The sequence below is a fragment of the Sus scrofa genome, chromosome 1 (genome assembly GCF_054392235.1).
Source record: "Sus scrofa isolate SSC_HxYL_T2T_F1_AM1 chromosome 1, Sscrofa_HxYL_maternal_Yorkshire_Landrace_v2.0, whole genome shotgun sequence".
Classification (NCBI taxonomy): domain Eukaryota; kingdom Metazoa; phylum Chordata; class Mammalia; order Artiodactyla; family Suidae; genus Sus; species Sus scrofa.
The window spans coordinates 48511708-48583796 of NC_139383.1; the positions used below are offsets into that span (position 1 = coordinate 48511708).

Sequence of the window (72089 nt, forward strand, 5' to 3'; positions counted from 1 at the left end):
AAGTTGTCTTTTTGTTTTCTTTTGGGTTTCCTTTGCTGTGCAAAAGCTTTTCAGTTTGATGAGGTCCCATGGGTTTATTTTTGCTCTAGTTTCTATTGCTTTGGGAGACTGACCTGAGAAAATATTCATGATGTTGATGTCAGAGAGTGTTTTGCCTATGTTTTCTTCTAGGAGTTTGATGGTGTCCTGTCGTATATTTAAGTCTTTCAGCCATTTGGAGTTTATTTTTGTGCATGGTGTGAGGGTGTGTTCTAGTTTCATTGCTTTGCATGCAGCTGTCCAGGTTTCCCAGCAATGCTTGCTGAATAGACTTTCCTTTTCCCATTTTATGTTCTTGCCTCCCTTGTCAAAGATTAATTGACCACAGGTGTCAGGGTTTATTTCCGGATTCTCTATTTTGTTCCATTGGTCTGTCTGTTAGCCAACCGAATCCAACAACATACCAAAAAAATTATACACCATGACCAGGTTGGGTTCATCCCAGGTTCACAAGGATGGTTCAACATATGCAAATCAATCATCTCATACACCACATTAACAAAAAAAAAGTAAAAAATCATATGATCATCTCAATAGATGCAGAAAAAGCATTTGACAAAGTCCAACATCCATTCATGATCAAGACCTTCGCCAAAGTGGGTATAGAGGGAACATTCCTGAATATAATCAAAGCCATTTATGATAAACCCACAGCAAATATAATCCTCAATGGGGAAAAACTGAAAGCCTTCTCACTCAAATCTGGAACAAGACAGGGATGCCCACTCTCACCACTGCTCTTCAACATAGTTTTGGAAGTCCTGGCCACAGCAATTAGACAAACAAAAGAAATAAAAGGCATCCATATAGGAAGAGAAGAGATCAAACTGTCACTGTATGCAGATGACATGATACTATACATAGAAAACCCTAAGGACTCAACCCAAAAACTACTTGAACTGATTAATAAATTCAGCAAAGTAGCAGGATATAAGGTTAACATTAAGAAGTCAGTCGCATTTCTGTATACCAGCAATGAAACATTAGAAAAGGAATACAAAAATACGATACCTTTTAAAATTGTACCTCACAAAATCAAATACCTTGGAATATACCTGACCAAGGAGGTAAAGGACCTATATGCCGAGAACTATAAAACTTTAATCAAAGAAATCAAAGAAGATGTAAAGAAATGGAAAGATACTCCATGTTCCTGGATTGGGAAAATCAATATTGTAAAAATGGCCATACTACCCAAAGCAATCTACAGATTCAATGCAATCCCTATCAAATGACCCATGACATTTTTCACAGAACTAGAACAAACAATCCAAACATTTATATGGAACCACAAAAGACCCAGAATCGCCAAAGCAATCCTGAGAAACAAAAACCAAGCAGGAGGCATAACTCTCCCAGACTTCAAGAAATACTACAAAGCCACAGTCATCAAAACAGTGTGGTACTGGTACCAAAACAGACAGACAGACCAATAAAACTGGATTTTAAGTTCCCATAGAAATGGATATTTTGGAGTTCCCGTCATGGCGCAGTGGTTAACGAATCCAACTAGGAACCATGAGGTTGCGGGTTCGGTCCCTGCCCTTGCTCAGTGGGTTAATGATCCGGCGTTGCCGTGACCTGTGGTGTAGGTTGCAGACGGATCCCGCGTTGCTGTGGCTCTGGCCTGGGCCAGTGGCTACAGCTCTGATTGGACCCCTAGCCTGGGCTGCGGCCCAAGAAATAGCAAAAAAAAAAAAAAAAAAAAAAAAGAAATGGATATTTTTATAAATGTTTATTATTTGGTCTTATAACAGAAAGGCAAAAAGATCACAGCCTCATAGAATTGCTATTATCATGAACATAAAACAGGGAAATTAGAAAGAAAATATCATTTTCAGAACTATGTAAGTAGAAATGTTATCTTCTTACATTTGGAAAATGATTGCAAAAAACTAACCAAGGAGGGCCAAATTAATACTCATAATTATTGACATATAAATCATTTGAACTTTGGAAGGATAATTACACAGAAACTCAATGAATTTATCTTGTCTTTAGCATAATGAGATGAAACCCACTATATGGAAAACTACATAGGAAACAAACAATTCATTTTGCCTAAAGCACTATATGAGTTTACAGGAACAGCTATTAACAGAATAGGCCTGGGAAAATAATTGTCAAAGCAATAAAGAAGAAAATCATCTCTCTATATAAATGATGTGTCTAAAGATCAGCTGTCAGTACTTGGAGCAACACTTTTAAAATCTAGTTAAGTACAGAAGAGGCAGAAATGAATCAAAAACATTTAAGGAAAAGTAAAATCAAAGCTAAAGCATTGAAATATACAGATTATCAGATTTCTAAAATATATTTGGCATTGGACCGCTCACAACTGAGTCCGACTGTGGGAAAAGTTTCTTGTCTATGCCACATCCATTCTTTTCTTCCTTAATAACAAAACATTGATTCTGTTAGGATGGAACAGTGCCCAGTTACAAAATCCTACATTTCTACCTTACTTAGCATGAGCCAGTTGTGGCCAATGAGATGTGAGGGGAAGTTTTATGTAAGGCTTCTGGGAGGTAGAATTCAGCTGGCACACATCTTTCTATCTTTCATGGAGACATGATGGCTGGAGCTGCAGTGACTACCAATGACAATGAGGTGGCCTTGAGGATGGACAGCCCCTGCAGAGAAGGAATGATAGAGGAGATCGTTGGATAGCTTGTGATTTTACTGCATCACGGAGCCTATTACGGTGTTTAAGCTACCATATCTAACCTAGACTATGCACTTTGGAACTCTTAAAATATATTTCTCTAAGTTTATTTTTCTCAACCCTAGCTGATAATCAAATACATCTATTTTAATAGAGAATGCTACTTCTTCAAGGACTGTCATCTGACAGGTGCCATTTAGTACTTCTTCTCCAGAAGCACGGGCCTAAATATGTGCTGTCAACATATGAAAGGGGAAACTAGCAATATGGAAATTATTGGCCTCTGGCTTTTCTGAATCTCTATCTGGCCCCTGGATGATGAACATTCAAACTGACCATACTTTTAAAGAAGAATCTAACCACTCCCCATGAGCAGCAGAGGAAGTACTCACAAAGTTCCTACAGTACTGTACTAAAAGTTACCCCGTGACAAATTAATTAGGGAGTTTCAAAATGCAGAATAAGTCTAATCATCACATTTGTCCAAATTGCTTTATTTGAGACACTCTATGCACCTGCAGTCTGATCAAAGTGACCCGAGAACACTCCCAGGGAGGCATGACTGGGTTTGACTGTAACTAAGGAAACACACATTAAAATAATTATGTTTGAGTGTTCAGAGGGCTTGAAGAATATATGAGGAAAAGGGAGATAGACTTAAAAAAAGGAAGACTAAAAGACAAAATGTGTTTATTTCTCTGGGATTAGTCAGAAGAGAATGTGCCTCATTTAAATAAATAAATTTGTATTGTCATTCAGCTTCTCTGGTATGAATCCAGTTCTGACAGTTAGGCTTTAATGAATTCACCAAAATAGTGCCACCCTGTAGGGATGTGTTGGACTGTCCAGCTGGTGTTCCTCAAGAAATTTTTCTAGGAGTCACTAGCATGCAGTTTCCTCAAACATGCTTCCCAGCCACAGGAGTGTGACTTTATCCAGTATCCTCCACTATGCAGGTATATTCAGACTATAACCTAGTGACCATATAAGGAATTAACATATAAAAAGGAGAGGAGAGTTTGGGCATTCTCATTCTTTACTCATAAAATCTCTGCTCCTTTTTCATCTAGCTGTATTTTCTCATGTGTAGATATATATAGATATAAATATGAGAAATATAAATATATATTTATAAATATATAAATTTATATAAATATATAAAAATAACATAAATAATCTACATATATGCCCCTAAGAGAGTTACTGTCCTTGTTTTCTTCTATTCTTCTCACCTTCTCTGCTTCATCTACTCCAATCGAATCTGCACCCATCTCTTCACAAAACTAGGAAAATGTCACCAATGACCTTCATGTTGCTGAATCTAAAGGTCAGTGATCTGTCTTCATTCTACTTGATCTATCAGTGGAATTCCACTCAGTTGATCACTCTCTCCTCATCAGCTCTCATTAGTCTCTCGTTTTGCGGAACTTCATACAGTTTGGAGGTCATTTGTAATTCACTGATTGTTCTTTCTTAGGTTCTTCTGCTGAGTCTTCTCTCTTCAACCCCTCACATTTGTGTATGGGGCTGAGTCTTGACCGTCCCTGTTTTTTACCAGCGCACATTCCCTGCACATCTCATGGCTTCACAGACTATCTACATGGCCAATAAACTTCCAAATTTTGTATCTCTAACTTTGTTCTCTCTCTGGCACATCTCACCTGCCTACTTGACATCTCCACTTGGAAGTCTACTATCCATCACAAAATCATCTACAAAAACTGAACTAATCTTCCTTTCCCCAAAGCATGTGCCACAAGAAATTTCTTTCTCTAAGTTGATGACAAATACATTGTCCACTTGCTCAAGCCAAAAAAAAAAAAAAAAAGGATCATTGATTCCATCTTTTCTCTCAAGTCTTGGTGTAAACATGTCAGGAAATCTTTCTGTCACTAATGTCAAATTATATTAAGAAGTTGACCACCTCTGCCTCCATTTCCTGTTCCTACCCTAGAAGTCAGTGTGATCTCTCACTGACATTGTTGGTATAGCCTCCTGAGAGCAGTCTCAGATTCCACCCTACCTTGCCACAGTCTTATCAATGCACAAATCAGAATGACCTTTCAAAAATATAAACTGACTCATCTCCAAAACTCCCCATGGCTTCCCCTTTTCTCTTATAAAAAAAAAGGCCAACAGTGCTTTGTCTGATTTGGCCCTTGTTACCTCCCGGATCTTATCTCCAACTCTCCTCATCCCCCTATTCCAACCACCTTGGGTTTCTGGCTGTACCCTGACAATACCACACTGAACTCTGGTCATAGGGAGAGTCACACTTAGTCGCCCCTCTTTTACTCCAAATAGCTCCATCTCTGTCAAAGTTTTTGTTCAAATGTCAGCTTTTCAAGCAAATCTATTCTTTTTTTTTAAATTTTTCTTTCCATTATAGCTGGTTTACAGTGTTCTGTCAATTTTCTACTGTACAGTATGGTGACCCAGTTACACAAATATGTATACATTCTTTTTTCTCACATTATTATGCTCCATCATAAGTGACCAGACATAGTTCCCAGTGTTACACAGCAGGATCTCATTGCTAATCCATTCCAAAGGCAATAGTCTGTGTCTATTAAACCCAAGCACCCCATCCATCCCACTCCCTCCCCCTCCCCCTTGCTAACCACAAGTCTATTCTCCAAGTCCATGATTTTCTTTTCTATGGAAAGGTTCATTTGTGCTATATATTAGATTCCAGATATAAGTGATATCATATGGTGTTTTGAGCAAATCTATTCTATGTAAATGTCAACTATCAACTCCTTCTCAAGTCCTACCAAGTCCCAGTGCCCCCTTTTTCTTTATAGCATAACACCTCACTTTCTAACATAATATGGATTTACCCATTTCTTACCTCTTTTGTCACTCTTTTATTGTTGTTCTTTGAATGTCTTCTCCCACTGGCATTTAAGCTCCCTCAATAGAAAGGATCTTTGTGGTTTTGTTCACCACGAAGCCTCGTGCCCAGAATGATCTATAATGTAGAGAAGCTGCTTAGTAAATATTTGCTGAATAAATGGTATTGCCAGTGCTTCTGTTTTAGTTATCATTTCTGCGATTATGACTTCTAAATATTTTCTGTTGTGTCTTTTGCATAATTCTAGTTTACCTAAGTGAATCATAATCTCTTAACAAGTAGTGTCCACTGCTCATAATTATTGCTGCAAGTACACAGTGCTGGACAAAGAAGGTATTTAGTATTTTTTCTTCCTACACATACTTTACATTCTCTGAAAAAATTTCTCATTTTAGTCAAGGCACAAGTATATTCCAGAAACCTAGATTAAGAGTAAAAACATTTCTCAAAAAAAAAATGCAAGCAGAGGTGATCTGTGATAAGAAATGGCTGGTACAAATTTAAGGGTGAGAGATATGTTCAGTGACTAACAGTATAGACACCTAAGCTGGAATTCCTAGAATATCATCTCATTTCTGCTGCTCAATATCTGTGAAAATATGCGTAAGTTAAATAACTTCTCTTTACATCACTTCCTTATGTAAAATAGAAATAGTGGTAATCATCACATAAAATGGCTACAAAAAATATGTTTATTTTTTAAACTACATGTTAACTTAATGTTAAGTACATTAAATTTAGCTTGGCACTCAGTAGGTACTCTACATGTATTACATGTTAGCCCTTCAGGTATTGCCTAAAGTTTTTACATCCATTTATCTAATATTTTTGTTCTTAATTCTTCTATGAACAATCTCCATGATCTTCAGTGTCTCCGTTAAATGCTCTGGCCTTTGTTTATTTACCAATAAGAGAAAGATTTTGCTCTTGATGACTGCCCAGATCCCTCAGCGCACTAAAGATACATGCTTTTCTGAATGTTCAGGAGTAAGGCAAACATTTTCACAACAAAATCAGTCCTTGGCCATTGAACATACCAGCTCTTGAATGATCTATCTTTTCATATCAATGTTCACGGCTATATCAGGGAAAAGGTGAGATTTGTAGCGCTCTATTGATTAGGAGATGGAAACATGGCTGATGTTCATCCTCAACCACTGGATGGTCCACCTTTCTGGATAGTGAGAATTCTTGAAAGTGAGTCAGGGGACAACCAGTGAATAAGATGAGGACAATGGTAGAGTATGAGTGGGAATGATAATCAATGTAATTAACTGCAGGAGTGGCCTAAGCACTGACAGTGAGGCTGGCGGGTATCTGCTGAATGCCAGCCTTGAGTGTAGGAAATTTTTGGAGGATCAAGAAAGGTCAAGAGGTACTGCTGGTGGGAAAGTAGGCTGGTGCAATCACTGTGGAGAACAGCATGGATGGTCCTTTAAAAAATAAATATAGAGCCACCTTATGATCAGCAATCCCACTCCTGGGCATATGTCCAGAGAAAATCATAATTCAAAAAGATAAATGCACCTCGGTGTTCATCGCAACACTCTTTAGAACAGCCAAGACATGGAAGCAACCTGAATGTCAATCAACAGAGGAATGGATAAAGAAGAGGTGGTACATATGGAATGGAATATTACTCTACCATAGAAGAATGAAATAATGCCATTTGCAGCAACATGGAAGGACCTAGAAATTACCATATTAAGTGAAGTAAAAGTCAGACAAAGATAAATATACTAGGAAATCACTAATATGTGGAATCTAATAAACTAATTTAAAACAACTTACAGAACAAAAAGACTCAAAGATGTTGAAACCAAATTTATGGTTACCAGAGGGAAAACATGGAGAGAGGGATAAATTAGGGAACTGGGGTTGACATATACACACTACTATATACAAAATAGATAGGTAACAAGAACCTACTTTATAGTATAGGCTAATCTACTCAATATTGTTTAATAACCTATATGGGAAAGGAATCTGAACAGGAATGTGTGTGTGTGTGTGTGTGTTAGTGTGTGTGTATAACTACACTCCAATAAAATGTATAAACAAATAAAAAAATAAAATGCAAGGGGAAATTGGTGAAGGAAGAAATAAGGAGAAATAAATTCAGATCATTCCAGGAATAATCAGAAGTTTAAAACTAAACAAGCTTTAGAAAGTAGAAATACAAAATTCTCTGGCTTAGTATTCCTGAAAAATATTCCAGTTCACAAAGCAGCCCATCTTATTCTGTTCAGGCCACTGTAACAAAATACTACAGACTGAGTATAAACAAAAGAATTGTATTTCTCTCAGTTCTGGAGGCCAAAAATCCAAGATCAAAATGCCAACATGGTTGGGTGAGGGGCCTCTTTCCTCGACTAGAATTTTTGATGTGTCCTCACATTTTGATAGACAAGGGCTATCTCTGGAGCCTTTTTCATTGTATTAGGCACTAGTCTCATTCATGACATACCACCCCCAGGACTCAAGCACCTTTCAGAGTCCCACCTCCAAACGTCATTACATCTTCCTGGAGCCCTACCAACTAGGGCATCAGCATTAGAATTTCAACATATGAATTTTGGGAAGACACAAACATTCAAAGCATAAGACAGCCCATAATATATTCTGCTGCTCCAAGCTACCAAGATGGAGACCTAACTTCTTTAAAGATGACTGTGACATGAGAGTATCCTCTGACAGGAAACAGTGGAGAGACTTCGATGGAAGGGTTTGTTTCCATCTTTCAGTATTAGAAGAGTTATTTTGGTCTCAGCAGAAATGAATTTGTTGATTCATAATAAATAAATATTCAAAGGAGAAAAAAAAAGAAATGAATTTACTCTGGCAACTTTATAACATTCTGCACATTTGTGCTTACGGTAACATAACTCTAGAGAGGCCTCTTAGACCTGCCCCCTGTCACTCATTTCTACTGTTTTGCACTGTAAAATAGCAGCAGCTCGGGTACTTGAGAGCCCCCTCAATAGCTGATGCTCCTGGACTGTCTGCCTCTTGGCTCCTGGGAGCTCACACTGGCAAGCATGGCTCCCAGGGTTTCAAAGCTCAGAGGAGCGAATGCACTCAGCACAGCAGTGAAGACACAAGTTCTTTCCTTGACTGCTGGGCTTTAAAGAATTACTCTGAATCTTACTAAGTGTATGATGAGGCAAGACATCTCCATGCCTCAGTTTCTTTATGTGTCAAAACAGGATAATAATAGTACATAACTCATAGGATTGAGGATGAAGGGAGTTAACATTTATAAGGAATCAAGATCAATCCATGGAACTTAGCAGGCTCTCAGCAGGTATACAATGATTTATTATTAAGCTTCAGTTAACTTATTAATGCTAAAATATTTCATAGAAACCCGAATTTGCTTTTGAAATTTTCTATTTTCTTTTAGAAACAATTACCTTTTTAAAAAATTACCAATAGTCTCTGAAAAAAGATGAGACCAGCAGTCCAAAAAATATATATTTTTTCTTATTATTCAATGTACCTCTCTTTTAACTAGCAGCTGTCCATATTTTCAATGCTTCTTATGATTTTGCCTTATTTTGGTTGCAAACACACACATGCAATTGGAACTTCACCTCCAATGTATTACTTTTAAATTGTAAAACTGCTCAGAATATAATGATACTGTATTATTCTATATACATTTTAAAAATAAACATGTGTTCAATGATTGGCATTGATAATATTTTAGTGCAAATGTTGTGCTAATGCTTAAGAAATACTTTAAAAAATTGGGTTTGGGGCTTTAAGCATGTATTGATCACCACGGAAGTATACCCAGGTGGCCCAACTGATTTTTGATAACTCAAAGGAAATTTCTGACCACTGGGCCTGTGATGGAATGAAAAGGAAAGCCAACTAAGTCTGACACTGTCTGGAACATTCATCACCATTGCATCAAGGCAGGAAGGACAAGGTTGTCACCCCAGAAAATCATTTTCTTCTTCTAATCACAATGCCTATACTTCCAGTGGCTGCCAATCCAGAGTTAGTTTTACCAGCTTAAGCATATGGAAAATATTCCTTAAAGTCCTTTGTTTTACATGCAATCTTAGGCAGTAGAATAAGAAAGTAAAGCAGTGGGATGTTTGCATGGAAGGGGAGGCTGAGCAGCCATCACCAAGAAGGAATCCGCAGCCCAGAGCCACTTGTGTGACACCCAGTTCAATTCAAGTCATTCAAGACCTCCAATGCAGCCAGCCCAGCTTGCTCTGAAACCCACAAAACGGTGGCTGCAAAAGCAAACCAACCTGTCTCTTAGCGAATAGAGGGCATATTGTGTGGTGAATAGCTAGTGCCTGCCTCCCTGCAAACTAGCTGAATGATTTTACACAAGTCATCCTACCACTCTTACAAAAAGTAGAATACTGGTATCATTTTTTTCCTTGAAAGCTGATTAATATCAGACTGTGAATATGTTGAGCCCAAAAAGTATTATGAATCCAAGCTCTTTTCATACTGGGCAGCAAAACCAAGAAGCCAGAGAAATGTTTTAATCAAATATATTAGGTACAGTTCTCTAAGTTAAAGTAGATAAAGTAGTGAATCAATATTATTTAACCCTGACCCATCATGCACACATTTCTTTGGCAGAGACTTCTGAGAAAAGAGACCAATGAAGTGGAAGGTCTGCTTTGATACTACTGCCTTCAGGGAAAAGAAATGGTGGAAGTTGCTTTTATTCTGATTGGTAGGGGCTTGGGGTCTCTTTTAAAATAGCTGAGCCCTGGTCACAACAAGGACTACTGGACTAAGACCATCCCTGAAATAGGCTGAATTAAGACCTTAAGCCTCCAGCTCTCCCTGGCTATAGAGAGTGACTTGCATAGATCACTTAGGAGAAGCCATTAGCACCTCTTCCACCAGAGGGCACAGACACAGGAAGGCAGAAATGCTAAATGCCCACCCTTCTAGAACTAGTGACGCATGAGTGCAGGGGAGAGCTGTCCAATTCACGTCAGAAAAATTCTTTCCTTTTCATTCATGAGCCCAATTAATGGCTTCTACCTTTTAAATGTATGTCGTTAAAATGTGCTTAATTAAATTGAACAGAAGCAGGTCAGGAAGATTTGAGATACTGTTATAAACTGAGAGAGTCCAAAAGTCATTCTATAAAAGAATAACCTGGTCTCAGTACACAGACCTTTTCTAGGTAGGGATAAGTGATATCATTTAAATATAAAACAAGAAATATGTATCTAATGCTTTTTTCCTGCAAATTATTTATGCTTATTAAAATAACTTAGGATTTCCACCACCAGTGTCTTAGTAAATGTCTCTTTCCTTCTCACCAGATTATTTCAACACTATTGCACTTGGCTTGTTTTCTTTTCTGCATCCGAGTGACTTCCATGGTAGTTTTCATGTGTTTTCTCCAGCATCTGAGACAGTGTCTGGGACAGAAGAGATGCTCAGAAAACAGGTACTGAAGTAAAGAGTGAGACCCACACTAGAGTCTGAAAATGCCAATTTCCTACTCAAAAATTTTAGTGGAACATTATGACCTACAACACAGAGTTTATATTTCTACATGTAATATTCATATCCTCTACAACCGAGTCCCCAATTTTTATTCCAAAACAGTCTAATGCAACACCTGAAAAAGTGTGCATTCTGGTCAGACTAGACTCTCAATCCAGTTAAATCAGGTCATCCTCACAGCATATTTTTCTCTTGAGCATTTTTGCACAACACTGCTACCTCAGCCTAAAATTCCTTCCCCTCCTCTACCCTTACAAATCATATTCACACTTCAAATACCAGTTCAAGTTCCACCTAAACCATGAGTGATTCTCCAGGTGGAAGAAATATCTCTGAGTTTACAAACTCTTTGGTTTTAAGTATTGCATTAGGTATTTATTATTTGAATCATCAAATGGTTACTGTAAACTTGTATGTGTGCAGCACTGAGCTAGATGCTGACGATCTAACAGTCAGAGAAACATGGTACCTGTCCATGAAATGTATAGGCTGGCAGGAAACCCAGACAGGCAAGCAGATCTCTGCAATACACATGCTTTCTTTAGGAGTTATGCATACAGTGTTCTAGGCAGCCTGTAAAGGAAGCATTCCACACAGGCTCTTGGAGTGTCAGCAAGGACAGTCTAGAAGACCTATGTCCATTGTGTCTAGGACTCTAGTCAATCACTGTTTGAAATGACAACGAGACCTAAATTGCAAGTCTGATTATGCCAATTCTCTCCTCCAAAACTTGTAAAGTCTCCTTATTGGTTTCAAATAGGGCTCGTGCTGATAGGTACTTACAGCTGCGTAGGAGTTAGTCAAGTGAGTGGAGGCCCAAGAGAGGGGATGAGGAGTGTGTACAGCACATAAAGGGCCAGCGGGAGAGAGCCCCGCTGCCTGAGGATCCATGTAGTCCAGGACGCCGATCAACTAATTATGTTCAGTGCAATTAAATGTCATAGAAATATCCAAAGGAGGAAGGACCAGTATGAAGGAAAAAAGGCATTTTCTCTGTATATACTGCCAGCTGCTATTAATTATTGACTGATGTTGAACTTAGCTTCTGTCTTTTCCAGAAGTTGTTTCAACTTACTCTCCATGCTGATGCCACTGGTTTATTCACAGCCAACCACAGTCACATTTTCTTCTGCCATCCACTTAAGACATCAGAAGCTGATGTAAAGTTTTGTGCCTTAGGCATCAGAATTCTTTCACCTATCTTGACTGTACTAAACTAGAACTTTATCTCTTCTTTTTCCGTTTTGTTTATCTTTCTAGACATCTTTCACAGAACAAGAAAGCGATTCCATCTATATTCACTTTTCTTTCTTTTTTATTTTTTTATTTATTTTTAAATTTATTTATTTATTTTGCTTTATTTAGGGCCACACCTGCAGCATATAGAGGTTCCCAGGCTAGGGGTCTAATCAGAGCTACAGCTGGACCAGTTGACAGTAAAGGGATTAATGTCTTGTCACTTCCAAATGCCTTGGTGTACAATCCTGAAAACAAGGACATTCTCTAAATAACTACAATATGACCATCAAAACCAGGAAATTAATACTGATTTCTTAATACCATCTGTTACGGGATAAATTGTGTTCCCCCGAAATTCATATGTTGAAGTCCTTAACCCCAGTAACTCCAGAAAATGATTGTATTTGTAAATAGAGTATTTAGAGAGGTGATTAACTTGAAATAGGGCCAAGAGGGTGGGTCCCAACCCAAGGCCACTGGTGTCTTCAAGAAGAGGCAATTTGGATATGCAGAGGCACCAGGGGGAAGTGTATACCATGGGACAATACTGCAAAAGGCAGCAAGAAAGCAACAATCTCCAAGCTAGGGAGTGAGGCCGTAGAAGAGATCAGACTGCCTACACCTTGAGCTTAGATTTCTGGCTTCCAGAACTGTGGGAAAATAAACCTCATGTATTTAAGCCACCCAGTCTGTTATTTTGTTACAGTAGCCCTAGCAAACTAACACACTATTTAATCCAAACCCCACTTGTTTCCCTGTTGTCTAATAATATGTATAGTCAAATATCCAAACAAAGATTGCCAGTCTCATTTAGTTGTCCTGTCTTTGGATTCTCTTGCAAACTGGAATTGTTCTTTCCTTTCCCTTCAATCTGAGCTTGTTTAACCTTCATGCCCAAACATACACTTCTGTATTTTTATTTTATTTTATTTTATAAAATGACATGGGCTTTTTTAATAGAAAAACATTCAATTTGTCCTATATTTTCCCATGATTAGAATTAGACAATCCCTGCTGTTCTTTACTTCAACTCTCTTTTGGACTTTGTCCCAATGCTGGTGATGTTAATTTGACCACTTGATTAGGGTCATGTCTGCTATCATTTTCCACTTAAAAGGTCGTCTTTTAAGTGGAACTTTTTGTTTGTTGCTTTTTCAACTGATTGTTTGCTTTTTGTTGTTGTTGTTGTTCATAGGGAGATGGTGAGATTATCTAAATACACTGGTTCTCATCAAATTTTCACCTAGGATTTTTAGAATCCACAGATGATACTTGCCTGTATCAATTTCTTTTATATTACCAAATGGTAAGTTTCTAATTCCTTCTACATATGTCACATGGATTTCCACTGAGGAAAGCTTTGTTTTCTCTCCATTTATGGATTCATTTATTTAAACATTTATTTATTTTGATGCTTAAATCATCCCTAATTTCAACAGTGGGAGCCTTCAAACTCACTTCTATACTGTTAACATACCCCCAATATTCTTTAAAGACTTTCTTCACAAGATGTTCCAGGCTCAACTTATACATGTACTGCTGCATTCCTAGGATTAGCCAATTTTTAAAAAAGTGGTTCCTTTTTGTGACAGTGGTATTTAGAAGCCAAAATCTAGATACTAAATAAGCTCATTGCTATTGGAATATCCTAACCTCTTTCAGTGGACAGAGTGGACACACACAAATGTGAGTTAACACTGACAATCCAACATCTTCACAGGATTTATTAGTTTTCTAAGTTTATGTCTCAAACCCCAACTGAAATTTATACCTCCATCCCCAGCTGAAATCTCCAGGAAGGAAAGAAAAAAGGAAGGAAATACATTTTTTTAAGTTAAACATTTTTTCTTACTAAAGAATTAAATCCCACGTCTCAGTCCTCACCATTGTGAGTAAAAATGACTCTCACATCACAGTACCTCTTCTGTAGGTGTTCAATTAGAAAATCTTATTTATTTTAGGATCTGCCAGTGAGATTACAAATAGGTGTGCTGTTGGGTAAGTAATTTGGTGTTTTCCTTCAGTTTTCCAAGTATTGAAAGCAGTTGTGTTCATTAATCAAACAAAGAATCACCTGGGGGCATTTAAAAACCACTAATGCACTAACCATACGCCAAAACAATTAAATCATAAACTCAGGTGTAAGACCCAGCCATGAGCATATTCTAAGGCTCTCCATGTTTTCTGCCTTTTGTTATCCACTGATTTAAACTGCTTTTTCTCCTCATTACAGATGTACTTGTCACTAAAATAACATGTGGCCTAAACCTACCTGAAAGGCAAATGCTAAGAAGAAATCTTCGCCGTCTACCCCTTGACATCCCAGCCCAAATACTCTCCTAATGTGGGTGGGACGAGCTTCTAGCCGAGAGAATAGAAAAGAGGTGAAAGTGATTTTGCAGATGTAACACAGGTTCCAAATCAGTTGATTTGAACCAATCAAAAAGAACGCCATCTTGGGAGGGCGTGACTTAATTAGTTGCAAATATTTAAAAGAACTAGGCCCTCTCTGATGAGACGGAACTTCTTTCCTCCTCTGGCTGTGAAGGCGTGTTGCCGTCACATTGTGAGAAGGCAGCAGAGAGGGCCATGTAGTAAGGAACTGAGGAGCTCCAAAGAAGGAAAGCCGCAGCCAAGAAAAAACTGTGACCTCAGCCTCACCACCACAGGGAGATGAGGTTTTTCCAAGAACTGCAGAGATCTTGGAAGATAATGTTTACACTGCTGATCTTCTAGGTGAAGACGCCATCTGACCAACACCTGGGGTTGCAACCTCCTGAGATCCTGGGCAGAGAACCCAGAGAGACATGTCCAGATTCCTGATCCAAGAAATGTGAGATGGTAAGTATGTGTATGTTGCCTTAAACTGCAATTTGTGTGATAATTCGTTATACGGTAATACAAATCTAACCATTACCAACCTCTTTTTGGCTGCCAGGCAACGCTTCCATCCATTGCAAGTTATTGACAATGGAAATACAGCACTGGACCCAAGCAGAATTGGTGAGTAGTAAAAATTTTTGCTGTAATATCTGCCCCCCAAAATGGGTGGTATAATGAGAATGTCTTCTGTAATTCAGCCTACCAAGAAATATTTACACTTTCAAGGAGCACCTTTGGTGGGCATTGCCCTCTTCCTCTGTGCTGGAAGTAAAGTCAGCCTTTTGGCATCCTTTACCTAAATGGTCATACTCCCAAACATTGAGAGTTGGTGGATAAATGCTATTAAAAATTAAGTCAGCAGGGGTAGAATATAACACTGAGATTTTTTTTTGAAATTTATTGTAATTACTCTTTTTTTATTTTGTATAATTTTTTTTTCCATTGTAGTTGGTTTACAGTGTTCTGTCAATTTTCTACTGTACAGCAAGGTGACTCATTTACACATACATGTATACATTGATTGTAATTATCTTTAATGAAAATAACATGGATTAAATTGAGCCTGATTCCACCCCACCTGTTGATACTTACTCAAACCTTGAACACGTACATACTCTTCAATAAGAAAATGCATGAAAGCTTGCTCTTTTCTTCTAACTTGATTTTCTTTCAAAACCTATTAAAACTGCTTTACAAACAGGTTCCTAGAATAAAAGCAAGTTTTCCCTGTTGAGGAAAACTACCTTGGTGGGGGGGAGGCAGTGAGGGGCATGAGGGTTAGTAAGCCAGAGCTGGAAATTAGGACAACTTTTGAAGAACTTTTAAGCTTCCTGAAAACACTTGTGCAGCCTTTGGTAAGTATCAACCATGACCATGTGTAGGAGGCTGACTTGGTGTGTGATTTTTTTTTTTTTTTTTTTTTTTGTCACTCCCTCTATCCTGTGTAGCCCCCTACTTCAGCCAAACTCTTTTCCTTGTGTCTTATGTTCTTGAGCCCGGCTTTCTAATTCAAAAGGGCCTATGTGTTTCTGCGATTCTTTTAAAGAAATAAATTTCTTCTCCATGAAGAAGACTAGTACTCCCTTGAACTTTAATAGATAGCACAGCGAAGTGTCTTTCTTGGTAAAAAGAAAGGAAAAGAATGAGCAATGCAGTTCCGCAAAATGACATGCTAGGTGGCTTTCAGTAAAATCCTAAGGGGAATTTAACTGTATAATTATGAAATTATGAAATATTTTAAGGGGAAGATATTAATTACCCATGGGAGAACCCATGGGAGATTAAGAGGATATTTGGATCAAACTATGTGGAGAAATGCTGAGTTAGAGAAATTTAAAACGTTTTAAACTTTAGGGCATATTAGCATCTTAGTTGTAAATCTCCAAGAAATAGAATCAAATTTCTTGAATCCGGAGGGATCTTATAACATTTTCAATCATTGAACAATTTTTAACTTAGGAAGACAACTGGGTAAACTTAACTCAAGATTGGATAAACTTTCATTCAGTACCAGTGGTTCTTAAAGTATGTCTTCTAGACCAGAAGCTTCCTTGTCAACATCTCCTGGATACTTTTTAGAGATGCAAATTCTATACTCAATCCTAGACCTCCTGAATCAAACTTCTGTGTGGGGCTTAGGAGTCTTGTGTTTTCACCTATCCACATGAATGCTGATTCTGATTGACACCCAAGTTTGAGATTTGTTACTTTACTCCACATGTGGCTTCGGTAATCCCAATCCACCCCTCTTTTCAGGACAGATATTTACTGTAAGGGGTATTTAAATAAAAGGATTAGCATTGGGAACTGTGTAACCACTGAGAATGAGAAGGAATTTCTCCCTGTAGAGTTTTAAATGCTTAGAGCAGTTGAAGAGATATGAATGATGTTTAACAACTCTAAAAGACTTCAGAAAAGACATTGACTCTAAGATCAAAGGTGTTTAATTGATAGAAATAAGAGATTTTTTTCCCCTCTCTCCAGCCTGTCAATCTGGAAACTTACAGCCTGAGAGATTTTTTTCCAAGTGAATATCCAAGAAGCAAATGTGTTAAATATTAACATCTGTTATGAACTAATTCATCAGCATTACCATACACAGATGAGGTGAAAACTTAAGATGCCCATTTAAGCTACCTTAAGGCTGCATGTGTTAGCAATGGCATTTAACTTCCAAAATCCCAGTGAATATAATGGTATATTAATGTTTTATAATTATTAATAAAATAGGTATATAATACCACAAGTCAATAAAACTTGAGGGGATTAGTTTCTATCTGTACTACATGGGAACAAACAACATCGAAGTCTGGGTTGGCTGACAATGTATATTATTTAGATGGCCTAAATATCAGACCGGCTACTTGCTGTTTAAATTTTTAGGTGCAGAATAAAGCTCATGGGATGTTGCTTAAGATGTTACATTTTTTAATTGAATTTAGTTGATTTACAGTATTATGTTGGTTTCAGTTATATAGTAAAATGATTCAGTTATCTGCATATATACATATATGCATTATCTATTTTTTAAAATTCTATTATAGTTAAAGATATTGAATACAATCCTGTGCTATGCAGTAAATCCTTGTTCATCTATTTTAAATACAGTAGTATGCATCTGTCAACCTCATACCCCTCTCCCCTTTGGTTGTTTTCAACATCCTTCAGTCGGTTTCTATTGTAAAATTCATTTGTACTATTTTTTTACATTCTGCTGCATATGAGTAATACCATGTTTCTCTTGTACTTCACTTAGTATGCTCTCTTGGTCCATCATGTTGCAAATGGCAGTGTTTCATAATTTTTTAATGGCTGTGTACTATTCCATTATATATGTATACACATATACCCCACACATTTATCCATTCATCTGTTGGACACTTAGGTTGCTTCCATATTGGATATTGTAAACAGTGCTGCTATGAATACTGGATGTATGTATCTTTTCAAGTGGGGTGGTCAGATCATATGGTAAAAATTTTTAGTTTTTAAGGACCCACCATACTGTTATCGAAAGTAGCTGCAAAATGCTACATTTCTGAAACTTCCTTTATGTAAACATTTGTCTTTTCCTCACTTTTTGAAAGCATTTTTTCCTTTTTTTTTTTTTTTTGTCTCACAGAATTTATCTTGGTTCTCATTTCAGGGCTTTTTGCCTGGGAAATTGAGAGGCATAAAGAGTGGTTGATAAGGATTTAAGCTTTTAAAAAAAAAAAAAAAAAAAACTGAGTTGCATACATCTAGAATTCATCTTCATTAAGACTTTTGAGAAAAGAGAGCTTGAGTGGAGAGAAGCAGAAATGGACAACCCTAGGAAGGGTGAGTTTCCTGGGGTAGTGGTTTCAGGGTTGTTCTCTGTCCATGATGGAAACAAAGCCCATATGAGTAAGTGTAGAGTGTGCACGCTTGTTGTGGGAGATCAGTGGAAGCAATACAGTGTCTTCAAAATTGAAAAGATTTAAAAGTCACTGAGGGCAAGTTTGTAGGTCCCTGGCATCTGTCAGATAGTAGTGCTATTTGCCAAATATACCTTGTTCTCTTCCTAGGTACACGTTCCTGCCCTAATCAGATTTGTGGTGTTTATTAGTTTGTTGTTTTTGGTCTTATGGCCACACCCTTGGCATATGGAAGTTCCCAGGCTAAGGGTCAAATAAGAGCTACAGTTGCTGGCCTACACCATACCCACAACAATGCCAGATCCTTAACACACTGAGTGAGACCAGGGTTCAAACCCTAATCCTCAGGGATACCAGTCAGATTCATTACCAATGAGCCACAACAGGAACACCTATTTTCCTTCCCCTTCAGATTTAGGTGTGCCCTTATGACTTACTTTGACCAATGTTAAATATGAAAGATTTTGACCAATGTTAAGTATGAAAGGAAGTAACATGATTCTTTCTAGTAGAAGCTTTAAGAATCAATTATGAATTCATGTTTTTTCTTGTGCCCAGAAACAATCTATGATTGTCCTGGGTCCCAAGAATGTCCGCGTTGCAGAGCAAAGCCCCTCCAGCTGCCTGAAATCAACATGTAGCACAACAAGAAAAATGAGTTCTGGAGTTCATTGCTTCCACAACAAATAGCCTTGAGTCCATTGAACAGTATCCTAAACAGCAGACAAGAGTCTGAGTACACTCTCTTATCATAGTACTAGCTAGCAGAAGAATTCAAGGAAATCATGGTATCACTTTGAATTAAGAGCCTGGCTCTTCGCTTATATTCTTGGCAACCTGTGGGGGAAAGGAAGGCCTACTGGTACCTGAAGCTGAAACTTTTGCATCAGAAGAGGACTTGATACAATTTTAATATGAAATATCTTAGGTGTGCACTAAGATGGCCATCTGCTACATATGCTTTGTGTCTACAGATTTCTGCAGTCCAGTGGACTAAGCCCGCTCCATCAGCTGCAATAATTAGTCCTGACTTCTAAGACCAATATGAGCTAATGCCCATGTCCTGTTCCCCTGCTCCCCAAGAGGGTGATTAGCATTGATTTTTGCAAATAAAACATTCAGTAATAACTTCACTGATTCATCGATGTGCTAGGCAATCTGTTAAGCAGCTTACATAGATAATCACATTTATTCCTTTCAACATAGTATGAAAGCATTGTTAATCTTTATTTATCCACCTTAGGAACTTGGAAGTTAGGTTAAAAACCATCCCCAAGTCGTACAGCTGGTAGGTGGCAGAGCCAGAAGGACAGTGTAGGTCTGCTTGAAGTCAATGCCATTGCTTTATAGAGCCCTCATTAATCACCTCTCACCTGGATTGTTGGAACAATTGTCTGTCTCTGCCTCTTGTCTGGTTCCCTTCTTTTCACCCTGTTGTTCCCTTCTTTAACCCTCTCGCATTCTAGGTAGAGTCATGAATAAGTAATGCAAGTCTGATCTTGGAAATTCTTTTAAAACTCTACTGATTCCCAGTGCTTATGTAAAATTTAAACTCCTCGTTGTGGCATATAAAGACTTCAAGAACAAGGTCCCAGACTACTTTTTTGCATAATCTACGACCACATCTCTATTTTTCTACTCTTTGCTCTTCTAATACTAAACTACTTTTGCTCTACTGATGCTACTGATAGTTACCTTGCTATGTGCAGACTCTTCTATACACAGTACCCTCCAGGGAAGACTGATGCACATTTTCATCTAAATTATCACTTGGTAAGACAATGTAGGTACAACCTGCTCCATGGGGACTTTTACAATATTTCAGTCTAGATTAGACATTCCTATTCTCTCATAGTGTGTTATGTAGCCCATTATTGTATGGAAACATGGTACTTTAAGTACACGAGCCCTGGAGTAAGAAAGTCGGGTATTTGAATATCAACTCCACAACTCTCTAAATATGCTTAGACAAATTATTTAACCCTTCAAAATGTCAGTCTCAGAGTTGGTAAAAATAATATAAACATATAACTTTCTTGGACAGATTTTTCTTTATCATGGTTTGTTTTAAAATTAGTATAGTTAGAGTTCAGTATTTATGTTCTTTTTTTCACTCAGTACATTATAGAATTACATAATTTCTGACTCCTTAACATCTAGACTCCCAATTATTTTGGGAGTGCCTTATAGGGTAGGCTCTAAGTAAATATCTTCTAATTGAATGAATAGATGATAAAGAATTGAAGATACCATTTAAAATGCTGAAACTCAGAGGGATTAGCATGCATTCAGGAGTCCTCAGGATACCAAAAAAAAAAAAAAAGGCATCAAATATGCAGTTCTGTATTTTGGATAATTTTACCCCATTCTACTATGGAAACTGTATGAAAGAACGAAAAAAATTTAGGAAGGCTGAGATAAAAAAGGACTCCTCCTTAATTGTACCAAAATGCTCAGTGAAGTAAGAGATCTGTTCTCACTGATATTGAGGAGGAAAAATTGGAAGCGTATGGATTGAAGAGATTTGGAACTTTTCTGAGAGAAATAAGCCAAGAAGTCAATGAGGGAGAAATATCGGGCATGCTGGGATGTGGTCAGCGCCAGGATGCAGCTGGTTGGTATAAACATTGAGAAGGCCAGAACTGCCTGACTATCATTCTTTTCTCCAGTATGAATGCAAGCATATATAGAAGGTGGCCCTTATGGTGGAGCCCATGGAGAAGGTCAAGGGCAACGCAAAGATTAAATAGGCAGAGTATAGAATTTCACTATAACTTTGTGCAGTGGATCAATTAGGTCCAAAAAGTTAGCATATTTTTTCATAAATATTTGCTGAAAAACCTTTAACTATATGAGTTACCAGATGTTATTTCTGGGTCATCTATTTCATGGATAAAGCCTAAAAGAAGTAATAGTATTTTCAAAGTATAGTACTCCTTCAGGGGAGAAAGTATTTTGTATTTGCTACCAAACACCTAGATTTCACATACTAAAGTATGCTCATAACAACATTAATAGAAATGAGTAAATGTCTCTCAAATAATGTGAAACAGCTTTCCCTTGTTTGTTTAGAGGAATAAATTTAACAGTAGAGAAGAGTTCATGAATAAATGAATCATGGCTTGAAGTTCAGAATAACAACAACCACAATAGAATAAATTCAAGTCAATGTGTAATGTTAACCTATATAGGTATAATCTACTTTGATATGATTAACACTGACAAACTCTACAATAAATTAATGTAGACATAATTTTTTCCTGTCTTCACTTTTACTTGAACACACTTTTTTTTTTTTTTTTTGTCCTTTTCCCATTTCTTGGGCCGCTCCCATGGCATATGGAGGTTCCCAGGCTAGGGGGTGAATTGGAGCTGTAGCTGCCAGCCTACTCCAGAGCCACAGCAACGTTGGGATCCGAGCCGCGTCTGTAACCTACACCACAGCTCACGGAAACGCCGGATCGTTAACCCACTGAGCAAGGGCAGGGATCAAACCCGCAACCTCATGGTTCCTAGTCGGATTTGTTAACCACTGCACCACGACAGGAACTCCTGAACACACCTTTTTTATTAAAGTATAGTTGATTTACAATGTTGTGCCAATTTCTACTGTATAGAAAAGTGACACAGTCATACGTATATGTAGACATTCACTTTCTTATGTTATCATCCATCATGGTCCACCTCAGGCTACTGAATATAGTTCCCTTTGCTATACAGTAGGACCTCATTGCTTATCCATTCTAAATATAATAGTTTGTATCTACTAACCCCAAATTTGAATTCCATCCCCTCACCTCCCTACCCACTTAACAACCACAAGCCTGTTCTCTATGTCTGAGTCTGTTTTGTAGATAGGATCATATATGCCATATTTTAGATTCCACATATGTGGTAGCTCATGGTATTTGCCTTTCTCTTTCTGACCTCACTTAGTATGACCATCTCTAGATCCATCCATCTTGCTGCAAATGGCATTATTTCATTCTGTTTTAATGACTGGGGAATATTTACATATACACACGTATATATCACATCATCTTTATCCATTCATCTGACAATTGACATTTATGTTTCCATGTCTTGGCCGCTTGTGAACAGTGCTGCTATGAAGATATAGGTGCACATATCTTCCTAAATTATAGTTTTGTCTGGATATGCCCAGGATTGGAACTGCTGGATCATATGGTAGATGAATCACATGCTAGATCTATACTTAGTTTTTGGAGGAACCTCCATGCTGTTTTCCATAGTGGTTATACCAATTTACATTCCCACCAACAGAAGGAGGGTTCCCTGTTCTCTGCACCCTCTCCAGCATTTGTTATTTGTTGACTTGTTAATGATGGCCATTCTGACCACTGGGAGGTCATATCTCAGAGTTTTGATTTGCGTTTCTCTAATAACTAATGATGTTGAGTACCTTTTCATGTGTCTACTGACCATCCATATGTCTTCTTTGGAGAAATGTCTATTTAGGTCTTGAGCCCATTTTTCAATTGTTTTTTTTTTTTTTGAGTATAAGTTGTTCATGTATTTTGGCAATTAAGCCCTTGTCAGTTGCATCATTTGCACCTATTTTCTCCCATTCTGTAAGTTGTCTTTACATTTTTTATGGTTTCCTTTGCTGTACAAAAGTGTGTAAGTTTGATTAGGTCCCATTAGTTTATTTTTGGTTTATTTCTATTGCCTTGGGAGACTGCCTAAGAAAACATTTGCCTGGTTTATATCAGAGAATGTTTTGCCTATGTTCTCTTTTAGTTTTATGGTATTATGTTTTATAGTCTTTAAGCCCATTTCAGTTGATTTTTGTGTATGGTATGAGGGTGTGTTCTAGTTTCACTGGTTTACATGCAGCTGTCCAGTTTTCCGAGCACCACTTGCTGAAGAGACCTTTCCCAATTTTATATTCTTGCTTCCTTTGATGACGATTAATTGACCATAGGTGTCTGGGTTTAATTTTGTTTCTGTATTCCATTGATCCATATATGTATTTTTGTACCAATATCACAGTGTCTTATTTACTGTAGGTTTGTAACATTGTCTGAATTCTAAGAGAGTTATGCTTCCTGCTTGGTTTTTGTTCCTCAGGATTGCTTTGGTGATTCTGCATCCTTTATGGTTCCATGTAAATTTTGGATTACTTGTTCTAGTTCTGTGGAAAATGTCATGGGTGATTTGATAGAGATTTCATTAAATCTGTAGATTGCTTTGAGTAGTATGGCCATTTTAACATTATTTTTCCAATCTAGGAGCATGGGGTATCTTTCCATTTCATTTAATCTGATTTAATTTCCTAGACTAATGTTTGATAGTTCCTTGACTAATGTTTTATATGCTGAGAAACATAAGTTTCTGAGAAACTTACATGCTGAGATTTCATATAATTCTTTCATCTCCTTGGTAAGGTTTATTCCTAGGTATCTATTTGTTTGGTGTGATTTTAAAAGATATTTTATATATTCCTTTTCTAATATTTCATTTTTAGTATACAGAAGTGCAACTGACTTCTGAATGTTATTCCTGTATCCTGATATTTTGCTGAATTTATCAGTTTTTGTGTGGAGTCTTTAGGGTTTTATATATGTGTAGTGTCATATTATCTGTCTATAATGACAATTTTTACCTCTTCTCTTCCAACTTGGATACTTTTTATTGATTTTTTTTTTTGAAAGCTCTGGTTAGAACTTCCCTTAGTATGTTGAATAAAAGTGATGAAAGTGGGTATGTTTGGTTCCAGATTTAGTGCAAAGGCTTTCAGCTTTTCTCTGAGAATCATATTGGTTTTGGGTTGTCATAAATGATTTTTATTTTGTTGAGATATGTTCCTTCTCTAACAACTTTGGTAAGAGTTTTTATCAAAAATGGATGTTGAGTTTTTTGTCAAATATTTGTTCATCTATTGAGATAATCATGGATTTTTGACTTTTGTTAATGTGGTATATTACATTGATTTGTGTTTGTTGAACCGTCCTTGTGAACTTGGGATGAATACCACTTGGTTGTGGTGTGTAATCTTTTTTATACGTTGTTGGATTCAGTTGGCTAAAATATTGTTGAGAATTTTTGCTTCTATAGTTAAAGATATTGGCTTATAATTTCCTTTTTTGATTTTGCTGTTAGTGTGATATCTTCATAGAATGTCTTTGGGAGTGTTCCTTCTTCCATCTTTTGGAAAATTTTAAGAAGGAAGGGTATTAGTTCTTCTTTGCATGTTTGGTAGAATTCACCTGTGAAGCTATCTGGTCCTGGACTTTTGTTTGTAGCAAGTATTTTTATCACATTCTATTTCATTTCTAGTGGTCAATCAAATGATTTATTTTTTTCTTGATTCAGTTTTGGAAGACTATGTTTCTATAAAGCTGTCCTTCTAGGTTATCAAATTTGTAGGCATATAATTGTTCATAGTATTCTCTTAAGATTTTCCGTTATTTCTGTAGTATCTGTTGAGATTTATACTTTTTCATTTCTTATTTTGTTTATTTGGATTCTCTCTCTTCTTGATGAGTCTGGCCAGAGGTTCGTCAATTTTGTGTACCCTTTCAGAAAACCAGCTTTTGATTTTATTGACTTTTTTCTATTCTAATCTCTATTTGATTGATTTCCTCTCTGCTCTTTATGATTTCTGTCTACTGACTTTAGGATTTGATTGTTCTTTTTCTAATCCTTTTAGATTGTAGGTTAAATTGTTGATTTGAATTTTTCTTTTTTAAGGAAGGCCTGTATCACTATGAACTCTCCTGTAAGAACTGTTTTGTGGCATTCCATATATTTTGTATGGTTATATTTTCATTGTCATTTTTCTCAAGGTATTTTTTAATTTCCTTTTTTGATTTCCTTATTGAACCATTGCATTTTTAGAAGCATGTTGTTTAGTCTCCATGTAGTCAGGTATTTTTTGTTTTTTTTCATTTTTTTTCTCCCTGTAGTTGACTTCTAGTTTCATGCCATTGTGGTCAGAGAATATATTTGAAATAATTTCTAGGCTCTGAAATTTGTTGAGGTTAGTTTTGTGCTCCAGTATGTGGTCAATCCTGGAGAATGTTCTGTGTGCATGTGGAAAAAAATGTTATATTCTGGATTTTTGGGGGGAGGATGTAATATCCTGAAAATAGCAGTTAAATTTAACTGTTCTATTATCATTTAGGACCTATTGCCTTATTGATCTTCTGTCTAGAAGATATGTCCTTTGATGAGTGGGGTGTTAAAGTCTTCTACTATTGTATTCCTATCAATTTCTCCTTTTAAGTCTTTTAATATTTGTATTTTGTTGTTCCTATATTAGGGGCATATATATTGATAAATGTAATATCTCTTCTTGAATTGATCCTTTTATCATTTAAAGACAATTTTGTCTGTTATGAGTATTGCAACTCCCAATTTCCTGCCATTTCCATTCACATGAAATATCTTTCCAACCCCTTTCAATTTACATGTGTCCTTTGCCCGCAGATTTTTTTTTTTTTTAATGGCTGCACCTGTGGCATATGGCAGTTCCCTGGCCAGGTGTTTCGATTGGAGCTGTAGCTGCCAGCCTAAGCCACAGCCACAGCAATGCCAGATTCAAGCTGCATCTGTGACCTATGGCACAAGGTTTCAGCAATGCCAGAACCACTGACCAAGACCAGGGATCAAACCCTCATCCTCACAGACGCTATGTTAGGTTCTTAATCCTCTAAGCCACAACAGAACTTCAGGTGGGTTTTTGTAGGCAGCCTGATGTAGGCTCTTGTTTTTTATCCAGTCTGCCACTCTGTGTCACTTAATTGGCACATTTAGTCCATTGATATTTAAGGTAATTATTGATAAATATGTATTTATTGCCATTTTAAACCTTGTCTTCCAGTTGATTCTATGTTTCTTCTTTGTTCCTTTTATTTTCTTTTCCCTTTAGTTGGATGATTTTAATTTATGCTTGTGTCCTCTTTTTGGTTTTTGTGAATCTATCATTTTTTGATTTGTGGTTGCCCTGTTTTTCAGTTATGTTCCTATATCTGCTTGTTTAAACCGATAGTCATATAAGCTCAAACACATTCTAAAAAAAAGTCTAGATTTTCTTCTTTCCCACATTGTATGATTTTGATGTCCCTTTTTACATATTCACATTTACCCTTTTGCTTTTCTTTGTTTTTATGATTGCTTTCACAAATAGGTTTTGTTTGTTTGTTTTTGTTTTTTGGTGTTTTTTTGATCTGTATACTGGCTTATTTAAGTGATTACTTTCCAAATGTGATTTCTTCCATCCTATATCTTCTTATTTCTTTCCTATTTAGGGGATACTTTCCAATATTTCTTTCGGTATGGGTTTTGTATTGCTACATTTTAGGTTTTGTTTGTCCAAGAAATTCTTTTCTCTTACTTTTGTCTTTTTAGGCTGCACCCACAGCACATGGTTCCCAGACAAGGGGTCAAATCGGAGTTGCAGCTGCAGGTCTATGCCACACCCACAGCAACGCAGGATTCAAGCTGCATCTGTGACCTACACCACAGCTCACAGCAATGCTGGATCCTTAACCCACTGAGCAAGGCCAGAGATCAAACCTGTGTCCTTATGGATGCTAGTCAGATTTGTTTCTGTGAGCCATGACAGGAACTCCATTTTCTCCTATTATAAATGATAATCTTGCTGGTTAGAGTATTCTAGTTTGCAAATTTTTCCTGTATAGAATTTTAAATATATCTGGCTACTGTTCTTCTGGCCTGTAGCATTCCTGTAGAGAAATGAGCTTGATAGCCTTATTGGGGATTCCCTTTTAAGTAATTCTTTGTTTTTTCCCTTGCTGCTCTTAAAATCTATTCCTAATCTCTAACTTTTGCCATTTTTATTGTCTTGATGTAGGTCTGTCTGGGTTCAACTTGTTTGGGGCCCTCCATGCTTCTTATATCTGGATATCTGTTTCCTTCTTTGGATTTGGAAAGTTTTCAGCCATAATTTCTTCAAATACATTTTCAATACCCTTTTTCTTCTTCTGGAATTCCTATTACATGTCAATTGACAGACTTTATATTATCCCATAGATCTCTTATGTTGCTTTCTTCTTCATTTGGTTTTCTGTCTGTTGTCCTGATGCAGTGATTTCCATTATTCAGTCTTCCAAGTCAGTTATTTGTTCTTCATTATTCATTCTGCCATTCAATGCCTTTAATTCAGCTTTTACCTCTGCAAATTTTATAGTTTTTTCTTGGCTTATTGTTGTTTCTAGTTCCTTTTTAAAGTATTCTGTTACCATTGATATCCATTCTTAATTCCTTCAGTATTTCCATTACCTCCTTTTTGAGTTTGGTGTCTGCTACACTGCAGAGGTCTGTTTTATTGTTTCCTTCATCAGGGGAATTCTCCTGTTCTTTTAAGTGGAAATGGTTCCTGTTCCTTCATTTGCTTTTATTTTTCTTAATCTCCATAGTTGAAGTCTCAGTGCCCAGCCCCTGCCTGAGTGCCTCAGGCTGGGGTGCACCAGATGGTATACCAATTGTCTCTGGTTTGCCCTCCTCAGACCAGCTGTTGTGCTTTTCTCAAAGGCTTTGAGCTCCCCACTCCTTTCCAGCTGATCTCTCCATCAGTTTGTTGGCCTCCCAGGATGTGAATTCCTTTCCTCCTTCACAGCTCCCTCCAAGGAGGTATGGTCCCATCCTGATTCCTTTTTTTCTCTTTTGTTCTACCCAGGTATGTGGAAGGTTTCTTGTCATTTTTGGAGGTCAGAGGTCTTCTGCAAGCATTCAGTAGATGTTCTATTTGAATATTTCTATACGTAAATTTTTTTAATGTGTTTGTGGGAGAAGGTGAACTCCACATCCTACTCCTCTGCCATCTTAATCCTACCTCAGCAGTGGTTGCATTTTGAAGGTAAACCAAAGAGAAATTGTGGAGAAATTACTTAATGGCAGGTGAAGAACAAAGAGAATAAAGATTGACTCTTAGGTAATAAATTACCATAGACATGATGGCTGAAAACAAAACACACCCATCCTCTCAAAGTTCCTGTGGATTAGGAGTCAATGCATGGCTTAACTGGGGCTTCTGCTTGGAATCCTCTGAGGCTATGACCAAGGTGTCAAACTGTATCCTCATCTGGAGTCTTTGCTGGGGAAGATTATGCTACCAGCCTCATTCACATTGTATACTGCATTCATGTCCTTGTTGTTGTTGGACTGAAGTCACCAGTTTCTTCCTGCCTGTTGACTAAAGCTGCCCCTCATATCCGAGAGGCCACCTTTAGTGTCTTACTATGGGGGTGTTCACAACACAGCTCCTTACTTCTCCAAAGCTAGGAAGGAGAGTTTCTAAAGTAAGTCCACTAGCAAGATTACATACCATAATCAAAGGACCAACATCTTGTTATCTTTGCCATATTCTATTGGTTGGAGCAAACCTCATGTCCCACCTATATACCAGGGAAAGAGATTATATAGAGGCATGAACACTAGAACTCAGAGTTAATGAGGTCTCAGGCAGGAATGTGTTCAACACAGGTAGAAAATGGATGGACCTCTAATGACAATATTATGTAGCTGTACTAACCATAGATCACCTACATTAGAGCACTCAAGACGATAAAAGTCATTATTTAAGTCACTTTTAGAAAAAGTTGTGCTGCTTCCAGCAAAAATAACCAGCCCAATGCAGGAATGAGAAATACTAAGAACTTCTCACATTAAGTACTCTGTTTTCTCCTTGAAGTAGAGGGGGATGATATGTTTGGACACTACCATTAATGAAGGTTGAACATGGCACCTGTAATGAGTAGGAAAGGGTTGATTGGGATCACATACAGGAATGTCAGGCAGTTTTTAGGGCCCAGATGTAATTAGAAAGCCTGAGTTTTTAATCACAAAAGTCTGCAAACTGATTTTTTTTCCTTACTCTGCCCAACAGCCAAGATATGAGTGGCAAACAAAGATAGGTTACTGGCCAAATGACAGCTGTTGAAGAAAGTAGACTTGGGAGATGAGATAGTTGGCAAGAAAATGGATAAGCTGATAAGAAATAGGTTCTATCTATATGGAAAGAAAGCAGAGAGACTCTTCCTGGTAAGATGGAAAAAAATAAGGTTATCAAATAGAGGCTTTCTAACTATAATCAGAAAACAGATATTAAAGAAGTAAGAAACTTGGAGAAATGGAGAGTAGTGTACCAGACTCTAAAAGTGAAAATACTGTCAGAAAAACTCACTCTAGACTGTGAAAGCTGTGAAATAATTGGTGTGGAAAAGGAAAAAAGTCTTAGAAATGGAAGGTAAAGAAATTAGAAGTCACTATGTTGTGAGATTGCCCATGTGAAGGTCAGAATAACTGCAAGGCTTAAGGCACAGTCAAAACTGTTAATCAGGGTCAGAGACTTGGAGGAAGGTGGTTCTGGGAGTAGGGTGTTGATAAGTGGTGTGTAGATGACAGAGAAAAGAGGGGAATCCATGTGATGAAGTATAACACAAGTGTCAAAGCAGAGTATGCCTATTTATATGAGCTTCTAGTTGTAATGGTTTAGAAACAGCAGGAATGAAGCAAGAGACTTTCAAAGTAGTCTCCACATCCTGCATTTCATAAACTCTGGCAAACTAAGATAGTCCCCTAAGAAACTGAAGGTGCCACTACCTTCTTAGGGAAGATCCAGGTGCTAGTGAAAGCCAACAAAGAGAGTGTTCTATAGCCTGGTAGAGGGTTTGTCTACACAAGATTGGAGTTCCTGGGTGGAGATGCAAAGGTCTGATTGGGGTTGGAAGATGGGTCTGTGTGGGAGAATTCTGAGACATATGGGGATGACATTGTTGGAGAGAACTTATCTGACACTAAATTTCATAGGAGCTTTGTTGCTTTTAGCAAAGCAAGACTTCCAGCAGATGTCAAAACATTTGAAGTCCTACATTACTGCTATATCTTGCTTTCATGACAGTTTCACAATCTGTATTATGCAGGACTCAGAGAGCTTCCATGTTCTTCCACGATGACATCAGCTGTGGTTTTATTTCCTTTTATCCTTACCCAAGTGTTCTGTCCTGCAATCCACCCTCAGATCCATGGATTCTCATCCAGCTGCATACCTCCTTGTCATGCAGGGAATACTCCATCATGTGTGTACTGTCTCTTTTTATTAAGAAAACAATTTTAAAATCCAGTTCTAGGCACCTTCCTTAAAAATTTTACGTGAAACATAAAGTGATATTATGTTACTTACACTAAAGTGTTTATTTCATATTATTATATAATATCTGTTCTCAGAATTTTATATATACATATAAGGCCTTTAACATGTTTGTTGAGTAGATTTTCAGTTACTTTATACGGCATATTGGAATTTAGCTTACAATTGTTTCTTTACTTCTTGCCTTTTTAAATTGAAATATAGTTGCCATATCTATGTCTTGCTTTTTACTTGCTATAATATTCCTCTTTTCAAGTCCTTTTTAAAAAGTAGTAACAATTCAAAAAAATTAAGTGACTTTTTGTACAGATTTATTTAACTTCTGACAAATTTATTTTTCCTTGTCCTTTGGATATGTCCTCTTTTATGCTTCCAACAGCTGTCACTATTATTAAAGGTGTTTTACTCAAATTCTCTTTATAGAATATACCAGAAAAGAGTTTATATATGAGACAAAAATATCTTTGATCATGAGAAATGCAGAAGTCACCAAGTGTGGTGAGTCCTGGGCACTTGGTATATCTTCCTGCTCTGGATACAGCCCCCAAAACACCCGAGCCTACCCTCTGCACTTGACTGAGTCAAACCATCATGGAATAGATGCAAGGAAGGCCAGTCAAATTTACTCCTGGTCCAGGAATTCTAATCATAAGCAGAGAGATAACAGACTGGAATCTCAGAGATGAGGCAACTTGATGGCAATGCCTTGGTTATAACCCCAGATATTCCTTGTCCCTAGAGCTGTTCTGATACCTGCCTTTGCAGAGTCTTTACTTCTTTGTTTTTTCATTGCCTTTTGAGTACCATACAAACTCATCATAAAATCTCCCTTATACTTAAGTAGGCCAAGTTCTATTGCTTTCTTTTGCATGTACCTAAAATAACCTCAACAGATACAATAAACTTGTTAGTGCTACACTTAGAACTCTTCTATGTCCAAATACAGTACATGTAAATTTAACCAGATTTTTTAAATAATTTAACCATTTTTTTAAATGTGTGCCATGGAGAAAAGTTGAATTTGGAGCAAAAAGAAAAAAGTGAATTGGTGAAATTCCTGCATCTCTTCTGGAAAAGTAAAAGGATGTATACAAATTATTCTAAAGATGGATTATAACATACAAGCACACTTCAGCTATGTTATACACATAAGTTTTCATTATAAATAGTTATGCCTCAACTTTTAAATGTCATAGAAGCAATTTTGTTACTAGCAATATTGTATGTTTATCATTTATGAACTAAAATTTTGTATACTGCTCTCTGGAACAGTTCCTTTTTTATGTTCAATTTACCAAGAAGAAAATGAAGGGAGATAGAATTAATCTATTATATGTATTCCAGTTTACTCTATAAAGTAAAATAAAGTTGGTTGAAGAAGGCAGTTAATAATACTTTGTTCAAAGTATTTATCTGTCATTATTCAATTGATTTCATAGGATCCCCTTGAGAGTTGTGGGAAATGGCTATTTTATAATCAGAAATTAATGCAGAAATGGTGTTAAACTATAGGAGCGGGATTAAGAATCACAACCTTGGAGATGATGAAATGTTCCACATTAAATTATGCTGAGTTTGTTGCTGGGCTTGTCCTGTTCCTTCCTCCTAACTGTGCTTTGAACACAACAATGAAGTAAAAGGGCTAAACATTTTATGAACCTCTGGTTTAAGCTGAAAGAAATCATTTCAGTGTCAATTTCATTCATGGATCAACCTTTTTCTTTATATTCTCTATGAAAGCATGTGGATTACTGTTAAAATGTCACATGCATAATGATTAGGAAACAACATTTTAGAAGCCAAAGTCACTTTTTTTTTTTCAGTCTTCTAGTAATTGGCTTAACCTGTATATCTTCTGTGTTTCCACTGTCCTCTGCCTTTGATTTTCTATGCCCACCATCCACTTCAGCCAAATCACTTTATTCCCTTTGAGATGGACATTGCTATTCTTTCTCACTTTACATCTTTTTCAACATTTTTTTAGTAGCTGTTCCTCCTGACAATGCCTTTTTCTTCCACTGACTTAACCTAAATCTTGCTTGTTCTACCTTCCCCATGGAGTCTTCCCTAGATCTTCAAATTAAGCTATCCTGCTCACTTTCATATTCAGGTCACATTTTTGTCTCTGTCATGGGGACATTAGCACAGTTTACTTCAATAATTTCCCTTCAAGATTTATTTTGTTATTGCCCATACTTAATATCCCTTCTTCCCAAAGAGATTAAAATCTCCCAAGGACAGGAATGACAACTTACCTTATTATAGTTCAGATGATATCAAGCACTGTCTTTGCAATTATCAGGTATTTAATAAATAGTGCAGAGTGTTAATTAATATACTAGCATGCTTAAGTGGATTTGAGATTAGCTTTGAAAAGCAGAGAACATTTTTATATCCTTAATATGTACGTATTAATATAAGGTGGGAGAATTTAATACTCCTCTATTTACAAAAATAAGCATGGTTCACAAAAACATAATTTTAGTTCATAATTTCCTTAATGCTAAAAGCATGCCACTAGATAGCAATTTTATTTACATATAGTCAGCTAAATGGCACCATCTTTAGAAACCCCTTTAAGTATAAATTTTGATGGTCTCATAATCTAAAGAATCATTTTGTTTCTTGGGCAGTTCATCCTGTTATCTATTCCAGTGGTCATTGGCTTCTGTATAGGCAGCCAAGGGCCCTCCCCAAACATTCTTTCAAATATTATTCTCTTGTAGCTGTTTTGACACAACTAGCCACAATAGTAATATCCCATTCCTCTGCCTTATTGTGTAGCTGATAGCCAGTCAAGCTCATGGGTTTTAACTTCTATGTACAAATATTTACTCCAGAGTACCCTAGACCATCCGTAATTCTGAGCTCTTCTATATCTCACCTACTTCTTCACTCAAAAACCCACACATTCAATTAAACATCTTGTGTTCTAAGTGACAGCAGGGTACAGGACTAGCTGTCACCAAGGAGTCTCCTGCTGTGTCAAAATAGTTAAGTCATAAAATGTTAATTATTTGATAAAGCTATTCTACTCTAGGTTTTATCCAAAGAAACAATCAGAATGCAGCAATACCATTCAAATACAAAGATGTTCACTATAGCATTATTTGCAGTCATAATATTTAAAATCAAAGGAATAGATCACATTTTTATAAAGAGGAAACAATATATCAACATTAAAGAATATTGCAAAAGGATATTTTATGACAAGCATAAATGAATCCCACATATTGTGACATGACATTAAATCATTTATTCAAACATACTTATGATCACATGCAGTATGTCGCACACAATTGAAGACTTTGGTTACATAGCTATAAACAAATATTAAGTACCTGTCCATGTGAAGCTCATATTTTCATGTCAAAATTAGATAATGAAAAGATAAATAACTATATCATAAAAGGACATATAGTGACAAACAGAATAATGAAGAGGCTGATTCAGGTAGTATTTCAAAGGATGGTCAGAAAGACCAGGTACTATTTTTAAAGAGGCTGATTCAGGTACTATTTCAAAGGATGGTCAGAAAGACCAGGTACTATTTTAAAGACCAGGAAGATAATCAGTCAGGTGAAAACCTGAGAGCATATTAAAGCAAATATTTAAGCTTGGCATTGGAAGGTGCTTGGCATTGAATGTAGCTGGCATTCAAAATGAACAAATGAATGAAATGGAAAATGTACCCTTGTGTCTTGTTAGTGAGACATAAATTGTCACAACAATGATGGAATAAAATGTGGAAGTTCCTTTAAGAAAAAAAAAAAAAACCTAAAAATACCTCAAAATCCAGGAGTTCCACTTCTGGATATTTACGTGAAAATTAAAACACTAATTTAAAAAGACATTTGTATCCAGTGTTTATTGCAGCATTATTTACAATAGCCAAGAAATGGCACGAGGTGATAGGTGAATGGATAAAGATGTGGAAGAAGATACGTATGTAATATGAAACCATAAAAAAATCTGGCCTTTGGCAACAACATGCATGGAAATAGTGTTATGCTAAGTGAAATAACTCAGATAAATACTGTATGATATCCCTTATATATGAGAAACAAAGTAATAGAAAAAGAACAGATTTGTGGTTACCACAGGCAGGGCATGGGGGAGAGGAGATTGGAGGAAAGTGGTCTAAAGATACAAATTTCTAGTTATAAGTAAGTACTAGTGATATAATGTACAATGTGATGGCTACAGTTAACACTATTGTATGATAAATATGAAAATTAAAAGAATAAATCCTGAGTCCTCATCCCAAGGGGAAAAATGTTTTCCCTTTTTGCTTTTTCTTTGTATTTCATCTATATGAGATGCTGTATGATAACTAACTTATTGCAGTAATTATCTCACAATATATTTCAAATCATTATGCTATACACCATAATCTATACATAGATATGTCAATTGTATCTCAGTGAAACTGGAGAAAAAAAGTGAACCAGAATTTAACACTTTTTTTTTTTAATTTTTAAAAGCAAAGAATTTTCTACCCAACTTGTTTTCCAGCTATCCAGTTCATTTACCTAAAGGCAACCACTGTTACTTTTTTGGATATGTATCTAGTGAAAATCTATGTAAGTGTGTGATGCCTAGCATATGATTTTTGACAAGTACACTATTATATTTAATCATCATAAACATTTATGATATGCTTATGCATTACTCTCATTTTATTTATTGATTGATTTATTTTGTCTTTTTGCTATTTCTTGGGCTGCTCCCGCGGCATATGGAGGTTCCGAGGCTAGGGGTCTAATCGGAGCTGTAGCCACTGGCCTACACCAGAGCCACAGCAACGCAGGATCCAGGATCCAAGCCGCGTCTGCAACCTACACCACAGCTCACGGCAACGCCAGATAGTTAACCCATTGAGCAAGGGCAAGGACCGAACCCTCAACCTCATGGTTCCTAGTCGGATTCGTTAACCACTGCGCCACGACGGGAACTTCGCATTACTCTCATTTTAGAGAGGAAGAGGCAGATTTATAAAGATTTAGCACCTTACCAGAGGGGTATGCAACTAGATAAGACCAAGAGCAAGGAAGAGGGAGTGGGATGGATGGGGTGCTTGGGGTTAATAGATGCAGATTATTGCCTTTGGAATGCATGAGCAATGAGATCTTGCGGTATAGCACTGAGAACTATGGTCACTTATGATGGAGCATAATAATGTGAGAAAAAAGAATGTATACATGTATGTATGTATGTATGTATACATGTATGTGTCACCATGCTGTACAGTAGAAAATTGACAGAACACTGTAAACCAGCTATAATGGGAAAAAGTCATTATATAAAATAAAAATTAAAGGTGATTTCAAATCTAAACTCTTCACTAAACATGGGACTTCTGATCATTAACACTGAGTTAACATAATTTTATCAATGTTTTGTGGTATATTTCATTATGCCAAGATAATAAAAGTAAAAATTCCTTATATATGTTTGGTCACATATATACAGCACAACAGAAATATTCACATGTATAAATGTTCTCTGAAATTCAATTTTTAATCATGTTTGTTGAAATATGTACTTAAGTATTTTCAGAAAAAAATTCTGGCATCTTTACAGATAATCAAACTGCAAATAGCTCTCTTAAAGTGGTTGTAATAATAGCAATTACAATTCTTTCTGTGTAACTATGCCACATTTTAAGCATAGTTAAAGCATAGGGGTTTTTTTTAAAGAAATTACATCTTACACAGCATTGTGTTGTATGAAATATTATTATGCCTATTTAACAATCAAGAATCAAAGGCTTAGACAACAAAGTCACAAATACAATGGGAACAAAAGCTAGTATTTCATCCATGTCTTCCCACCAACCTTTACTTTTTTTGCTTTTTGATAACACCTCATACCTGTCTGAATGGTTGTTATCTCACTGTGATTTTGATTTTATTACCCTGATGATTAGTGATGTTGAATATCTTTTTATGTGCCTGGTAGCTATGTGTATGTATTTGGAAAAAATTTCTACTCAGTTCCTCTGCCCATTTTAAAACTGGATTCTTTGTTTTATTGACAGTGAAATGTATGAGTTCTTTATGTATTTTAGATATAAACTCATTGTGAAATATATCATTTGCAAATATTTTCACCAGTTCAATATGTTGCCTTTTAATTTTGTTGATAATTCCCTTTGCTGTGCAAAAAGTTTGATGTGGTCCCATATGTCTATTTCTGCTTTTGTTGCCATTGCCTGAGAAGTCAGACCAAAAAATTATTGCTAAGACCAATGTCAGAGTATACTGCCTATGTTTTGTTGTTGTTGTTGTTGTTGTTGTTGTTTTCAGGAGTTTCATGGTTTCTGGACTTAAGTATTTAATAAATATTGAGTTTAGTTTTTTGTTTGGTGTGAGAAAATGATCTAATTTTATTGTGTCACATGTAGTTCTACAGTTTTCCCAAAACCATTTATTGAAGAGACTTTGTTCCTCTTTACAAAATCTTGCTAACTTTATCATAGATTAATTGACCATAAAAGTGTGGGGTTTATTTTGGGACTCTCTGTTCTGTTCCATTGACCAATATGTCTGTTTTTGTGCCAATATCATACTGCTATTATTACTGTAGCATTGTATTATACTTTGAAATCAGAGTGCGGTACTCCAGCTTTGTTCTTAAGATTATTTCAAGTATTTAGGGTCTTTTGTGTTTCCATACAAATTGTTAAATTCTTTGTTCTAGTTCATTGTAAAATGCCATTATTTGATAGGGATTTCATTGAATCTGTCTGTTGCCTTGGGTAGTGTAGACATTTAAAATTATTCTTACAATTCATGCTCACATCATGTTTCCATTTGTATCACTTCACTTTCTTTCATCAGTGTCATAGTTTTCAGAGTACAGGTTCTTACCTTCTTGGTTAGCTTTATTCCTAGGTATTTCACTGTTGTTGATGGCAATTTTATTTTTATTTTTAGTTGAATAATAGTTCATTTACAATGTTGTTTCAGGTGTACAGCAAAGTGATTCAGTTATACATGCATATTTTTTTCAGGTTTTTTTCCCTTACAGGTTATTAGAAAATATGGAATATTGTTCCCTGCATAATGCAGGGGGACCTGGTTTATCTATTTTATGTATAGTAGTATGTATGTATTAATCCCAAACTCCTAATTTATCCCTCACTCCACTTCCTCTTCAATAACCATAGATTTGTTTCTAAGTCTGTGTCAATTTGTTTTGTATATAAATTCATTTTTTTTTGTTTCTACATATAAACAATACGTATGACACTTTCCCTATCTAGAGTAATTGCTAGGCCCATCTATGGAGTGCAAATGACATTATTTCATTCTTTTTTTGTGGCTTGAGTAATATTCTATTGTCTGTATGTACCACATCTTCTTTATTCATTCCTCTATTGACACACATTTAGGTTGTTTCCATGTGTTGGCTATTGTAAATAGTATTTCAATGAACATCGGGGTGCATGTATCTTTTCAAATTAGAGTTTTCTTTGGATATATGCCTGGGAATAGGATTGATAGATCATGTGGTGTTTCTATTTTTAGTTTCTTTGTTTTTATCATTGATTTATATATTTTTTAAACTGTACAGCATAGTGACCAAATTACACATACATGTATACATTCTTTTTTCTCACATTAAGTGTTCCATCATAAGTGGCTAGACAGAGTTCCCAGTGCTACACAGCAGGATCCCATTGCTAATCCATTCCAAAGGCTACATTTTGCATTTATTTACGCCAAGCTCCCAGTCCCTCCCCTTCCCCCTTGGCAACCACAAGTCTATTCTCCAAGTCCTTGATTTTCTTTCCCTTGGAAAGGTTCCTTTGTAATGTATATTAGATTCCAGATACAAGTGATATCATATGGTATTTGTCTTTCTCTTTCTGACTTACTTCACTCAGGATGAGAGTCTCTAGTTCCATCCATGTTGCTACAAATGGCATTATTTTGTTCTTTTTTATAGCTGAGTAGTATTCCATTGTGTATATATACCACATCTTCCTAATCCAATCATCTATCAGTGGATATTTGTGTTGATTGCATGTCTTGGCTATTGTGAATAGTGCTGCAATGAACATGCAGGTGCATGTGTCTTTTTTAAGGGATGTTTTTTCTGGATATATGCCCAGAATGTGATTGCTGGGTCATATGGTAGTTCTATGTATAGTTTTCTAAGATACCTCCATACTGATCTCCATAGTGGTTGTACCAGCTTACATTCCCACCAACAGTGCAGGAAGTTTCCCTTTCCTCCACATCCCCTTCAGCATTTATTTATGGACTTCTTAATGATGGCCATTCTGATTGCTGTGAGGTGGGGAAAAAGACAGTCTTTTCAGCAAGTATTACTGGGAAACCTGGGCAGCTGCATGCAAATAAATGAAATTAGAACACACCCTCACACCATGCACAATAATAAACTCAAAATGTCTGAAAGACTTAAATATAACACAAGACACCATCAAACTCCTGGAAGAGAATTTAGGCAAAACATTCTCTGATATCAACCTTACAAATGTTTTCTCAGGTCAGTCTGCTAAAGCAATAGAAATAAAAGCAAAAATAAACCAATGGGACCTAATTAAACTGACAAGCTTTTGCACAGCAAAGGAAACCAAAAATAAAAAGACAACTTACAGAATGGGAGAAAATAGTTTCAATGGTGCAACTGGCAAGGGCCTAATCTATGAAATATACAAACAATTTATACAACTCAATAGCAAAAAAGCCAACAACCCAATTGAAAAATGAGCAAAAGACCTGAAGAGACATTTCTCCAAGGAAGATATACAGATGGCCAACAAACACTTGAAACAATGCTCAACATCACTGATTATTAGAGAAGAAATGAAAATATTTTTAGTTTCTTAAGGAACCTCCATTGTGATCTCCACAGTGTTTATACCAATTTGGCTATATCTGGGATTTCTATCCTGTTCCATTGATCCATATTTTTTTACGTTTCAAAACCATACTGTTTTGATTACTGTAGCTTTGTGTTATAGTTGGAAGTCAGAGAGCCTGATTCCTATTTTTGTTTCCATATACATTTTTTAAATTTTTGTTAGTGAACAATGCCTTTGGTAATTTGATAGGGATTTAATTAAATCTGTAGATTTCCTTGGCAATACAGTCATTTTAACAAAATTGATTTTTCTAGTCTAGGAACACTGTCATCTTTGATTACTTTCATCAGTGTCTTAGGATTTTTAGAGTACAAGTTTTTTTTCTTTGGTAGGTAGGTTTATTCCTCGGTATTGTATTCATTTTGATGTGATTGTAAATTGGATTGTTTCCTGAATTTTTCTTTCTGAATGTTAATGTATAGAAAAACAACAGATTTCTGTGTATTAATTTGTATCCTGAGACTTTATTGAATTCATAGATAGGCTTTAGTAATTTTCTGGTAGCATCTTTAGGATTTTCTATATATAGGATCAAGTCATTTGTGAACAGCGAGAGTTGTACTTCTTTTTTGCCAGTTTGGATTCCTTTTACTTTTTTTCCCCTGATTGCTGTGGGTGAGACTTCCAAAACTATGTTGAATAAAAATGGTGAGAGTGGATTTCTCTGTCTTGTTCTTTATCTTAGAGGAAATGCTTTCAGATTTTCATCAAGAATGGCATTAGATGTGGGTATGTCATATATAGCTTTTATTATGGTGAGGTAGGTTTCCTCTCTGCTACTGGAGAGTTTTTATCATAAATGGATTTTAATTTTATCCAATGCTTTTTTGCTTCTATTGAGATGATCATAGTTTTTATTCAAGTTCTTACTGTGTTGTATCACACTGATTGATTTGCAGATTTTGAAACATCCTTACATCCCTGGGATAAATCCCCATTGACCTTGTATAATCCTTTTAACGTTGGATTTGGTTTTGTTGGGGATTTTGCTTCTATGTTTGTCCATAATATGGGCCTGTAGTTTACTTTTTTTGTGATGTCTTTGGTTTTGTTGTAGGGTTATTGTGCCCTCATAGAATGAAATTGGAAATTTTTCTTCCTCTACAATTTTTTAGACTAGTATCAGAATAGATGTTAACATTTTTCTAAATGTTTGGTAGAATTCACCTGTGAAATCATTATCTTGGACTTTTGTTGGGAGTTTTTTAATCACAGATTCAATTTCAGTTCTTGTAATTAGTCTGTTCACATTTTCTATTTTTCTTGGATCAGTTTTGGGGTGTTGCACTTTTCTAAGAATTTGCCCATTTCTTCTAGGTTCTCCATGTTATTGGCAAAGATTTGCTCATAGTAGTCTTTTAATGATCCTTTGTGTTTCTGTGTCAATTGAAATTTTTCCTTTTTCATTTCTGAGTTTATTGATTTGGGGTCTCTCCCTTTTTTCCCTTCACGAGTCTGGTTAAAGGTTTGATGAGTCTGGTTAAAGGTTTATCAATCTTGCTTAACTTTTCAAAGAACCAGGTTTTTGTTTCATTGATCTTTCCTATTTTCAAAATCTCTAATCTTTATGATTTCGTTCCTTCTACTAACTTTAGGTTTTCTTTTTTCTTTCACTAGTTGCTTTAGGTTTACTTTGGGGTTGATTATTTAATATTTTCCTTGTTTCCTGAGGTAGGATCGTATTGCTATTAACTTCCCTCTTATATTGTTTGTGTGTGTGTGTGTCCCATAGGTTTTATAACATCATGCTTTAATTGTAATTTTCTCTAGGTATTTTTTATTTCTACTTCAATTTCTTCAGTGATCCAGTAGTTATTTAGCATATTGCTAAACTTCTACATTTTTGTGTTTTTATAATTTTTTTTTGTCTTTTTGCCTTTTCTAGAGCCACTTTCCATGGCATATGGAGGTTCCCAGGCTAGGGGTCGAATCAGAGCTGTAGCCACCGGCCTATGCCAGAGCCTCAGCAATGCAGGATCCAAGCCGTGTCTGCAACCTCCACCACAGCTCACAGCAACACCAGATTCTTAACCCACTGAGCAAGGGCAGGGACCAAACCCGCAACCTCATGGTTCCTAGTCATATTCATTAACCACTGAGCCACAGTGGGAACTCCTGTTTTTATAAATTTTTTAACTTACAGTTTATTTCTAATTTCATGCATTGTGGTCAGAAAAAAGATTCTAGATACAATTTAAACTTTGTTAAATTTACTGAGGCTTGTTTTGTGGCATAAGATGTGATCTATCCTAGACTATGTTATTTGAGCATTTGAAAAGAATGTATTCTAATGCTTTTGGATGGAATGCTCTATAAATATTAAGTCCATCTGGCCTAATAAGTCATTTAAGGTCTTTGTTTTCTTTCTGACTTTCTGTTTGTTGATCTGTCCATTGATGTAAATAAGGTTTTAAAATCCCCGATTTTGTTACTGTTCATTTCTCCTTTTATGTCTTATTAACATTCATCTTGTGTATTGAAGCACTCCTATGTTGGGTGCATATGTAATTACAATTGTTATATCTTCTTGGATTTATCTCTTGATCATTAAGTAGTGTCCTTCTTTGTCTCTTGTAACAGCATTTATTTTAAAGTTTATTTTGACAGATAGGAGTATGGCTAATTCAGTTCTTTTGCTTTCCGCTTGCATGGAATATCTTTTTCCCTTCCCTCTTTGTTTTTCTGTGTCTCTAGCTCTGAAGTGGGTCTCTTGTAGGCAGCATAGTATGAGTCATTTTTGTATCCATTCAGCCACTCTGTTTTTGGTTGGAGAATTTAATCCATTTACATTTAAGGTAATTATTGGTATGTATGTTCTTATCATTTTGTTCTTATTTGGATTTGTTTTTATAGTTCTTTTTTCTTCCTTTCCTCTTCCCTAGTAATTTGATGACCATCTTTAATGTTGTGTATGGATGCTTTTTCTTTGTGTGTGTGTATCTATTACAGATTTTCGGTTTGTTGTTACCATGAGGTTTGATAGAGCATTTTATATATGTATAAGTATGTGTGTGTGTGTGTATATATATATATATATAAAAATATGCACACGATTGTTTTAAGTTAATGATCTCTTTATTTCAAATGCATTTCCAATGTCCTGCATTTGTACTCTCCTCATCTCCTGATTGCCAGTTTTGATATATTTTTGTATGAATGATTTCCTAAGTTTACTGTATGTTTGCCTTTACCAGTGACCTTTCCCATTGATAATTTTCTTGTTTCTAATTTGTGACCTTTCTGTCTAAAGATCTTTTACCATTTTTTTTAAAAAAGCTTGCTTTGTGATGCTGAATTCTCTTAGCTTGTGCTTGTCTGTAAACCTGTTGATTTCTCTATCAAATATGAAAATGAGTCTTGATGAGTAGACTATCCTTGGTTGTGGGTTTTTTTTTCCCTTTCATCACTTTAAATATATCAGAACACTACTTTTGGGCCTGCAGAGTTTCTGCTGAAAAATCAGCTGATAATCTTATGAAGATCCCCTTTTATTTGTTGCCTTTCCCTTGTTCCATTTAATATTTTTCTTTTTGTCTTTAAGTTTTCCTATAGTATCTCTTCTAATATCTTCTTAGGCCCTTTCTCTCTTCTTCTGGAATCCCTATAATGCAAATGTTGGTACATGTAATGTTGTCCCAGAGGTCTCTGAGATGGTCCTTATTTCTTTTCATTCTTTTTTCTTCTGTAGCAGTGATTTCAACCACTATCTTCCAGCTCACTTATTTGTTCTTCTGCCTCATTTATTCTGCTGTTTATTCCTCATAGTTAATTTTCCACTTCAATTTCATTGTTCATCTATGTCCTTCAAATATTCTGTGCTCTTTGCTAAATTTTTTTGTATCTTCTCAGTCTGTGTCTCCATTCCTTTTCTGAAATATTGAATCCTCTTTACTACTATTACTCTGAATTCTTTTTCAGGTGGATTGCCTATCTTAACTTAGTTGTTTCTGTGGGATTTTGTCTTGTTCCTCTGTCTGGAACCTATTTCTCTGCCATCTTTATTTTGTCTAACTTTTTATATTTGTGGTCTCCATGCTAGGCTGAAGGATTATATTCTTCCTACCCCTGGTGTCTGACCTCTGGTGGGTGAGGTTTGTCCAGGGGCTTGTGAAGGCTTCCTGTTAGGAAGCACTGATACCTGCCCACTGGTCAGTGGAACTGGGTCTCATCTCTCTGGTTGAAGAAGCCCTGTCACAGGGTGTATTTAAAAATGGCTGTGGGTTCAAGATGACTTTAGGCAGCCTGTATGCTGATGCAAGCATTTGCACCCCCATTCTGATGGTTGTTTGGCCTGAAGTATCCCAGAACTAGAGCTTGCAGGCTGTTGAGTGGGTCCAGGTCTTGGTGCCAAAATGGTAACATCTGATAGAACTCATGCCAATTAATATTCCCTGGGCCTCTTCCACTAGATTCCTTGCCCCCACAATGAGCCATAGCATCCCCTTGCCTCCCCAGGAAACTCCAAGATCAACATGTAAGTGTAGTTCAAATTCCTATGGAGTAACTTATTTGCCCTGAGTCCCAGTGCATGTGAAACCTTGTATGTGCCCTCCTAGAGTGGAGTCTATTCCCCTAGTCCTATGGATCTCCTGCATTCAAGCTCCACTGTCCATCAGAACCAAATGCTCTGGAGGCTTCTCTTCCCATTGCCAGACCCCCAGGTTTGGGAGCCTGATATGGGGCTCAGAACTCTCATTCCTATTGAAGAATCTGTGATCTAATTATTTTCTAGTTTGTGGGGCACCCACCAGGTGGGTTTGGATTTGGTAATATCATGTAAGCATCTCTCCTACAATCTTACTGTGACTTCTTTGTCTTTGGATTGGAATATCTGTTTTGGTAGGTTCCAGTCTTTTCTGTCTATGGTTGTTCAACAATTGTGATTTTTGGTGTTTTTTGGTGAGAGGCGGTGAGCTCAAGTTCTTCTACTCTGCCAACTTGCCTTCTCTCCCTATTTATATTTTAGAAGTTATATTTTATATATTCTGTGTACCACTTAAATACTTCCTGTAGTTGATCTTATAACTTCTATTTTAACTTTCATCTTCTATCCTTTTAATTAATTAATCCACTGACTTCCCTATATATTTTCCTTTGCCAGTGAGATTTTTTTCTTTCATTTATTTTCTAATTATGACATTCTCTTCTTCCCTTTAAAAAGACTCTTTAATATTTCTTGCAGAGCTGGTTTAGTGGTGATGATACCTTGAGTTTTTGCTTCTCTGAAAAATGCATTATCTCTAATTCTGAATGATAACCTTCCAGGTATTCTTGGCTTGTGTGTGTATGTAGTATGTATATAATGTATATGCTTGGCTATATTCCTCAGTTGCAGAGTTTTTTTTCCTTTCTGGACTTTAAATATATCACTCACTTTTGCCTTGGGAAATTTTTACTGCAAAATTAGCTGATAACTTGATAGGGGTTCCAATGTATATGACTCATTGTTTTTCTTTGGCTTCCTTTAAAAATCTGTTTACTATGAACTTTTGCCATTTGAAATATGATGTCTTGGTGTTAATATCTTTGGGTTCATCTTATTTGGGACTCACTGCTTTCTAGGTATGAATCTTTTCTTCTTCCTCAGGATCAGTAAGTTTTCAGCCAAAATCAAATAAGTTTTCTGCCATTTTCTTTTTTACTTCTACTTCTGGAATCCCTAAAATGTGAATGTTAGAATGCTTGATGTTGTCTTAGCTGTCTCTTAAAATATACCCATTTTAAAACTTCTTCTTTCTGTTGCCGTTATATTGAATGACTTCCATAATTCTGTCTTCTATGTTATGTATTATTCTATATCACATAATCTTCTATTGATTCCATCTAATTTTTAGTTTTAACTATTGTATTACTCATCTCTGCTTGGTTCTTTTTACATTTATAAACTCTTTATTGAAATATTTGTTATATTTCTCCACTTTTCTCCTGAGTTCAGTGAGCATCTTTATGAACATTATTTTAATTTTTATGAGGTAAATTATTTATCTCCATTTTATTAGTTTTTTTTCTGGGGGTTTATTGTGTTCTTTCATTTAGAATAAATTCCCCTCCTCATTTTGTTTGACTTTCTGTGTTGTTGTTGTTTTTTTTTTTTTCTGTGAGTAAAGCAAAACTGTCACCTCTGTATTAAAGGCATGGTCCTATATATATACTGTGTGTCTGGCAGTTTTGGTGGGAGGGCTGGAACAAGACTGGGTATGGGCCAGGCCTTTTTCCAGCACACACCAGAGGCCACCACTTTGGCAGAAGGGCTAGAGCTAATGTTTGATATAAACCAGGGTTTACTGCTTTGGTAGGAGAGGTTAAACTGGAGCCCAGAACAGGCTGGGTTTTTTTCTCCCCAGGGTGCAATGGAATCTAACAACTTGGTGGGAGGACTGGAGACTGGTGCATGCCAGACTTTTCCAGGGAATGCTAGGGCTGCTGCCTTGGTGGGGAGCCTCTGTTTTTTCTTTGGTTTGTCTAGCTAATGGTTTCCAATTTTGTCAGTCATTTCAAAAAAACTGTCAGCTTGATTAATTTTTCAGTTTAATTAATATTTCCTGTTTTCTATTTTACTTTTGTCTGCTCTAATGGTTATTTTCCCCTTCCTTCTAACTTTAAGCTCAGTTTGCTTTTCATTTTGTAGTTTCTTAAAACATAGAGTTAAGTTGTTCATTTGAGAGCTTTCTTGATTGATAATGTAGGTATTTATTACTATAAACTTTCCTCTTAGAAGTATTTTTCTAGTAGTCCAAAATATTGGTATGTTTCCTCATTTTCATTTATCTCAAGATAATTTTTAATTCCCTTATAATTTCCTCATTGATTTATTAGTTGTTTGGGGAGTATTTAATTTCTGTGCTCATCAAATTTTCCATTTTTCATTAGTTGTTAATATCTAGTGTCATCCATTGTGATCAGAGAAGATAATTGGTACATCTCAATCTTCTTGAATTTCCTAAGATTTGTTTTCTATCCTACCATATGGTCTAACCTATAAAATGTTCCATGTGTACTTAAGAAAATTGTGCATTATACTCTTGATAAAAAGAATGTTCTCCTAAGGATATTTTGTCCAAATCTGTTTCCTTATTTAGTCCCTGTCTGGATGGTCTATTCATTTTTGAAAGTGGTATATAAAAGTCAGCAGCAATTAGTATATAGCAGTTTATTGCTCCTTTTAGATGGGTTACTTTTTGCTTTATTTGTTTATTTTTTGTCTTTTAGGTCTGCACCTCTGGTATACGGAGGTTCCCAGGCTAGGAGTCCAATCAGTACTGTAGCCACCAGCCTTCACCAGAGCCATAGCAATGCTGGATCCTATCTATGTCTGTGACTTACACCACAGCTCATGGCAATGCTGGATCCTTAGCCCACTGAGCAAGGCCAGGGATTGAACCCATGTCCTCATGGATACTAGTAAGGTTTGCTAACTGCTGAGCCATGATGGGAATGTCACATTTTGCTTTATATGTTTTAGGTGAATTAATGCTGGAAGCATAAGTATTTACAACTGTTTCATCTTGATATATTGACCACTTTACATTATGTAATGACCTTCTTTGTCTCTTTTTTTTTTATATAATTTTAAAGTGTTTTTTCTAAACCCAGATAACCCTGATTTCTTTAGTTCCATTGGCTTGGAATATCTATTTTCATTTCCTCACTCTCAGTGTATGTGTGTCTTACAAAATAAAATGTTATAGGCACCATACCCTTGGATGTTATTTTAGCCCTTCAGCCACTCTATGTATTTTGAATGGGGAATTTAATTTGTTTACACTTAAAGTAATTATTGATGAGTAAAGACATTATTGCCATTATTTGTTTTATGGTAGTTTTGTATCTCCCTTTTTTTCTTGTTTCTTTTGCTGCCGTCTTTTTTTTCTGTTTTGATAGCTTTTGGTATGTTTTGACTTCTTCATCCTGTTTCTTTGTGTGTTTTTTTATTGGTTTCTCACCTACAGTTATCATGAGGCTTACAAAAAAAAATCGTAAAGATTATAACATCCTATCTTAAAATGAATAACCATTTAACTTCAATAGAATTCCTAAGCTACACTTTCATTTACTTCATATTTTTTCTATTGCAATTTATATATTTAAATATTGTGTAACTAATAAGAGGTTATTGTAATCATCTGTTTTTACCAAGTTTTAAATTAAAGTATAATTGATTTAGAAATTATATTCATTCAGTTGTACAATATAATGATTTGATATTTTCATAGGTAACACTCCATTTATTTTTTTATAAAATATTGGCTGACCCCTTGCTTTTACAAAATATCCTTGTGGATCATTTATTTTATACATAGCAGTTTATGCCATTTAACCTCCTACTCCTACCTTGCCCTCCCCCTGTGCTTTCTCCATAAAGCCCATAGTTTATTCTCTATATCTGTGAGTCTATTTCTGTTTTGATATATTCATTTATTTTCATTTTTAGATTCAACATGTGGTAAAATACAGTATTTGTCTTTCTCTGGCTTATTTCACTTAGCATAATAATTCCCAGGACCAACCATGTTGTTTCAAATGGCAAAGTTACATTATTTTCTGCTGAGTAATATTCCAATCTGTATACATACACGCAACACCACGTCACACTTTCTTTCTCTTTTTTTTTTTTAGGGCTGCACTTCCGGCATATGGAGATTCCAAGGCTGGGGTCCAATCAGAGCTACAAATGCCAGCCTATGCCACAGCCACTGCAATGCTGGATCCAAGCTGCATCTGTGAACTACACCACAGCTCATGGCAATGCCAGATCCTTAACCCACTGAGTGAGGGTGGGGATTAAACCTGCAACCTCATGGTTCCTAGTGGGATTTGTTTCCCCAGCACCACAACTTCTTTAGTCTTTGATCTGTTGATGAACACTTAGGTTACTATCATTTCTTAGCTATAGTAAATGGTACTGCTAAGAATATTGTGTAACTTTTCTAATTAGTGCTTTTGTTATTTTCATATATATACCCCACAGTGGACTTACTGGCTCATTTGGCAGTTCTATTGTTAGTTTTTGAGGAAACTCTGAACTATTTTACATAATGGCTGCACCAGTTTACATTTCCATTCACAGTGCACAAAGGCTCTCTTTTCTACATATCCTTACAAATACCTGAAGAAATATTTCTAGTCTTCTTGACAATAGTCATTCTGACTGATATGAGGTGATTAGCTTATTGTGGTTTTGATCTGTAGTTTTCTAATGATTAGCAGTTTTTATCACCTTTTCATGTGTCTATCTTACATCTGTATGTTGTGTTTGGAAAAACATTCAAGTCTTCTGCCTAATTTTTAATTTTCTTTTTTTGATAATTTAGTTGTAAGGGCTGTTTATATATTTTGGATATTTACCCCTAATCAATCAAACCATTTGCAAATATCTTCTCCCATTCAGTACATTGTTTTTATGTTTAATTGATGGTTGCCTTTGCTGTGCAAAAAGTTTGCAGTTTAAATAAGTCCCACTTGTTTATTTTTATTTTCTTTCTTTTGCCTTTGGAGACTGATTTAAAAAAAAGGTTAGTATAATTTATGTCAAAGACTGTTCTGCCTATGATCTCCTTTATATTTTCAGGTTTTATATTTCTTTAATCCATTTTGAGTTTTTGTATATAGTGTGAGAAAATATTTTCATTTTTAATGTGTAGCTGTCCAATTTTCCCAGTGCTACTTATTGAAGAGATTATATTAATTCCATTGTATATTCTTTGCTCTTCTCTCATAGACTGACTTTATGTGAGATTTTCCCTGGGTATTCAGGATTCTGTTTCATTGATTTATGTGTCAGCTTCTGTGCCACACCATGCTGTTTTAATTAGTGCAGTTTTGTATTACAGTCTGGAGTCTAAGGGTCATATCTCTTTTTTTTTCTCAATGTTTCTTTAGCAATCTGTTTTCTTTTGTGGATTATTTGTTCTAGTTCTGTGACAATTTCCATGGCTATATTGGTATGGATTGGATTGCATTAAATCTTTAAATTGCTTTGGAAAGTATGGATATTTTAATGATATTATTCTTACAAGGGTATCTTGCCATTTATTTGTATAATGTTCATTTTCCTTCAATGATGTTTTATAGTTTTCAGAATATAAGTTTTTTACCTCCTTGGTTAAGTTTATTTCTAAGTATTCTTTTGATGACTTTTTTTTTTTATCTTCTTTGGCTTTTTTCTTTCATTCTGATAATACATTATTAGTGTATAGAAAGACAGACTTATGTGTGTTAATTTTGTATCCTGCAACTTGACCAAATTTATCTATTCTAATAGTTTTTTTGGTGGGGAATTTAGGGTTTTATATATATAGTATCATATCATCTGCAGTGAGTTTTCCCTCCAATTTTGATGCATTTTATATCTTGTCTAATTGCTGTGGCTAGGACTTCCAATAATATGTTAAATAGAAATGGTGAGAATGGGTAGCCTTGTCTTATTCCTTATTTTAAAGGAAAGACTTTAAACTTCTCACCATTGAGTATAAAGTTAGCTGTGAGTTTGCCGTAAATTGTCTATATTATGATGAGATATGTTTTCTCTATATCAATTTTGATGAATTTTATGATGAATGTTGAATTTTGTCAAATGCTTCTATGTCTTCTGAGATATCATGTGATTTTTATCCTTCCTTTTGTCAATATGGTATATCACATTGATTTTTCTGCATATAAACCATCCTTGGCATCCCTGGAATCAATTCTACCCAATCTTGTTTAAAATTTTTTATACATTGTTGAATTGAGTTTCCTAATAATTTGCTTCTGTATCAATATCAAAGATATTGGTCTATAATTTTCTGTGTGTACCTTGGCCTGGTTTTGATGTCAGGGTAATTGTGTCCTCAAAGAATTAATTTGGGAGCAGTCCCTATTATTCAATTTTTGTTTTGAATAGTTTGAGGTGTATATGTATTATCTCTTCCTTATGTTTGGAAGAATTTCCTTGTGAAATCATCTGGACCTGGACTTTGGTTTGCTCAGTTTCCTTTTTAATTATAAATTTAGTTGTATTAGCAGTGATTGATCTCGTCAGACTTTTTTTTTTCTTCTTCCTGAATCAGCCTTGGAAGATTGTGTTTCTAGAGTGGATCCATTTCTTCTAGTTTGTTCAATTTATTGGCACATAACTCTTCATAGTATTACTGTAAGACTTTTTTTTTTTTTTTTTTGGTATCTCTGTGGTATCAACTGTAATTTTTCCTCTTTCATTTCTTGTTCTGAACCCTCTCTTTTTTGTTATGAGCCTGGGAATCTTTTCAAAGAAACAACATATATTTCCATTGATCCTTTTTTTTTTTTTTTGGTCTCTATAGTATTTATTTTCTCTCTGATATTTATTTCCTTCCTTTGGCTGACTTAGGTCTTTATTTCTTTTTTTCTAGTTCCTTTATATAGTGTGTTAGGTTATTTGAGATTTGCCTTGTTTCCGGAGGTAGGCCTGCCTATATTCCTATAAACTTTCAAGAACTGCTTTTGTTTTAACCCATACAGTTTGGAAAGTTATGTTTCCGATGTTATGTCAAGTTATTTTCTTATTTATTCTTTGAATTTTTTATCAATTATTTCAGTAGCAAATTGTTTAGTCTCCATGTGTTTGTAATTTTTCATTCTGTGCTTGATCTATAGTTTTATAATATTGAGCTTAGAGAAAATGCTTGCTGTAATATCTCTCCTCTTAAATTTTTTGAGACTTGTTTTGTGGCCTACCACCAAATCTATTCTGGAGAATGTTCCACATCTATTTGAAAAGAATGTGTATTTTGCTGTTTGGGGAAGGAATGTCCTTTAGATATCTACTGAATACAATTGGTCTGTTTTTGTATTTTAAGGCCTCTGCTTCCTGTAGATATATTCTGGATAATCTGCCCATTAATGTAAATGCATTATTAAGTCCCCATCTGTTATTTTTGTCAATTTCTCCATTCTGTTAATATTTGCCTCATATATTTGAGATACAATAATAAGTGCATATATGTTAACATATAACTCTTCTTGTGTATATCCCTCTATTGGAATATAATGCCCTCTGTGTCTTTTATGATACACCTGGTTTTAAAGTCAAATTCTCTCTAATGAATATTTTACACTCCTTCTTCTTGTTTTCATTTCCATAAAATACCTTTTCCATATCATTACTTCCAATCTGTGTATGTCTTTATCTGAGTCTCTTGTAAATACCATATTCATGGGTTTTGTTTTGTTTTGTTTTTAATCCTCTCTGCCAGCTTTTGTCTTTTGACTATAGCATTTAGTCAATTGATATTTTAAGTTGTTTTTGCCATTGTGTTGCTTATTTTTTGTTTTTTCTAGATCATCTCTGTTCTTTTAGTTTCTTCCCTTGTGATTTAATTATTTTCTTTAATAGTGTACTTGTTTCTTTCAGTCTATTTCTTGTGTATCTATTGTAGATTTTGGTGGTTATCATTGGGTTCATATTTGTTCACCTATAACAATATATTCTTGTTTTGAAATGATAATCATTTGAGGCCCAACACATTCTAAAAGATTTTTCACCCCCTTATCCACTCCCCTTTTCCACATTTTGTGGGGTTTATGGCATATTTTATATTTCATGTTTATATTTTAACTGTTTATAGTAGCTATAATTTTATAATTTTTGTCTTTTAATCTTGTACTCAGTTATTTATGTAGTTGATCCATCGTCTTTACTTTTACTATACTTTTGTCTTTACTAGTATAATTTTTCGTTTCCTTTAAATTCTTATTTCTTGTAATCTTTTTATCTTAGAGAAGGCCCTTTAACAATTTTATAGGATTTCTTTAGTATTGATGACACTTATACTTTTTCTTGTCTGAAAAGTTCTTTATCTCTCCTTCAATTCTGAATAATAACTTTACTAGGGAGATTACATTAGGTCGTAGATTTTTTCCCCTTTCGGGACTTTGAATATATCATGCCACACTTATCTTGTCTGCAAAGCTGTCTGAAAAAATGAGTTGATAGCCTTATGGGGTGTTGCCTTGTATGCGACTCTTTGTTTTGCTGCCACATTAGAATGCTTTCTTTATCTTTTACCATTTTAATTGTGATAAGTCCTGGTTTGGATTTCTTGGATTCATCATATTTTGGACTTTTTCTGATTCCTATATCTGGATATCTGTTTCTGTCTTCAGTTTGGGGAAGTTTTCAGTAATTTCATCAAATACATTTTTGCTTCCTTTCTTTATTCTTTTCTCCTTCTGAGACCTTTATAACCTAGTATGCTGTCCATTCCCCCAGTATGTTTACAGTCATACTGTAAGTCTCAATTGGTTATTTTCTTACTGTTTTATTCAGCCCTACCATGTTCTTTTTTATATATTCTAGTTTCATGTTAAAATTTTCACTGTTTTTCTCTGTTCTTTTTCCAAGTTCAAGAAGCATTCTTACTGCTTTGAACTATTTATCTAGTTAAACATTTTTCCATTTGTTTAGATATTTTCAGGGCTTTTTAATCATTCTTTTGTTTGAAACAAATTCTGTTGTCTCTTCATTTTAATTTTCTCTTTTCCCTATAAGTTTAGGTAAAACAGTTATCTATTCTGGCCTTCAAGTGATGTCCTTATACTGGTGTGTCCCTATGTAGTCTGCATGTGCCCAGTGGTTTTTTTGGGAGGGCTGTGTCTGAAGTAAGCATGAGTCACATCTTCCCCCCAAGGGTCTTCTGGCAGCTATCACCTTGGTGGGAGAAGGGGCTGGAGATGGAGGGCCTATAGTCAGTGCTAGGCTTCTATGATAGTAGTTAATTGCACACTCCTAACATCATGTTACAGAATCTAACTTTGCATATTTACTATTACCAGTGAGTTTTGAACTACCTTCTTATATTTTTATGATGTTGATTAGCATCCATTTATTTCCAAAGAATTCCCTTCACTATTTCTTGTAGTGTAGGTCTATTGACAGTGAATTCTCTCAGTCTTCATCTTTTCTTTTTTTCTTTTCTTTTTCATTTTGAAGGATACCATTCCTAGGTATAATATCCTTGGTTTGACATTTTTTTCTGTCAATATTTTGAATATGTCATCCCATATTCAAAATATTCTCCTGGTCTGAAAAGTGTGTTGAGAAATCCACTGATAGTCTTTTGGAGATGCCCTTCCATTAACATCTTTTGTCTTGCTGACTTCATAATTCTTTGTTCTTGACTTTTGACAGTTTAGTCATAATGTATCTTGGTACAGCACTTTTCACGTTCAACCTACTTGGGTACTTTTGGGTCTCTTAGATCTGAATTTCTCATTCTATCCCCAAGTTTGGAAATGTTTCAAACATTATTGCTTTAAATATATTTTGTCCTTTTATTTCCCTTTTCCTTTTGGAATTCCTATAAAGCAAATTGATTTTATTGTGTGCCATCACTATTGTAAGCTTTAGTCTTTGGTTTTTTCTCTTTGCTACTCTAATTGAATAATATCAAATGTCATATATTCTAAGTTAGAAATTCTTCTACATCTTCAAATCTGCTTTACATGCTCTGTAATGAATTCTTCTGTTGTTTATTGTATTTTCTGGCTCTCAGATTTTCTTTGTTTTTGGATGATTTGTGTTTATTGGAATTTCTCATTTTTTCATGTACTCTTTTCCAACTTTGTTTTATTGTCTATCTATGTGCTTGTTCACAAAACTTAAGAGTATTCTGAATTATTTTTCTGACTGTTCATAGATCTCCATTTCTTTAGCCTCAGTTATTGGGGCTCTATTGGTTTCCATTGTTTAAGTCAAATTTATTTGTTTTTCTTAATGATTCTTCATTTCTTAACATGTGTACCTGCACCTTTGAATTAATTCTTCCAGACCTTATAGGTTTGCTTCAACAGAGTGTATTTTCCTAGTCTGCCTAGTTTGGGTGCCTATAAATGACTGCTGGAAACATCCTTGGGCAGGATGTTCAAGTCTATGACTTGGACGGGTGGGTATTTCTCTGGCTAAGAACAGCTCTGTAGGACTGCTGGCTTAGTTCCATGCCCAAGTAAAGCTGTAGGAGGGCTCCAGTGTTGCCTTGATTCACTGACATGGCTTACTAGATGGTCAAGACTGTGTAAAAAACTTAGCAATAAGTGGGATTATAGGTTAAATTCATGCCCTTATGGTGTAGAAGGACAGGAATAAAGGTCTTCATGGCTTATTGTCTGGGGACCTGCATCAACCAAGAGTGCATACTGAATATCCCAGGCAGTTAGGACTGTCAGTTTTACTCTTTGGACAGAGAAAGCCAACTGTCTGTGCTCTCAGTTCAGGTACACCATTTAGCAGGACTTTTGGCTAGGCTGTGTAGCTACCCATGTGTTCTGGTAAGATTCATTGGTCAGAAAGGATGAAGACTATATTGCTCAATAAGTAGACCTATTAATATCTCTGCCTAGGCTCAGCAGGAGAAGCAGCTCAAAGGCCAGCAGGGCTGTTTGTTTGTGGTTTTGACTCAAACAAAAGTGATCCAAGTTCTCTGGCCAAAGAGGCCACTGGTTTTGCTCTGGGGCAGTCAGCTTGCCTATATACCTCTTGGATCAAGTTTGCTAGGTTACAGTTTCCAGGTGTTCTCCCATACCCCAGAAGATGGGGCTAGAGCCATGTTATGCAGTAAGTGGGGCTACTACTCTGCTTTGCCTATGCAGGACTGGGAGGATCCATATTAGAAAATGTCTACATTTTTTTCTTCCACTGTGGGTGAGCCTACAACTCAGCTCTTCCAACTTAGTGTGGGTAGACAAGGTTTTAGGGCCTTAAAACTTCATTTTTGAGGACCCTAATCAGGAAGACTTGCATCTGTGGAGTTCTGGTCAGTTTTCACCCAGAGCCTTGTTCTACACATGAACAAAAGTGCTGATTTGGACTACTACTTGGCCTTGGCAAGTAGGAACTCATTCTGCCAAGATTCAAAGGCTGAATTTTGGAAGTCCCTCCCTGTTCTCTCCTAGTCAGATTCCTAGTTGATGAGTCCAACAGGTTCCCTTGTTTTCCCCAGAGGGTGAAACCAGAACAGGGGCTTCCACAGAGTGACCCACAATCCTGGGGGTGGGTGTTGGACATCACTCAAGGCTATCTTTTCCTACTGGAGGAACCATGGCCACAGCAGAGACTTCACACCTTGGTGCTGCACCAGCTTCGGGAGGAATAGTATGTTCAGGGTATAGCCCAGCCTCCTACCCTTCTAGTACAGTCTGTCGAGGTCTCTGTGGTGCAGAGGGTGTTTCAGTCTTACCCCTTCTGTTCTAGGAGTATCTCAGTGGAGACTTATCCATGAATAGTTGTTAGTTGTTCTTCTGGTGAGGAAGAACAAAGTCAAGAATGACCTATGGCATCATCTTGATGATGTCACACTTACTTTTGCTATCTTTTAAATTTGTATTTTTCATATTTTATAAATATAAAAATTACACTCTAGTTTAAAAATTATGCAATAATTCTTTTTATTTAATTTTTATTACTAAATGAATTTATTACATTTATACTTGTACAATGATCATCACAAACCAATTTCACAGGATTTCCATCCCACAAACACATTGCATCCTCCCAACCCCCGAACTGTCTCCATTGGAAACCATAAGTTTTTCAAGGTCTGTGAGTCAATATCGGCTCTGTAAAGAACTGCATTGTGTCCTTTCTTCACATTCCACATGTCAGTGATGGCATTTGATGTTGGTGTCTCATTGTCTGATGTTGGTGTCTCATTGTCTGACTAACATCACAGAATGATAATTTCTAAGTCCATCCATGTTGCTAAAAATGACATAATTTCTTTCTTTAAATAGCTGAGTAATATTCTATTGTGTATATGTACCATATCTTCTTGATCCACTCCTCTGTCGATGTACATTTAGGTTGTTTCCATGTCTTGGCTATTGAAAATAGTGCTTCAAGGAACATTGGAGTACATGTGTCTTTTTGAGTCATGGATTTCTCTGGATAGGTGCCCAGGAGTGGGATTGCTAGATCAAATGGTAGTTCTATTTTTAGTTCTCTGAGGAATCTCCATACTGTTTTCCACAGTGGTTGCACCAATTTACAATCCCACCAACAGTGTACTAGGGTTCCTTTTTCTCCACACCCTCTCCAGCACTTACTGTTTATAGACTTTTTGATGACGGTCATTCTGGCTGGTGTAAGGTGGTACCTCATAGTGGTTTTGATTTGCATTTCTCTAGTAATGAGTGATGTTGAACATCTTTTCATGTGTCTTTTGGCAATCCATATGTTGTCTTTGGAAAATCATCGGTTTAGATTTTCTGCCCATTTTTTGATAGGGTGGTGTGTTTTTTTTTGTTTTGGTTTTGAGTGGTAGGAGGTGTTTATAATTTTGGAGATGAATCCCTTGTCAGTTGATTTATTTGCAGATATTTTCTCCCATTCTTTGGGTTGTCTTTTTGTTTTGTTTAGGGTTTCCTTTGCTGTGCAGAAACTTTTAAGTTTAAGTCCCATTTGTTTATTTTTGGTTTTTTTTTTACTGTCATTTCTCTAAGAGGTGGATCTGAGAAGATGTTGCTGTTGTTTATGTTGGAGAGGGTTTGGCCTATGTTTTCCTCTAAGAGTTTTATAGTATCTGGTCTTAAATTTAGGTGTTTAATACATTTTGAGTTTATTTTTGTGTATGGTGTTAGGGAGTGTTCTAATTTCATTCTTTTCCATGTGGCTGTCCAGCTTTCCCAGCACCACTTGTTGAACAGACTGTCTTTTCTCCATTGTATATTCTTGCCTCCTTTGTCATAGATTAGTTGGCTGTAGGTGCATGGGTTTAATTCTAGGGTTTCTATCCTGTTCCACTGATCTATAGTTCTATCTTTGTGCCAGTACCATATGGTTTTGATGACTTTTGCTTTGTCATATAGTCTGAAGTCAGGTACCCTGATGCCTCCAGGCCCATTTTTCTTTTTCAGGATGTCTTTGGCTATTCTGAGTCTTTTGTGCTTCCAAACAAACTTTAAAACACTTTGTTCGAGTTCTGTGATGAATGTCCCTGGAAATTTGATAGGGATTGCATTGAATCTTAGATTGCCTTGGGTAGTATAGTCATTTTGATAATATTGACTCTTCCAATCCAGGAGCATGGAATACCTTTACATCTGTCTGTGTCATCTTTGATTTCTTTCATCAGTGTTCTATAGTTTTCAGAGTACAGGTCTTTTGTCTCTTTAGGTAGGTTTACTCCTCTATTTTATTCTTTTGGATGTGATGGTATGCAGGATTGCTTCCCTAATTTCTCTTTCTGATCTTTCATTGTTAGTATATAGAAATGCAGTTGATTCCTGTGTATTAATTTTGTATCCTGCGACTTTTGCCAAATTCACTGGTGAGCTCTAGTAGTTTTCTGGTAGAGTCTTTAGGATTCTCTACGTATAGTATCATGTCATCTGAAAATAATGATAGTTTTACTTCTTCCTTTCCAATTTGGATTCCTTTTATTTCTTTTGCCATGGCTAGGACTTCCAAAACTATGTTAAGAGTAGTGGCAAGAGCAGAAATCCTTGTCTTGTTCCTGATTGCAATGGGAATTCTTTCCACTTTTTATCATTGAGAATTATTTTAGCTGTGGTGTGTCATGTGTGGCCTTTATTATGTTGGGGTAGGTTCTCTCTATGCCCACTTTCTGAAGGGTTGTTATCAGAAATGGGTGTTGGATTTTGTCAAAGGCTTTTTCTGCATCTATTGAGAGGATCATATGGTTTTTATTCTTCAGTTTGTTAATGTGGTCTATCACACTGATTGATTTGTGGATATTGAAGAACTTCTTGCATCCCTGGAAATAAATCTCACTTGAAGATGATGTACAATCCTTTTAATGTATTGTTGGATGTGCTTTGCTAGTATTTTGTTGAGTATTTTTGCATCTATGTTCAACAGTGAAATTGGCCTGTGATTTTCTTTTTTTTGTGGTGTCTTTGTCTGGTTTTGGTATCAGGGTGATGGTGGCCTCATAGGATGAGTTTGGGAGTGTCCCTTCCTCTGCGATTTTTTTTTTTTGGAAAAGTTTCATAAGGACAGGTGTTAGCTCGTCTCTAAATAATTGATAAAATTTGCCTGTTAAGCCACCTGGTCCTGGACTTTTGTTTATTGAAGTTTTTAAGTCACAGTTTTAATTTCAGTACTTGTCATTGATCCATTTATCTTTTGTATTTCATCTCTAATATCACCCAGAGACAAGCCCCACCCACCAGAGGGATAGGCATCAGCTCCACCTACCAGTGGGCAGGCATCAGTCCCCTCCCATCAGGAAGCCTACAGCAAGCCCCCATACCAATTTTAGCTACAAGTGGGAAAAACACCAGAAGTAAGAGAGGCTATAACTCTTATCTGTAAAAATGTCACCACACCAAAAACATATAAAAATGAAAAGGCAGAGATTTATAACTCAGATGAGGGAGAAATAAAAAATAAAATAAAATAAAACAAAACAGAAAAACAGCTAAGTGATCAGGAGATCTCAGCCTCTAGGAAAAAGACTTTAGTCCATTGATGCTGAGCATGATGCAAGACATTGGAAGTAAACTGGAGGCAAAGATGGATAATTTATAGGAAACACTGAGCAAACAGATACAAGATAAAAAACTTAAACAAGAGATGCCAAATATAATAACTGAAATAAAAAATTCATTAGAAGCCTAGCCAACAGCAGAATACAGGGATCAGAAGAATGAATAAGTGAGGTGGAGGACAGACTAGTGGAAATCTCTGATGCCAAACAGAAAAGAGAAAAAAGATTGAAACCAATTGAGGACAGTCTCAGAAAATGCTGGAACAACATTAAACACACCAAAGTCCATATTATAGGGGTCCCAGAAGAGAGAGAGAAGTGGACAGAAAAAATATTCAAAGAGACAATAGCTGGAAACTTCTCTAACATGGGAAAGGAACCACTCATTCAATCCAGGAAGCACAATGAGTACCATATAAAATAAACCCAGGGAGGAACACCCCAAGATACAAATTAATCAAAGTTACCAAAATTAAAGACAAATAGAAAATATTGAAAGCAGTAGGGAAAATAAATAACATACAAGGGAACCCCAATAAAATTATTGGCAGAAACTCTACAGGCCAGAATAGAGTGGCATGATATACTTAACATGATGAAAGGAAAAAACCTCCAACCAAGATTACTTTACCCAGCTAGGCTGTCATGCAGATTTGAAGGAGAAATCAAAAGCTTTACAGATAATCAATAGCTAAGAGAATTCAGCAACACTAAACCTACTTCACAACAAATACTAAAGGAAATTCTCTAGGCAGAGAAGAAAAGGCCACAACCAGAAAAAAAAATACCACAAAAGACAAGGCTCACCAGTAAAGGTATATATACAGAAAAGATAGGAAATCATCCATGCACAATTACGCCACCAAAATCAGTAATCGTGAGACGAGGAGGGGACAAATGTAATACACTGGAGATGCACTTGAAATTAAGAGACCTGCAACTTAAAACAATCTCATGTGTATAGAGACTCATATCAAAACCACAGAATAACTGCAAACCAAAAATCTACAATTAATAACAAACAAATAAGAAAAATCAACTCAAATACAACACTAAAGATAGTCATCAAACCACAAGAGGAGAGAAGAATGGAAGAAAACAGAGCAACAAAAACAAATCCAAAGCAATTAATAAAATGGCAATAAGAACACACATATCAATAATTACCTTCAATGTTAATGGACTAAACGCCCCAAGCAAAAGACAAACACTGGCTGAATGGATACAAAAACAAGACCCATATATATGCTGTCTTCAAGAGACCCACTTCACTTCTAGGGACACATACAAATTGAAAGTGAGAGGATGGAAGGGATTATGCCATGCAAACAGGAATCGAAAGAAAGCTGGAGTAGCAATACTCATAACAGACAAAATAGACTTTAAAATGAAGAATATTTTAAGAGACAAGGAGGGACACTACCTAATGATCAAAGGATCAATCCAAGAAGAAGATACAAAAATCTTAACTATCTATGCACCCAACATAGGTTCACCACAATATACAAGGCAACTGCTAACAACCTTAAAGGGACAAATTGACAATAACACAATAATAGTGGGGCACTTTAACACCCCACTCATAGCAATGGACAGATCGTCCAGACAGAAAGTCTATGCGGAAACACAGGCCCTGAATGAAGCATTAGACCAGATGGACTTAATAGATAGTTATAGGACATTCCATCCAAAAGCAGCGGAATGCACATTCTTCTCAAGTGCACACGGAACATTCTCAAAGATTGATCACATCCTGGGCTACAAATTAAGCCTCAGTTAACTTTAAGAAAATTGAAATCTTATCAAGCATCTTTTCCGACCCTAAGACTATATGACTAGAAATCAACAACAACAACAACAAAACAGCAAAAAACACATACATGTGGAGACTAAACAACATGCTACTAAACAACCAATGGAGCACTGAAGAAATCAAAGAGGAAATTAAAAAATACCTAGAAGCAAATGACAACAAAGATATGACACTCCAAAACCTATGGGATGCAGCAAAAGCCATTCTAGGAGGAAAGTTTATAGCAATACAAGCCCACCTCAGGAAACAAGAAAAAGCTCAAATAAACAAGCTAACTTTACATCTAAAGCAGCTTGAGAAAGAAGAACAGACAAGACCTCTGGTTAGTAGAAGGAAAGAAATCATAAAGATCAGAGCAGAAATCAGTGAAATAGAAATGAAAACCATAGGAAAGATCAATGAAATGAAAAAGTGGTTCTTGAAAAGATCAACAAAATTGATAAACCCTTAGCCAGACTTCTCAAGAAAAAAAGAGGACTCAAATCAATAAAATGAGAAATGGAAAAAGAGAAGAAACAACAGACATCACAGAAATAGGAAGGATCAAAAGAGACTACTATATGCAACTGTATGCCAATACAGTGGAAAACCTAGAAGAAATGGACGAATTCCTAGAAAAGTACAATCTTCCAAGACTAAACCAAGATAAAAAAGAAGAGATGAATGGACCAATAATTATTTTCATAAGCAGTTCTTAAGCCTACATTATCTCAGACTTTCACTCAGTTAATTTGCATAGTAAAAGTTCTTAGGATTCATCTAAAAATAACTATTACATACTTTGTACCAAACATACTAGTCCCTAGGTATATAAGCATAGGCAACACAGCCACCACTCTCAGAAATCTTGTTATTCAGCTGAGAAAACAAATCATAGTCAAATAATTATCTTAAACTTTGCTTTGTACACAATTGTCAATATCAGTTGACTGTATAACTTTTTTCACTATATATCACTTTTAACAGTACTTGAAACATTTTAAGAAACACTGTGATATAATACCTGCTTCTTGAAGAGCAGTATCTTTCACTAAGGAAAATAGATTTAAAAAGAAACAGAAAAAAATAGACTTAGTGTACATTTAACCACAACCCCTACAAAGAAAAAAAATGTAGAAACTTTTTAAAAATTTTTGTTGTTTCCCCAAAATGTAGGAACTTTTTAAACTTTCAGTGATTCGTTCAACCCAGGACACAGTTCCTGACTGATAATGATAGGGGATTAAGATTGAATGAGATCATTATGTACAGCATGACTCTTGAGTAAATGACTAATATATATGAGCTGTTATTGATACTTGCATATGTTTGTAAAATATATAGATAAATATGAATGCATAATATGAAGTTTCTGAATCCAAGATATAGATATATAGATATATTTAGTATCTTAGCACCTCAGAAAAGACTGACACAGACATAATCAATTAATGATAAAAGGTGGTAATAGATGGCGTGATTGATTTAAACAACCCATGTGTACAGTTCCCTTTTCTGTGGCTGCCATCTAGTGAAACTGATCTACAAGCGGCCAGTGCCCAGGTTTGGCCAGGGCAATAAAAATTGAAATCTTCTGGTAGATCTTCCAAGAAGCCTTCCTAAAAGAGAAGTTTGGCAGGTATGCCTCTTTTGCCTTCCACCATTTCTTCCTCTCTTGCCAGGAGCATATAAAAAAGTACAACATCCATCTTAAACTTCAAGGAAAAAAAAAGCCATTCTTAACAAATTGCACACACATATCTTTGAGAGCCCTGCTTTCTGATGTAATCACTGAGCCAGTATTGGATTATAGGGTAATTCCTAGCTAGGTTTCTGCTTCCTATCTTGTCCTTGTGCCTCAAATTTGGCTAGTTAATTTCTCTAAAATGAAATGCCAGTTATAACTTCTTTGTTTAAAAGTTCTTCAGGGCTTTGAGTACCTATCCCATGGGGAAAAGATTAAATATCATCTCCTTTATGACCTGTGATTTGCAGAGCTCATTTCCCCTCAGACATCTGGTGCCCTTTCTAGGCTAACTTCTGACCAGGAAGATCACTTCGCCCTAGTTAACAGAATAAGTTCCTCTTTACATTAAAAGCCTCTCCATGTCCATAAAAACATAGTAAGTACATGTAATTACTTACAAAGTAATCCTCCCATCGTAAGTATGCAATTCTGATGTACAAATAATCTCATGCATATATTTTGTGTCTCATTAAGACCATGTACTCCCAGAGGATAGGGGCTTTGTCATCAATCTGCAAGTCCTCAGTGCCTGGCATAGTAGGCATTCAACAAATGTATGTTGGATAATTGAATAAATTTATGCACTATTTGAATGTATACTTTAGATATGCATTTTATTAATATACATAGTACCAACCATACTTGAAAGTAACATGATTTCAACCTCAATCCCATATCCATTTCTGATTAGTTATGTCACTCTACCTCTGAATAATAAAAAACTGCTTAAAAATGATTTTATATAAAACTAAGATTAATATTATGAAATTTATTTATGGTCAATGCCAATGCATACCACATCTGACTTTAACATTTACACAATAATATTAATAAGCAGAAAATATTAAGTAATTACCAGTTTGATAGATCTCAAGAATCTTCTTAGCTCTGTCCTGCTTTGGTGGCCTAAAAAATTTTTGCTAGTACCTGAAGTTTCAGATTCAATTCAGTTTAAAAATCTTCATATAGATTATCTGAAAACAAAGTTTTTAAACTAAATAGGTGGTAGAGAAAGCATTGTGGCATCATATTCACTATTTTTCTTCTGTGACCACTACTTTTACAGTATTTTCAACTGATTATAGTGTATTTTAATCTGTCTAGTACCTGTCATAATGTAAAAAAAGATAACCGTATACCTGGCACTTCACCAGGTGTGAGAGTACTGCAGTAATAAACAGGTTTTTAATTTACCAGAGTACACAACCAAAAAATAAATGTTTATGAGGGTTATAGAATGAATGTTTATATTCTCTCAAAATTCATATGCTGAAGCTTCAATGCTTAATGTGACTGTATTTAGAGAGAGGGATTTTATGGAGGTAAAGTTAAAAGAGGTCATAAGGACAGGACCCAGATCAAATAGTATTAATGTCCTTATAAGTAAAGATGGGAGAACTGACTCTTGCCCTTGTACTCTGTCATGTGAGGATGCAGTGAGCAGAGTGCAAGCTAAGAAAAGGGTTCTCACTAGAAACCAAATCTGCTGGACACTGATCTGGGACTTCTAGCCTCTAAAGTTGTGATAAATAAATTTAAGTCATCCAGTCTATTCTATTTTGTTATGAAGCCTGAACAGGCTAATATGTGAGATCAAAGATAGGAAAGGAGGGTGTATGAGATAATTTTCGACAGGAGGGCCAACACAATTCAGTGGGGAAAAGATAGACTCTAACAAATAGAACTGAGATGTCCACATGCAAATAAACGAAGGTGGATCATTATCTCACACTATATACAAAAATTAACTCCAGGGCTCAAAGAACTCACTAGAATAGACAAACTATAAAACTTAGAATAAAACAAGTATTTTATAAATTTTATAAATCTTTGAGTTTGGCAATGGTTTCTGAGATATAGTCTGAACAGCAACAATTGAGAAAAACAGATAAATTTTACTTCATCAAAATATAAAATTTCTATGCTTCAAAGGGCATTATTGACAAAGTGAATGGACAACCTTAGAAAGGGAGATATATATTTTATAAATCATATATCCAGTAAGAGTCAAGTGTCCAAATACACTAAGAACACTTACCACTATGAAGACAAATAACCAAATTTAAAAAATAAAAGATTTTAATACCTGTTTTTCAAAGAATATATACAATTGACAAATAGGCTAATGAAAAGATTATTGGGATCATTAGACATTACAGAAATGTAAATCAAAACTAAAATGAGACACTACTTCACTTCCATTAGGATGACTCTCAGCAAAAACAGGGTCAATCACACATGTTGGTGAGATGTGGAAAAATTGGATCCCTCATATGTTGCTGATAAGAGGATAAAATGAGTAGTTCTGGAAAACATTTTGGCAGTTTCTCAGGAAGTTAGACATGGTTACAACATGGTCCAGCAATTAGACTTCTAGGCATATGAGCAAGAGAATTGAAAACCTATATCCACCCAAAAACTTGTGCAAAAATGTTCATAACAGCTTTATTCATAATAGCCAAAATGCGAAAATGTCCTTCAACTAATGACCTAATAATAAAAACTGAAAATGGGTACTACACATTAGAATCTTATTTAACTGTAAAAGTGAATGAAATACTAGTAATTTTACAACATGGATCAATCTTAAACATTTTGCTAAGTGAAAATATCCATATAGAAAAGGCCACATATCATATGACTCCATTTATTTGAAATGTCCAGAATAGGCAATAGAAACAAGTATATTAACAGTTGCACAGGCTTGAGGAAGGGAAGAATAAGGCATGATTGATAGTGGATGTAGGGATTCTGTTGGGGTGGTAATCAACATTGCTCGATATACTAAAATGAGTGTATTTCTAAACTGAATTTGTTAAAATCAATAAATTGCATATTTTTAAAATGGGGATTTTATTCTGTGTGTTTAATAGCTCAATTTATAATAGCTCAATTTAAAGAAAAGATAGAAAACATGCTATGAAATCACAAATGTGTCACTTATCAGATTTCAGAAGTCCAGGAGAATTTCCACAAGATGTATAAGGTTGGCAGGTGCATCAGAACTAGTAATATAAAGGTGTGTGGGGTGGGATAGGGAAGGTAGAGAGGTGGAAGAGAGACAGGCAGAAAGATGGGAGACATTAGGGTCTGGGGTGACATGCTATGTGAAAGTGAATAAAAGAACAAAAAATGTAAGTAGGTGTGAAATTATGGAAGTACTTTGTAAACTAAATTATTATAGACTCTTTTGAGACCCATTAAATCATATTACTCAGGTGACTTCATTAGACTTGGAAAAGAGTAACTCTAGTGACAAGAATATCAAATCTTTTAGAAAGGCACTACCAAAATTTAAGTTGGAAGAACATAGGAGCTTGTACTAGGAAAACAATGTTAAGGAGTGGTATTTAAAAACTTCAAAAATTATTAATAAGGAAAAATCTGTTTTTGTGAATGTAATGTCCAGTTTTGATTTGTGGTTGCCCTGTTTTGTAAGTATGTTAACCCCTTCCTATGTCTGCTTGCATAGTAAATTATAATGGAACACATAATGTGAGAAAAAGAATGTATACATGTATATGTAACTGGATCACCATGCTGTGCAGTAGAAAAAGATACATATATAAAGAAATAAAAAGGAAAAATCAAAACAGTACAATTACTACATAAAATCTCAATGTCTATGTCAGGTAGGAAAACTATGCATTCTAGTTGCAGACTTCAGAAGTAATACTTATACCTAAAAGATTTCTCATAGCTGTCTCTAATTTTAACTTATGAAAAAATAATTTTATATGGATTTCTTCTTTTCCAACCTCCTACAATGCAACAAGTCTTTAAAGCTCCCGAAATTGTTTTTAATGCTTTAAATGCTCACTGACAAAAGGAAGCATAAGTTCTTTTTTAAAAGTACAATAGAAAGATACACATAAACACCTATGTGCATTAAAAATACTGGTGATAAAATTATTTAAAAGAATGCAAATCAATTCAATATTAATTTAATTCTATTAATAAAGAATGCCTTTTCTAGTCCAAAAATTTTAATATAAGAAATTAATTCCAAGGAAGAAATTTTAATATCAATTGGCCATGAAATATCATTAATTTTGAAGGCTTATCATATTATGGACTGACTTGTTTTTTCCCCAAATTCTTATATTGGCACCTCAGAATGTAACTGTATTTGAAGACTGGGTCATTAAAGAAATGATGAAATTAAAGGGTTATTAGGTTGGGACCTATTCCACTATGACAAATGTCCATATAAGAAGAAATTAAGACATAGACACACAGAGGGAAGACCATGTGTATCAATATATAAGGGAAAGATATCTACCTACAAACAGGAGAAAGGCTTCAGAAAAAACAACCCTGCCCACACCTTGATCTTGGATTTCTGGCCTCATCAGTATGAGAAAATATTTTTTTGTTTTTTAAGCCACCCAATCTATAGTATTTTTTAATTATGATAGTCCTAGCAAACTAATAAAATGTATTTTCCCTTTTGTATATATTTTTTCAAATAAATTCAGACTCAGACAAAAGATCACAATAATACAAAGAACTCCCACCTACCATTCATCCAGATTCCCCACTGGAAATATTTTCATTCATTTGCTTTATCACTAGTTTCTCAACATACTTGTACATATTATTTTGATAAACCATTGGAGATTAAGTAATTATGCCCTTTACACTAAATACTTTATAGTTACTAAGCAAAAAATACATTTTTACATAAATACAATGCAATTAACACAATCAAAAAACAATTGTTGATAAAAATTAGTAGCTATTCTACAGACTTTAGTCACATTTGCTTAAATAACACCCTTTACAGAAAAATAAACATATTAAAAATTTTAAATGACATAAAGCACACATGTGTATATATATGCATATGTTAATATTTATTTTGTGTGTGTATATACATATATGTTGTAGATTTATCCCATCTAAGGTGATGTTACCTTTGACTACTTGGTTAACATGATTTCTTCAAGATTTCTCCATCATTGTTAGAATTATTATTATTTTTTTTGTATTTTTAGGGCCACACCCATGGCATATGGAAGTTCTCAGGCTGGGGTTGAATTGGAGCTGTAGCTGCTGGCCTATACAACAGCAATGTCAAATCTGAGCCATGTCTGCAGCCTACACCACAGCTCACAGCAACACCAGATCCTTAACCCACTGAGCAAAGCCAGGGATCAATCCTGGTTCTTCATGGATGCTAGTCAATTCATTTCCTCTGAGCCATAACGGGAGCTCCTTTTTTCATTTTTAATAAGTATTTTGTGGGAAGATTCTTTAAGACTGTAGATATACTATAGTTCAACAAAATTTGAGCACTAGGTTTATTTATTGGCAATTCTTACCTAGTCAGTTATTACTATAATGTTGTTCAAGTGGTGATTTTTCCGAACATTATTCTTCTCTGTTACATGTTGGACATTCTATTAGAATTTGCAGTTTTTCTTTGTGTTCATCACTATGGACTAGTAGATTATTTTATTCAGTAGGTTATAGTCCATTGCTACTGTTGTATATAATGATGCTCACTTTGTCCCAAATATGACTAGTGGTGGTCCCTCTAAACTGTATATGCCCTTTTTTCATGTACCTATCATTCTTCAAGCACTTTCTTACTTTCAGATCCATTGAGATGTTAGACTCATCTTGTACATTCCCTGCCCTCGGCCTGAACACAATCATTTTTCCAGACACTCATTTTTTTAATATTAGAGAAAAGACAGGACCTGTCCCTGGTAGTCCTCCTCTTTGCGTATGGGAGTAAAAGCCCCAGGTGGAATGAATGGCCCTGGCTATAGGGTACAGGGATGTGACACAAATTCCAGGCTGAAGAAAATTCAGGATTCTTGTCACATACATAAGTGATGATGCTAGGTTTGAAACACAAACTCCACCACTTATCAAACACTTGGTATTGTCAGGGTGTAGGGGGTAGCATTTTTCAGTCACAGAGAAAATCATGGAGTGGAAAAGGCCTGGTTTTGGGATTTATAACTCCCTTGATAGTGGTTTTAATCTTTCTCTCAATCACTCAATGAGAGATAAGGTGGAAGATTTTGCAAATATCTTTTTTTCCTTACAAGAGCCATAAAAAAGGAAAAGTCTATGATTCTACCACATGACCCTTGACTACGATTCTTTAAGTTTGGGAAGATAAGATACAGGTAGATTGTAGAAGGTCTTGTGAGCCATGACAAAATGTTGACCAAGGATGTTTATGAGTTGAAAAATTTGAAAACTTGAGAAATACAAAGAGGAAGTAATAAAGAGCTGAATAGACAAACAATAATATACTAAAAACATCGGGATGACATATTTAAAAAATGGCCCCAATGTGATATTCTTTAAATGCAGATTAGATTTACATAGCACTGGAGCTCCTTGTTTCCTCCCCATCTGCACACACATTGAGATAACATGCACTGAGTGATAGAAAGGAGGCCAGTAAAGTGTGAAGAGCATAACTTTGAAATCAAGCCAATTATCATAAGAGAAGTGATCATTCTATATTTCAGGGCTTCCTGAGACTGAGGATGATAAATGGCAATGCTTCCCCAGTTATCTGCTATATTATAAGCTTCTATTTCATGAGCCAAGACTTATTAAGATCTTACAAGTCTACCAGGATCAAAACTTCAAACAATAAGATGTTCCAATGAGAGGTACTGCCGCAGTGGATCAAGAAATCCACACACAGCCCATATGACATGGGCAACTGGATAGAGGATAAGGCACCAGCACCATTAGAAAGCAAAACTGATGAGTTATTTCTGTCAATTGGAATTTTAAAAACAGGATATATGCATACTGGTGTAATTTGAGGATGGTTTGATAGATTAAATGTATGTGAAAGTACAGACCAAGTGTTAGGAATCCATAAAGAATGGTGCATCATCCACAGGAATAAAGACTACCCTCCCCACTCCAAGACCTAAAAGACCTGAAGAGGTAAGGGAAGAATCCTGTGTAACGTCATCTCTGGAGAAACTGGGACTACTCTTAAGGAATGCAGCACAGCTGAATTCACTGTGGAAGTAGGTAGCCAGAAGAAATAACCTGACTTTAAACACTTTTACCACTCAAACATCCTCGGGCTCGCCATTAGTGAAAGCCAACTGGAAGCCCCAAGGGCATGGAGGTTTTTTGAGATAGTCTAAACCAAGCTAAAAACTCGGGCAGAGAGCAGGGTGCAGAGGGTGAAGAGCAAATCTGAAAGGGAAAATGGATGATAGCCAGATTTTACTGCCCATCAGCCGCATTAAAGAACCATGGAAGCATCTATCAGTAATCACACAGTACCTACACATCTAAGCCACAGGATATTGCTTTAACAGACCAGGATTAATCAATATAATGTGTTTTCCTTGGTACTAAAACTAAGGAAGACTTTGTTGCCCTAGTTTTTTTCTTCTCATAATCAAAATGTATTCTAAAAAGTATGTGAGTCCCCACCCTTCTTTATAAATAGATATAGTAGTTGTCTACTATGGATTTATCTGCCATTTCAGCAAAGCTATCATTTCATAGCAAAGGTGTATGTTCATGTAATCATATATACTTACATTGAAGAGAGTTACTCTTATTGTAAGATGTTAGCCATTTTTGTGCTTATAATGTAAGATAATAAGGATTAATGGATATGTATAAGTGATTTGAGGTACTCTTTAATATTGATAAGGATATACATTTATGTAATATTCCAGTGTCTAGGTCTGTGAAACAATTATGTTTCTTTTTTATATGCCTAAAATTGCTCTTCTTGATACATTCCTGTGGGTGGAAGCAAAGTTATATCTCCATATCATTAATAACTAAAGCCAGTGTTGTTGCTAAGAATATTATCAAGCTGAGGTTAATTTTACCTTATTTATTAAAAATGTACATCTCATATATTTCAAAGAGAATGGAAGGCATCTTACAGTAAGGTTGAATTCAGTTCAAAATATGGCCATTTTGGAAATACAACAAAATAAAAATCATCCGAGCAGTGAAAGTAGTATTATAAGTCACCTTAGCTGTGCTTATTGCACTCTGAATTTAATTCTAAACTTGTGAAAATCATACTTAAAGTTTTAAGATATATGAATAACATACATGTATTCTAAAACATACACTATGCACGAACTAAGGAGAAACAGATGTTTTTCATAGAATTTACTGAAGCAGAAAATGTATATTTTATTTGTGTTGTAATGGTCAACACTAGACAATGTCCTCAGCATTATTTCTTTACACATAAAAGTGATATCATATAATAATCTAAAAAAATGATGCAAATGAACTTATTTACAAAGTAGAAATATACTCACAGACATAGAAAACAAAGTGATTGTTACCAAAAAAGAAAGGGAGGGATATAATAGGAGTATGGATTAATAGATACATACTACTGTAAAACAGATAAGCAACAAGGATTTACTATATAACACAGGGAACAATGTTTAATACCTTATAATAACCTATAATGGAAAATCATCTGAAAACTATATATATACATGTATATAAAACTGAAACACTTTGCTGTACAGCTGACACCACCACCATGGTATTGTAAATTAACTAAATTTCAATTAAAAACAAACACATGGTAGTATATACCAATATAGTACAATTTTGGGGTGTTTTTTTTTTGGCTGCAGTGTACAAGAGCTTGATGTGGGATCTCAGTTCCCAGACCAGGAAATGAACCCTGGCTGCAGCAGTAAAAGGTGGAGAGTCCTAGCCACTAGACTACCAGGTAGCTTCATAATTTACTTTTATATACAAATCTTAAATCCCACCAATTTTCTAAGCTTATTTATTAATCCTAGAAGCTTTCATGTAAATTCTACAGAATTTTATACGTGGAGAGCCATATTATTTCTAAATGTACATATTTATTTCTTCCTTTTCAATATAGATGTCTTTTATACTGCACTTTCTATGTCGTAGTTTTCCTGATGGCACTGGCTAGAATCTCCAGGATGATGCTGAATAAAAGTGGAGAAGCAGATATCATTGTCTTGTTCCTGAGCCTAGATGAAAATCATTGTCTTTCCTTATGAAGTATGATAATAGCAATGAATTTTTTATATCAGATTGAAGAAGTTCCTGTTTATTCTTAATCTGCTGAGACATTTTTTCCCAGGAATGGATGCTGAGTTCTGTTACATCCTTTTCTGCATTTATTAGATTGTTTCAGTTTGTTAATATGGAGAATTACCTTAACTGACTTTCAAATGATCCAACAAGTTTGCACTCCTGACATAAAAGCCACATGGTTATCATTGAAGTTTCTTCTTTACATACTGTTGGTTTCAATATGATAAAATTTCATTTAGAATGTGTACATTAATGTTAATATTGATAATGACTCTTACAATCCAAGAGCATTGTATGGCTTTCCATCTGTGTCATTTTTTATTTCTTTCATCAGTGTCTTACAGTTTTCAGAGTACAGGTCTTTTGTCTCTTTAGATAGGTATACTCCTCTATTTATTCTTTTGGATGCAATGGTAAGTGGGAT

General features: G+C 35.6%; 1 long non-coding RNA gene across 3 annotated transcripts; it reads left to right on the forward strand.

Annotated features, from left to right (window-relative positions):
* The first annotated feature begins 14815 nt into the window (after positions 1 to 14815).
* Positions 14816 to 33841, forward strand: LOC106508869 (uncharacterized). Of its 3 annotated transcripts, none has more exons than XR_014840054.1 (4): positions 14816 to 15137; positions 15235 to 15299; positions 18325 to 18497; positions 31134 to 33841. It is a non-coding gene; the product is annotated as an uncharacterized LOC106508869 (long non-coding RNA). The 3 variants fall into 3 exon arrangements; XR_002343298.2 differs by lacking the exon at positions 31134 to 33841 and adding an exon at positions 19133 to 19707 and having other exon boundaries at positions 18301 to 18497; XR_002343296.2 differs by lacking the exon at positions 31134 to 33841 and adding an exon at positions 19133 to 19707.
* The last annotated feature ends 38248 nt before the right edge of the window (positions 33842 to 72089 follow it).